This window comes from Zophobas morio, unplaced genomic scaffold (assembly GCF_036711695.1).
Source record: "Zophobas morio isolate AGI-343-1 ecotype UQ-CSIRO unplaced genomic scaffold, CSIRO_AGI_Zmor_V1 ptg000017l, whole genome shotgun sequence".
Classification (NCBI taxonomy): domain Eukaryota; kingdom Metazoa; phylum Arthropoda; class Insecta; order Coleoptera; family Tenebrionidae; genus Zophobas; species Zophobas morio.
This window is the reverse complement of record NW_026972122.1, coordinates 8,993,514-9,054,461: the sequence shown is the minus strand read 5'-3', so window position 1 is coordinate 9,054,461 and position 60,948 is coordinate 8,993,514. Positions and strand designations below refer to the sequence as shown.

The following is a 60,948-nucleotide window of genomic DNA, read 5'->3' as shown; positions in this document are numbered from 1 at the left end:
TAGAACACCCTTTATTTTATGATTGCATGTTATGATACTCTTTGTTCTCTTTCTTCTTTGTTAACTATTTTCTACATTTAAAGTTGATAGTTACTGCGATTTTTTACTTTTTTAAGACACATATGTACATATTAGAAGAATCAGAGCAAAAAATGGCGTAAGATACAATAATAAAGTATGGGATGTTCTATTTGAAAAAAATTGAAATATCTATATTTAAAAACTAAAATTTTAGATTTTTTTGAAAAACACTGTATATTAAAATTTGATTTAATTGATACCACAACAAAGCGCGTACTTTTATTTATTGTTTCACAAAAGATTGTAACACAGATTTTAAAAACAACCCTATTGAATCCTTCCACTATCAAAAAATTTCAAGAAAATTTAAATAACCTGGCAACATCACATCGGAATTTCAAAAATAAACTGTGGTTGTAAAATGTGAGAGAAGAGGTTAATCAAAATATTGAAACATATTATGCTTCATTTAAAAAACTAGGTTGTGTGCTGTACCTTAAAAACAGAACACTCTGTATAGTTAAAAATAATTTGAGAGTCCTTAAAGAACCGTGCAACATTCGTCTTAGACTTTTTTTCTATCTCTAATAAGATAGCGAGGAGCGCACGGTTAGTGACACCCTGTAAAATACTAACCGAAATTTGTTCAATCATCCACACCAAGAAATTGATGCCGTTCCCTCAAAATTTTGTGTAGTAGATTTTATTTAAATTCCATATTTTAAATCTGTGGTTTATACATCCGGCTGTATTTTTTACCCTAAACATGCATTTTTTTTTATTTCGTACAGTACAATTATGAATACAATATTTAACCCAAATGCTGGTCCTACACATCTTCCTGCTTTCAGCTTGTATCACTTTTTCTGATGTATGTATTTTGGCTTTTTTCCTAGAATAATAGTAATTTCCACCATAATATACATGGGGTATTTAAATTCTAAGTATACAAGGTGAGTCACCATGTTCGCCGATATGCCTTTAATTATGAAAAGAAGAAAGAAGTCAGAAACCAAAGTTGTATGGTTTTTTAAGTAGCAGACGTTAAAATAATTTTTAACAACATGTGTATATTGTGTTCTGGTTTTGAGACATAACACACTTCTTAACTTTTTTTTAAGAATACGTAGGTACATATCTATTTTGACATAGTCTGAATGATTTCTTCATAGACTTTGAAACCATAGTTTACTTTTCAAATTTCGAGGTGACGCTACATTACCATTCCAATTTTCTAATTTTTTTTGCAATGCAAGGGTGATTCACTAAAATTACAATAGGATTAATTTTAAAATTTGTGGTACATTTGCCGAAGTGTTCATTAAAAAATTGAAAATATTACAATTTTTAAATATCTCCTTGTAAAATTATTTTTGAAATTTTAATAGAAGAGACTGCGTGTCTTCCCTGTTTTTTATTCTTTTTCTTTTTGTTACAACTTAGTTTTTTCAAATGGAAAACCCTATATATTTTTATATATTCTGATTCTGATTCTTATGCTTTATAACCATTGTTTATTTTCGAAATTTCGATGCGACGTTGTCAAGTTGTGCCAATTTTCTTAAAATCTTTTAGTAATGGAACAGTTCAGAAAAAAATTTCAATATGGTTATTTTTAAAATATGGGTTACAATATATAAATAAAAATACGCGGTTTATAAATAAATTTGGATTTTAATCTACAATGTTTTTTTTTATTTAAAATACAAAGTGTTATTGAAAGGTATGTACAAAAAAATTGACAGTTATTCGCGAAGTCTAAGAAGTCTGAAAAACTTATTTTGTGTTATCAAAATTATAAGGGGAAAATGAACCCTTATCTAACCTTTTTAGACGCTACTGAAGGATAAATAGGTAAAATTAATTTATTTTAGTAAATCCTAGCAACTGTAACAATAAAACTTTTGTCAAGACTAAATGTTGCTATAGAAACGAAAGATGATCTTTTTATCAGAGGCGTACAACGAATTTGGACATAAATTTTAATAATTTTTATCTCTAAAAGGAGAACACTTTTACCTGAACTTTTTTCTACTTTTAGCACTCATACTTCGAGACCAATTGCCGATTTTATCTTGTACGTATCTTTTAATAACCACGCTGTATAACAATTTTCAAATATTGATATTTCAGTTTTTTCAAATAGAACAACCTGCATTTTATTACTGCATCTTATGATATTGTTGGTTTTCTCTATTTTTTGTTAAGATTTGCTATATCTAAAGTTGATAATTTTTGAGATTTTTTACTTTTTTAAAGGACATGCCAATATATTGAAATCCTATTTGACAAAACTAAAAATATTTGAAAATTTTAAAGTTCATTTTTTTAATAGATTGTATATTAAAATTTTATATAATTGATACGCGTAACAAAATATTGCAACACAGATCTTAAAAATAACTTTATTGTGATTTTTTGCGAACCCTTGCATTGCACAAAAAATTAAAAAGTGTTAAAATAACGTGGCAATGTTGTATTGGAATTTCAAAAATAAACTAAGGTTATGAAGCCTGTGAAGAAGTGCTAATAAGGATATGTAAAAATATATAGGGACTTCTATTGAAAACAATATATATATAATAAACTAAATTGTGTGCTATACGTCGAAAACAAACCATTCTGTATAGTTCAAAATAACTTTAATGCATGCTATTGAAAGAGTCTAATATTTAATATTGACACTGACATAATAATAATAATAATAATAATAATTTAATGAGATATAGAGAACCGCGTTCTCAGTGACTCACTCTGTATATTCGGGTCCTGTTTGAAAAAATAAAATATCAATATTTGAAAATTGTAATGTTTGAATTTTTTACAATGAAATTTTAATTTTAATACATAATAATAAGAGCATCGCATTGTTTTTTGAAGAAGTCAAACCAGTATAAGCAATAGTAGAAACTGCTCGTAAAACTACAGAGACTTAAACAAAATTTTTGAGATGACGTCACCACTTTTGAAGAGGATGAGAAGATAAATTTTAACAAGTGTTTTACGAACTTCAGATTAGTATCACGGCATTTGAAATTTGCAGACAATTTTTTCTGTAACATAAAAATGTAAATTAAAAAAAAAATTGGTTTAAAATAATTTAGGCAAAACTTACTTCGTCCCTGAAGCATGGTCAAATTAATTCAGTTTGTTAGACAAATTATAAAATTTGATTGCGTCAATTTTACTTTTTTTGTGTTAACTCCAACAAATAAAAATAAAAATTGCTTGATGGACAAAATCCAAAATCTATAACGGAAAAAATTAGTGTGTAACATTATTAATATTAGCACTATTCTCAGAACTTGAGAAAAATGAAATAAAGCGTTTTTGCAGTAAAATAAAATGTTTCGTTTTTTGAGAATTTCGGTTTAGGCAATCTATGATATAATAAACCAAACTGATTGCATTAATAAGCCACAAGTGTCGATATACAGCGTGTTATTGAAAGGTACGTACAAAATAAAATCGACAATTGGTCTCGAAGCGTGGGTACTAAAAGTAAAAAAAGTTCAGGTAAAAGTGTTCTCCTTTTAGAGATAAAAATTGTTAAAATTTTTGTCCAAATTCGTTGTACGCCTCTAATAAAAGGTCATCTTTCGTTTCTACAGCAACATTAGTCTCTTATTTTTTTATGATTGTTACAGTTGCCAGGATTTACAAAAATAAATTAATTTTACCTATTTATCCTTCAGTAGCGTCTAAAAAGGTTGGACCAGGGTTAATTTTCCGCTCATAATTTTGATAACACAAAATAAGTTTTTCAGACTTCTTAGACTTTACGAAGAACTGTCAGTTTTTTTGTACGTACAATAACACCCTGTATAATATTTTCTAGATACATTTTGCTTAGGACTTAGTTAGCAACATTTTGAGATGATGTCATCAATATTTTGGAGGGTGTAAATAGTAAAATTTTTACAAGTAATTTACCAAAGCAGTTGGTAATGACTAATGACTAATGAGTTAAAATTGTATAATATTGTTGTATAATTTTGATTTTTTTTTTCAAAAATACAAATGTCAAACGTAAAAAATTAATAAATCACAAATATAGAAGGATATTATTTTATAAAATTTATGTAAAATTCACGTACTCAAATTTTTAGATTTCGTTATCAAACTGTTGCTGCGGTTGGTCAGACAAATTGTGCGTAACTTTTTACCTTCTGTACAATATTGCTAAAATACATAAATATTTTACAAGACTCAGTCCAGTAGTTTCAGAGATTGTCTGCATAAGAAAGTTGTCAAGAGAAGCCAAAAAGACGGAAAAGGAAATCTACTTTTTCATACTCTAAAAGCTATGAAACTCCGAGAAAATATGAAAATAGCCATCTATTCAACGGATCCTTACGCTCAGGAAGTTTTAGTTTAATTAAATTGATTAAATTTCTTTTAGTGCTAAACATCCTGTTTGTGAACTGTATATTTTTACTCAAGCTAAAACGCACAGAAAAATGTTGAAGAAAGCTAACCAGACAGTATAAGAATCACCTTTTTTCGTCAAAAAATATTTAAATTAGTTGCATTATTTTTTTTTTATTAAATAAACTAAATGGAAACTCTTGAGCAATGTTTAATTTTCATGGCATCCATCATAACTCATACAATACGAAAATGCATGTTTTCCATGTATTAGTCCTCTATTAGACCATGAAATTTATTTTTAAAATAATGATGTTGGCAACACCAATGTGTTCCTTGTTTAGTTTGACAGTTGCGGTCAAATGACTGTCAAATAGCTGCAATGGCGACATCATTATTTTAAAAATAAATTTCATACTCCACTAGAGGATTTGTTTCGATCATATGATAAAAAGTTTTGACAAAAAAAATTGAAAACATAAAGTGACAATTTAAATTGTAACATTTTTCCTTCAACTGTAAGAAAAAAAAAATACATTTTAATGTGTTCCAAAATTATTTGAAATATATACATGAATATAATATGTTACCTCTCTTTTCAAGCAGTTATCTTCACATATACCTCAATATGTCTCAATTAAAAGTAAAGCATAAAATATTCTAAAAAATATATTTTTTTAATTAGAGATTGTTTCACTGTTTCACGTTTTACATGTTTGTATTGTAATGTATTATGTATATTAAATCTACTGTGACGTGTACTGGTTGTGCTTAAGAGGCAAGATAACTTCGGTGTTAATAAACTGATAATCTTAATAAGATGCCGTTTCAATAATGAGAAAACAGAAAAAAACATGAATAATCCACAAGATCACAAGTCGCTACACTGTTGCTGGCTGTCGTTCCCATTTGTTCATGTTAATTTTGATCTAGATATATCTGTTTAGATGTCTACTTAATAAAATGTATCTTTTCTGGTTGTAAATTCGGTTGCCAATACAATTTACAAGTTTCCACTATCTCAATACAAAATCAGCTAGTACTTACCTTTTACGTACTGCTTCCCTGCGCAGTTCCGTTTTCGTCCTACACATCTCAAGAATTCGGTTCTTATTATTTAGTGCCGACCACCATCGAACACAATGATTGTAATGTGCTTAAATCAAAGACTTTGACATCCCAAGTTAAAATTCCATTGTCTTCCTATTAAAAAAGCGAGCGCTTTACAGTTAATTAATTGAAACAAAACCGTTTCCCATCTGCCCATTCAAGTATGAAACTTGATGCCGTGCCGGTTACTTCTTTAATAAATCTGAATTTATGATAAGTCGTTCCTTTGAGTAAGATCAGGTCGCACGCCGCTGCTATTCAAATGCACTCGCTTTGTAAGTGGAACGCGACACACTTACCACACGAGGGGGCACCGGAGGGGCACCAACTATGCGGACATGCTTCCTACATTGACGGACGTGGTGCGCAAACGAGGACAACATCCTAGAAGACTCTTCTCAGCATAAAAAAATTGCCACGATATCCCCACCACATCGACACACATCCCCACAATCAGGTAAACAAAAACGCCGGAGGATTTTTAAAAGGTTTTCATATTAAAAATAATGGTGTTCATAATACAACATGCTTTTAAACATAACAACAACAATATATAACAATATTTAATTTAAATGTCTACATGGGCTACTTAAAATTATTTGTTTACTGCACTTATTCCTAAATACATACAAAATTTATTTGTCGTCAAGCGATTGCTAAGTGTTATTTATAAATTACAATATTTATACTTCTGATTATTATCACATAATCAAACTATTTTTTTAACTTTCAACTTCCAGAACTACGTCCGGGTTGCAGTGACCAGACATAGTGACAACATCGCTGGGGTGGGGGAAGCCTAATGGCCGATCTAGGGGAGGTTGCGTAGTATATTCGCGAAACCTTAGCGTGCATAAAAGTCGTTCTGCCAACAATTAACCACGTTTACGTGGTTGAGGGTTGGCCTTTGGAGTTTTATGGTGGCTTAAGCTTCCGTGGATGTACTACTACGACTGATGCGACTTTTCAAACTTGAAATCACAATTGCTAGGTGCAAAGCAACTTTTCGTGTTAGAATACTGAGATCTATAATAACGTTGGTCAGGAAAGGATTTTTTCTTTGTATAAAGAAGGCAGAAGCAACGAGCAATAATATACAAGACAAGAGGTTCTATATAATTACAAAATTTACAATAGGATTCGTTGTAGGGGATGTCTGCCTTACAAAATAGTTTCCTAGGTACAATCAATAAAAGATTTACACGATACAATTAAATATTTTGTAAAAATACAAATACTTAATTTCTTACTTAAATATTAAGTATTTTATTTTTGTATCACAAGAAGTGTATTAAAGGAGAAACCTGAGAATTCTTAAATAATTTTTCACATCAACCAACCATGCGAATATATAAACGGAACGAGAAAATAACAAATAAAACTAACGTAAATAAATAGAGTGTGAAAAAAGACAAGGGGGGTTACACAGGAAAAGGTAGACATTATAATACGAGTTTTAATAAATAAAAAACATATACCACAAACAATCCGCAATAAATAAATAATAAAAATAGGACAAAAGGAAGCCACCAAAAAGTAAACTGTGATATTCCTATAAATCGAGTTTCGTCTACATTATGATACTACTATAATGTGGAGGAAGAATAGATTTAGGTTCGTTGTTGTTTGCACCGACTCACTAGATGAAATTGCACGTTGTCCATTTAATAGGAATATACATTTTTTAAAATATGAGGTACCTTTTTTATAGCACGTTTGGAATTAACGGCCAATCAGCAAAAATATTTGATTCTCCATGAACACAAAGTACTTAAAATTAACCGAATACCTACAAATTTCTACAAAAAAAAATCAAGTGTCCCCTCTTGTTAGCGAGGTCACCCTTTGTTACCTTATTAATATCCCTCTCGCTTGCAAGAGACACCACCTTCGATCATACGTTCCTAAATTTAGAACCGCATTTCTTAAAAAATCACGCAAAAAATAAACCAAATCAAAAACCGTGTTTGTGAACTCGAAGCTTTAGCATAGTAGCACACCTTAAGGTTAAATCGTGTACCGGCAGAGGGCATGGTAAAGTGGAACGGTGTCACGTCGTATTGTTTTTACGTCAAAACCACTCAAGTTGTGAAGCAACTCAAATCTGAAGAAATGGCAAGAACTGAAAAACCAGAGTGGTTTACTATTTTTGCTCATTGGCCCGACATATGTTCGCGAAGCCGGAGAAGTGTTGTTTTTCTTGTTCCTGAATTGCGGAGGCTCAACAAACAATCGGATGACATCAGCGTAATCGCCCCCGAAGGGTTTACGTGATGTCATGCGAGAAGGAAAAACAATACTTCTTACCTTCGCAAGCTCGAACAACACATCGCCATTTGAAAGACAAGACTCAATCGCGTCCGATCCTCTTATGTATTTGTTGATGTTTTAGTAGGTGTGCTTTCTGCCTAAAGGCCTTTGCGCAAGTGTCGCATCTAAAAGGTTTCTCCCCCGTGTGAGTCCGCAAATGCACCTTAATGTTAGATTTATTGAGGAATCCCCGATTACAGATACTACATCTATGAACCGGCTTCTCTTTACCCAGCAAACCCAGGTTTTGCTCGTTCTGAAACACCGTCGAGCTAGCCTGCTGCTGCTGCTTCTTCTGCGCCCGACTCCGCGACTTCTTAGGGGCGTTGGGGGTGTTGGTCGTGGTGGTATGCGGGTAGTTCTGGCCGAGCAAATCCGGACTCCGGATCCGGTGGTCCTGGTCTATCCCGTGGACCCCGTACGGGGGCATGAAACGACCATTCACCGTCAGTAACAAGTTGTCGGTGGTGGACACCACGTTGGCGGGCGGGCTGGAGGTGGTAATCAGGTCGCTACCGAAGTTCGTCGAACTAGGAGCCTCCTGCTTGATGGGCGGCCCGTTCTGGAGGCGGTTCTGCAGCAGCGGCATGTAACCGTGCGTAAGAAGCGTCTGCAGCGTGGACCCTCCCTGCTGGGGCTGCATCTGCTGGGGCTTGGTATACTCTGCGCTCGTCGACGGTATTACGAACTCCGATAAGCCGTCCTGCGTGATGATGAGGTTCTTCTGCTCGCTGCAGGTCTCCCCGATGAAGGCGTCGATGTCCATCCAACTGTCCCTCGACCCCGTCGGGTCTTCCCCTTCTTGGTTCGTGCTCGGTACGGTGGTGTCGGCCATCGCCGAGCCAATAATATTCGCGAAGTCTATCGAGATGTCGTACTCGGCGATCTCCGTCTTGATGTGCGTCACCGAGTCAGCGTTCGGGTGGCTGCAGTCCTCGTACATTTTTGCACTAGACACTGAGTCCGGGTTTGCACAGTCCGTGTAACTCAATTTGACCACATCGTCCACTGAATACATTGTCTTAGCACAGTCACCCGCCGAGTCCGCACTCACGTTACATGTCGAACTCGACACAATGTTCTGTTCGTTGTAACTACTATAACTATTGTTGTTCTCCTCAGGGATCCGCTGGGATATCGTGTGGTAATGGTGACCCTGGATCCCATTGATGCTAAGATTGGCGGTGTAATTCGTGAACGGGGGCAGAGGTTTCAACTCGGCTAAACTAGAGTTCGTGGGCTGGGAACTTAAGAATAGTTTGTCTAAAGCGTCGGTCTCTATTTCGTTCTCATCTTGACTAATGGGCGAATCTAGAAGGAGTTTGTCGGCCCCCAAGTTGCTCATTGAGCTGTCGAGAGTCAAGGAATGGGTGTCTATAAAATCATTTTGGAGGTTCATGTTGGAGTTCTGCCAACATGAGGAACTGAACAAAGAGTCAACTTCGTCAACGTGTGAGCCATTGCCGCTGACTGCCATATTGGGTCCACCAGATACGTTTGGATATTTCATTGTTGCCATTTGACGACGATGGCCGCGGGATGGTTGGACCTGGGTGGTCTAGTGGACGCGGCAAGGAAATTGGGGCGACCGCATGGTCCAGCTCGGATCTAGAACAAAAACAACAACACTCAGTTTACTCGTGCAAATATTCTATTCTTAAAGAAATATTTAAAAATTACAATGTCGCGTGTTTGGAAAATCTTAGTAATAAGTATTACCGCACCAGAGCAGAATTTTCACAAAATGCTGAAATCCATTTATGTTAACTTTGCAAGAGCATCATTAGTCTGTTAAGATAACAGAATCACATGTACGTAGAAGTCTATTTGCAAAAGTAGGACTCTGATTTGAGACTATTACTTTATTTGTAATTAATATTTAAATTTAATTCGATGTAACAATAATTCAAAACGATACATTCAAAATTTACAACTAATAAGTTCATGCGATAGTAAACGTTTTTCACGAACAGTGAAATGTTGATACCGTTTTTCATTTATTTATCAACAAGACAACAGTTAAAAGATAAACAAAACGAACAAACATGAACAAATGTCTTAAAATAAAGTCCAGAGTTCTGCAAACAATAAAACAATTTTCTGTTAATAACTACTTTAAACTGAGCCACTAAACTTTGCATACTTTTGTAATATTAATGTCGTGGTAGTGGCGACTACGATATTGATGATAATCATAATAATAAATACCGACTGTCAGAATTTTGGACCCTCTGGTGCCTGCTTGAAGAAGATCAATCTTGGGGTTCTTTGTGTTTTGTTTTTGACACAATTTGAAAAGATCCTGAAGTTTTTGAAAGAGTTTGAAACTATATTATGGAGTCCTAGTGTGTTTTTTTAAGAATGTGAAAGAATTTGAAGAGAGAAAATGTTTTCTTTAATCTGGTTTGATATTTTAAACCTAATTACGAAAAGTCTGAAATGATTTCAATGCTCAAGATAATCTGCCACAACATGATGTAAGCCTAAAATAATTTATAGGTATCCATGTAGCATAAAAATATGTAAAACATAGCGGTACATTACATATAGATTACATATTGCAAATAACATCTTATGCGGTGGTTATGTAACTATTGTGTGTAAATCAGTCCCAGTCAATGGCCCAAAAGAAGCTTAACAAAACTCTAGAAACATCATACATTGAAAAAGGCAAAGTATTAAATTTTATACAGATATTGTATGCAAAATCATTCAATTGGAATTTAATTACACGATCAGATGAGCCTTATTCGTGTTTGACATATCATTACAAAGAGTCAGCAACCAACAATGGTTCAATGTGGGAGTACCATCAGTAATATTTTCGAATATAACCGACTTCAGCATTTATGGAACATGCATTTTCGTTCGTTTAAACTTATTTCAGAGGACCTGTCGCCTCTAAAGTATAGGTAATCAATGCCGTATTAGCAGTACTCCAGAGGAAACAAGAAATTTCAGGCCCCTATAATCGGAAACACCTACAAACCTACATTTTTGTATTCTACGACTTGTGAAGTAGTAAAATGCAACTTTAACGAATAGTAATTTGATACAGTAAAATATCTGAGTCAAAATCAATATTTTTATTCAATAATTTTATTCGATGCTACAAGCTTAAGGCGCAAAATGTGTCAGCTCTAGGTACCAAACGCTATCGCAAATCGTCCTCAGTTCGCGGTACCACCATATTTTCCCTTGTCGGAACAGCTTTAATCTTTTAAAAACAAAGCTTGTGAAGTGGGGCACGGAATCAGTCCAGCAAACTTCACTTTCAATTCAATTAACGGTTTGTCCGCAACAGCAGCAGCAGTCGGTATTCGCTCAATCCAAAACATGACGCACTCTTGTACCGCTATAGCAGGCCGCAAAAGAGAACTATATGAGTACCGCGAGCCGCGATACCACCTGGTACTGCTCCGCTGGTGGGAGGTAGGTCCGTCTGTGCGTCTGACGGAAAGTGTGTTACCAGTACTTCTCCCACCAGCAATCAAAACAAACGACTAACGGGTAACGGTACTATTTCACTTCCACTGCTCTTGTGATGATCGCGCACGTTGTTGATGACAATCAGCGGCGGACCAGCAGGAATTTCTGTTTATTGCTGTCCACAAAAATCGTTTACTAGGAGTAATTGGGGATTTTATGGGGGCCAAACGAGGATGGTCGTCGGAGGTGTGCTTTGAACAGGACCGGAGACGGCGTTTTATGGCTTTACAAGGAGTTGTTATTATGTTGTTATTTGAGAAGGGAAAGGTCATTGGAGGCCGCAGACGAAGAGTGCGATTTTTTGAGACGGAAATGCCGAACGTTGTTCTTTTCAATAACGTGCGATGAATAGGATAGTGTAAACGATCTGCACACTTTTTCGCAACTGAATGTTTGTTTTGCTTTGGGCATCTCATTGTTTGGTAACGGTAACAAATTGAAATAAATTTTCTACTTAACTAATACTTTGTAGTTTGTTTAATGTGTTTGAGGAAAAAGACATCGTATATCAAGCAGTTGACAAGTTCTACCTTAATGAAGATTAAAAGCCTGTAGATCCACTAGAAACCGATAATTTAGTCTATTAAAACGGTGATGTTCCAGATGGTACTGGTATCCCATCGGTCGTCAGCTATTAAAAGTATGATAACATCAATATTTTTGTAAGTATGTTTATCTCCGAAATCTAGGAAGTGTGTTACGACGATTTATACAACTCACTTATCAAATTTAAGGACCCATTAAACAAGTATTGTTTTCCTTCAACAATTTAGGTAATTTCGTCACTCTACTACATACTTGGATAATATTGCAAGTACAACGCTTTATAAGTACAAAGGGACCTAGCAGCCATTTTGTGCCACACCAAGGTCAAATCAAGATTTCTGCAAACTTTATATCGATCGACACAAAAAAAATCTTATTCTGAATCAAATGTGGATCATCAGGATAAATAATAACGTGATATTTCTGAAGATAATCACAAGAAGAAAAACACTGACTATGTTTTATCAAATATTCATTATTACGAAGTAATTTCTGCAGAACAAAGAAATAATTAAACTTGCGGAAATATTGTTTGTACAGAGAACAACCTACAAATAGAGGAAAGAAACAAGCATCTGTCTTTCGCGCAAAAAGCAATGTGTGCTAGATTCACAGAAAGAATTATTGGTATTAAAAGAAATAGGTATATAATTCTGAACATCATTTGCTGTGCTGTTGAAACAAGTTTCGTAAGAAGAAGAAATGTGACATTGTTAGGAAATAAAATGGAATAAAACTTATAAAATAAAAAAAAACAGTAAAAACGAGATAAATATTCCATTAATGTACTATACTCCTGATATTTAAAGCACTCTAATGAATTTTAAACTTATTCAAGCTACAATCTAAATTTTCCCACGTAATCCAACATGTTCTGTTTAAAGGTTAGACACCTAACAAAGACACATTTTGTTAAATTGGACACCCTATATATTTCTACAGGTTTAAGTTCTTCGTGGCCTAAAGATATTTAGACAGATCTTCGCTCACAATAAATATACAATTTCAATGTCTCGTACGCCAGATATCGATTACGTGAAACAAGCTGCAAATATGGCAACCAGATGTCATAAAAATCAAGACGGATTCGTGAACCACAAGTACAGCAGATGATTAGACAAATTTTTGCTAGCGTTTTACCATCTACACGATATTCCTAATATTATAGTTAAAAGTTGATAACAATTGGTCCGGTAGTTTAGGAAATTAACCTATTGCAAACTTCCTTAGCTTACGCTTGAGAAGTAGAAAGAACAAAAATTTTTCCAAAAACAGTGAGTATGGGATCGAACTTGTCTATAAAATTATTGAAACACGTTATTTTCTGGGTGTAGGATTGTAGCACAGATCGGAGATAATATTACTGAAAAATTGGAAAATGTCTTATGGTCCTCTAAGAATGAAAATACACATTTGTTTTTAATTGTTGATTATGAACAAAAGTGGTGTATAGTGGAAATGGCGAAATAGTGTTTCCAAAAGTACTTATGGAAAGCCTCCAAACCAGGTTAGCTTCTTTTATGCAAACATACGGAAGGGAGGTCGGGGTGTAAATTATTTTAATCGTAAGCAGTTTACGGGTGACTTCCAATAAAACAGAAAGTCAGAGTTCCTAATTGACTATTTCGACTATAACATGCATATTATTTAAATTAGTTAGTAGTTTAAAAAAGGTTACCTGTACAATTGTAGAGTCGACTGCCACTTTTGCTTGCCGCGAGATTAACTACCTACATACCTCACCCAACTCTTTACAAATGAAGGAATGGGGTGGGTTAATGTCATCGCAGGTATAAAAGATAAGCTCTAACTTACTAAGTATAATTATGTAATTAACTTTTTCCACCCCTCAAAGCCACCCGCTCTTTCAAACCTGTCTACCTCCTGTCGACTTTCTAAATCTAATTTACTATTAAATCCTACTGTCCATTTGACATACACCTTGAATGACTTAAGCGGCTTAAGCCAAAGCACCCTTATAAGTCAAACTGACTATTATATGACTTAACTCATTTCACATATATAGTCGCTCACCACTTTAAGAAACTTTGACTAAAATTATAAATCATCAACAAAACATTTTTTGTTTTTATTAAACCTGATGTTTAATAAAATTCCGAATTAATGAAAAGGGCTTTGAAAATTTGAAAAAAAAAGTAAGGTAATACTTATGAATCACTTTGCGTTCGATATTCTAGTTTGTTATTACTCTTGACTATTACGAATCAGATAACATCACCAGAGTACTAAGACAAAAATGTTATGAAATAAAATAAAAACATCGAAATTATACACACATCAATTCGGTTAACAAACTGCAAAAAATTTATTCAACAAGCGAAACGAGTACTTAGTCTGAATAGTAATGTTTTTCAGAAAAATTTTTAATATTTATTTTGGTAGACATTTGTCAAAGAGGAATCAAAATTGGTTTTGTCTTAATTTGTTTAAGAATATTTTCACTTACTATCGTATCTATATTATATTTCAACGGTATTTTACTTGATATTAATATAATACATAATAATAATATAGTAATTTCGTCAATTAGTTAAATTTTCGTGAAATCGAAAGAATAGTTGAAATAAAAAATTGAAAAAATGTGCAGAAAGGTAAAAAAATGAATTTTAGTTGAAATTCTGTAATCTCTAGATTAGTGTCATTTAGTGTATTTTCCGAGATCAATGGTCAAATTTAACGACCCAAACTAATTTTTTTATCACATGGGTTATTTGGTCTGGTGGACAAGAGAATGACATTGTTAGTTGTTTCAATTACAATAACCATAATAATGCAGTTCTTTTGTCCACCAGAGCCAATAAACCACGTGATAGCAAATAATCATTAGAAGCTATAAGAGTATTTTTTAAGAGTAAAATTTAAAGTACGTTAAGTAGGTATTTTACGATCTGTGAAGCCAAAAAATTCTTTCTTTAGGTATGGCAATTAACGGTAAATTTGCATCAAATATAAAAATTTTATGTTTTTCACAATATTATTCTTTTGAACTCAGCGATAATTAATAATTAAATAGTGAGATAAATTTAGTATTTAAATTAGTTTAAATACTATGGTTAAAAATGGTGAACTCAAAATACACATATGAAACTGTCATTTTAATCAAATTAAACAATAATTTTAGTAACCATGCACTTTTTCAATAAATTGGTTCTAAATTTTCAACTACCTACATATGGAATAAATTATATCTGAAATAATGTATCTTCGATTGAAAAGGTTATAAAATGTGGTTTTCTCTTCCTAAAGGTACTAAAATTGCACAGTATTACACTGACATTCCAAGACGAGGGCTTCAGGCAAGACTGGGAAAAAGAAGTTAGGAATGTTCATATCAAATCCATTTCTATTGTATTACACGCAATTCCATCAAAATGAATCTAAAGTAGATACTGTGATGCAAATAGATATTAGTGTTGAGACGGAAATGAATTTATAGTTAAATATGCATTTTATTGGAGGACAGTTCGATGTAAAATTCTCCTTCATTTTTAGGTACTCAAAAATATTCCTGACATTTTTCCTCTTTATCATAAAAATTAGTAACTAACATAAACTTAAACTTCTTAAACAGAAATTCAGTATGCAAGTCAACGACTCACAACTTCTCACGTTAGAACACATAACAAACACGTGAAAGACTGAGAAGACGACAGCGTAGCTGCTGAAGCACGTAATAAGCTTATCTTAAATTGTCGACTTTACAAATAATAACAAACTTGTGCTATTACATGAAATTTGTGACTTATATTTTCGTTAAGTTTTTATGAAGATGCTTTGTTGTTCAATCAACCCCACAAGTTGACTTGGTGAAATACGAAATTAATGTGTTTTTGTACATTTCAAATTTCTTATTGTATAGTGTATTAATAAACAAATTCTTTTAAACGATTACTTAAAGAAATAAAAATTAATTTTTCTTGTACAGGGGTCAAACTACTTCAAAAACCAAACACAAGGAGTCTCCAAAATTCATTCAAATTTCTTCAAAAACCATTCACAAGTTGTCCCTGAGATTCTTTCAAACTACTTCAAAAACCAGACACAAAGAGTCTCCTAAATTGATTCAAACAACTACAAAAACCAGACACAAGGTGTCCCTGAGATTCTTCAAACTACTTCAAAAACCAAACAAAAGGGTTTCCCGAGATTCTTTCAAACTACTTCAAAAACCAGTCACAAGATGTCTGTGAGATTCTTTCAAACTACTTCAAAAACCGAACACAAGGGGTCCCGGAGATTCATTTAAACTTCCTCAAAAACCGGAGAAAAGGGGTACCCAAGATTTTTCAATTGCTTTAAAAGCCAAACACAAAGGGTCCCCCAGATTCTTTCAAACTACTTCAAAAACCAAACGAAAGGGGTCCCTGAAATTCTTTGAAACTACTTCCAAACCAGATAAAGTAGATCCCGAGATTCTTTCAAACTTCTTCAAAAATAAGCCACAAGGTGTCCCCGAGATTCCTTCAAACTACTTCAAAAACCAAACACAAAGGGTCTCCGAAATTCATTCAAACAACTGCAAAAACCAGACACGAGGTGTCCCCGATATTCTTTCAAACTACTTCAAAAACCAGTCACAAGGTGTCTCTGAGATTGTTTCAAACTACTTCAAAAACCAAACACAAGGGGTCCCCGAGCTTCATTCAAACTTCCTCAAAAACCGGACAAAAGGGGTACCCAAGATTCTTTCAATTACTTCAAAAGCCAAACACAAAGGGTCCCCGAGATTCTTTCAAACTACTTCAAAAACCAAACAAAAGGGGTCCTCGAGATTCTTTCAAACTATTTCAAAAACCAGTCACAAGATGTCTGTGATTCTTTCAAACTACTTCAACAACCAAACACAAAGGGTCCCCGAGATTCTTTCAAACTACTTCAAAAAAAAAAACGGAAGGGGTCCCTGAGATTCTTTCAAATTTCTTCAAAAATCAGTAATAAGGTGTCCCCGATAATCGTTCAAACTACTTCAAAAACAAAATACCAGAGGCCCCTGAGTGTCTTTCAAAAACCAGACAAAAGGGACACCGAGATTCTTTTAAACTACTTCAAAAACCAGTCAACGTCAAGTTTTTATAGGTCAAATTTAATTAAATAATAATCTCAAATATAAAATCGAAAAAATTAAAACAGATATTTTCAAAACTTGACAAAATTGGCATTAAAAGGACATGTTCAATTGATAACATGTATAAATTTTGTCCTAAACAGGCGCTCAAACAGAAATTCAAATAGGCCCCATTTTATTAATTTAATTGCGGTCTTTAAATATTAGTTAAAAATGAAGAAATGGAAATAGAGAACTGAAATAAATAAATAAATAAATAAATAAATAGGTACCAGCAAAATAAAACCATTTGCACAGATTTTTAGCGACCAATTCCATTTTGAGTATGTTTCAATTTAACATATATTTTTCTGTGTGCGCAAAGTGAGTTTTCTTCTTTGAATAATTTACCGTGGTTCTGCCTTTAAATTAAAGAAATTCTACTATAAAACACATAACCAACGAGAGAGAATATATTGTTATCAGTACATACCTAACATCAATTTTTTATGTTTTTACACTGAAAAAATGCAACTATTAAGTTCGTACTAAGTTGTCTTCTCAAAACAGACGAGATAACAAAATTTCATTTTAATATTATTATTTTGGGTAAGTAGCTGTTTTTATAATTCTGTTGTTATTAATAGTAGGCGGGCGCAACATTACTATATTCTCAAATTTTCGGAAAAATAAAGTGCAAAATATAGACAATCCCAGTCACAGTGTAAAAAGAAACATTCAATGAGATTTGAACCCACGTCGACAGAGTATACAAAACTCACTTGACGTACACCTTGTAAAACTTTTATGACTTAAGCGGCTTAAGCCAAACCACCCATAAGTCAAACTGGCTATTGCAAGCCTTATGGACCCGAACCGCAAGGATTATTATGTCCATTGTTGCCATAATGGAGCTGTAAAGTTTTACTAGGTATATGTGAACTGAGTTAAGTTTGACTTATATGGGTGCTTTGGCTGAAGCCGCTTAAGTCATAAAAGTTTTACAAAGTGTATGTTAAGTCGCCTAAACCACGAGGTATTTGTCCCATAAGCGAGATATTGGCCACATGCAACACGTAGAAAATATTCCATAACAAGAGCATTCCTATGCAAAATGAGGAGGGATCGTTATAAAATGTTAGACAAATTTTGGTTGGCGTTTTACCATCTACACGATATCTAAGCGGGAAATCTATTTTTTCCTGCTTTAGGGGTCATGGAACGACGAGAAAGCATAAAAGTAGCCAGTCGCCCCATGGGCCCCTTTTCCAATACTTCCTTAACTTACGCTCGTGACTTACAAAATAAAAAATTGTCTTTAGCTATTTAGACGGAACCTTCCTCAGTCCTGATTGGTTCTGCAATTTTTTTAATTATGATGTCTCTATACTAATTTATAAAAAAAAATATTTTTTTTCGCAATTTTAGATAAATCAGACAAGCCATTTATTATTAATAAATATATTAATTAAATTAATTAAAATTTCAAAAACTTTCTTTTCGGTTACCCACACTAGGATAATTTATTGTAAAGTTTGCTTTGACAAATTTTAATTTTATATACGATAACGGTAATATCAACAGAAGCACTGTTTTAAACCAGAACTAAAAGTGCATAACATACGATAAATTTCAACCAAAATTTGATAAACAAACTTTCGAGATGACGTCATCAAGATTTCAGGTGAAATAAACGGGTGAATTCTGGTAGACAATTTACGTAGTCCTGGATAATCTAAAAGCGTATGCAACATTGTTTTAACTTTTTTTAAGTTAAGCTGGAAAATGTTGTTATATATATTTTTAACACCAATCGATGGATTATTAACAGTACGCGGGAATTTGTTTTAACCGCTGCAATCCCCCAGTTGAAGTAAGGTGTATTTTACGGCGAGTAGCGGGGACGCCTTGATCTGGTCCACAAGGTCCTAGCCAGTGCCTCGCTAGGTGTGTTTACAACTAGTAAAAAAACTACTTCTATATTACTATATTACGTCAAATAATAATACTTGATGCCCTTTTTAATTTTTCAACCACAGGACCATAGATTTGTGATCTTGAAATGTTATATTATGTTGAAATAGTCCAAAAGAAAAATATATTTGTAATCAAACTATCGCCGCGACAGCACTGGTTCTAGCGTATGAGATACAATTCCGCCCGTTGATTATTAAACCACAGGTTTCGAAGCATTTTATTTAGTACATTTTGAATAGAATTTACTTACTTAGGAATAGTTCTAAAATAACGTTATTAGACTTCTGGTGGAGAAAGAGTGGCTCGTCCTCTATGGTAAATTATTTCTAAAATACGAATCAATTGTGTAGAGTAGGTAGAACATCAAACAGAAATTACATATTCAAGAGAAAACGACAAGATTTAAAGTGGCTGTGAATTAATGAATGAACGAATTTATCCAATTTGGGCTTCCCAGACAGATCCCATTTATACGGTGCTCAGATTCAGAAAGTGTTAATGGCATTTAAAATTTTATTTGGAATAAAATAATTAATTTACCTTCTGTAAACGGTCTCTAATTTTTTTTAAGCAGGATGATTATGTAAGACGATATGTGATTTGAATCTAACATAATCTAGATAATCAAATGGTCTATCGCAAAAAAATAGCATTTGTATCACATTTGTAAAGTAAATTTTAGTGCACCCACACCCATAACCCAAAACTAATAAACAATCATTGTGCCTAGACCAGCGTAACAAATTTTGAAAACAACGTCACTGAAATAATTTCGTAATGATAGCGTCCAAGATTTACATAAGCGGCTTATATCCGTGAATTCGTCACCGAATACGATCCACAGAACGCCAAAATTTCCACCTTGTGTCAACCCAAATCGAAGAAGTAAGCAACCGGTAAAATTCGGTAGTGTTTATGTAACGGCACATTCCGTGTGGCTCACATTTACGGTATTTAAAAATAGATTTTTAATGCATCATACTATATAGGTAACGCATTGTTAACCTAAAAAATTACTGTATTGTAACAATAAATAATAAATGCGGGCACCCAATACCGTAAAGTACCTGAATAAAACATACTCCTTCATTGAAAATAACGCAAATAACGCAAAAATCCCACCCTTATGCTCGTTAAAATCCGATTAGATAACCCGCTTGTAAAAAGCACACCTCGACTAACGGAACCAGCGATTAAAATATTCGGCCAGATATTGTACAGAACATGTTCATAAATACTGTCCTAATAATGGTTTTTGTGGCATTGTTTGTAAATGAGTTCGTATCGATTGTGTGCTATCTTGCTGATCTTAATGTTGACGGTAACTGTTTTATTCATTTGCTCGGATTGGATCGGACAGAAACGAATTGCATGTACAATTTTACTCTAATGAGAATTCAATGGTCATACTGTTGGGGTTTCTTATCGGTGCACCATCGGCACCTCGAGGAACACCGCATAATCAGTTCTCGTTAGCCTTTTGACAGACAAGCAATATTTAAGCGGCAATCATAAAGGAATTAAGCGGCATTACAAAAATTTTTACGCCAACAAGTCGCCAATTGATGCGAGATTTTCTTGGAAAATTGTTTCAAAGAGGGCATGAATTATATTTTTTATACCTGACAAATTTGACAAGAGTCTGTTAGTTTATATAGCTCCAGTTCTGAAATAGTGAACTTCAACAATTGACATATAAATCATTTTGAGGATTATAGTAGGTAATGGACACTGAACGAAACTCATTTTCATTAGGAGCGACTTCAATAGTATGAGTACCAAAACCCTATAGGGTTAATAATGGTTTCTGAATTACACACCAAACGTCATTTAAATCATAACCGGAAGTATGCACCAGTTAATGAAGCTTTAACTTACTCCGCATTTATAATTTTATACGATTTTAGGCAGTATTGTTTAAACAATTTGAAGATAAAATTGAAGGTAGAAAACCGAAACTGGCTTCTAATTATTTATGTTGTAAATATTTAAATTCACATTAAATAAATCATTATAAGGATACATTTTTTCTGTATTAAATTAAATTAGTCCAAAATAATATCGCGAACATAATTAATTACAAACAACTCAACGTGTGTCATAATTAATTTTCTGTATAAATATATAGCTTATAAATAAACGAATTCATTAGTTGCTTTTCACCAAGAGGTATACGTTGATTTTTGATTTAATTTTTCTCTTGAACTTGTATTTAATATTTATTTATTTCTTCTTGAGTTTTTGCCGATTGAAAACGCTTCGACTCTGTTCTTTTGAATGCCTTGGGTGATTCTTGAAATGAAGAAATGAATACGATAATTACTGGCTAAGAAGAAAGCAAATATAATTTTACGTGAAACAATATAAAAATTTTGTCACGCTCTAGTAACAGCAAGGAATAAGTCTTTTAAAGCTTTCTGTGATCAGTTTTTATGTCACATCAGCCAAGTGTGTGGTCAGTGAGTAGGTTTTTACAGTTAATGAACTGCTACACTACTTGTAAGATCTGTAAACATACATGTTACAAATAATATACACACTTACACTGGTGATAGTTGATAGTGCACTGTCATTCGAATCTTATTAGAAACATCTAAAAAAGTCATCGTCTGAAGTAGGTTGCTTTGAAATGAGATTGATGCGCAAAATTAAATAAAATATTCTCAGCGCATTTTCGTCTGGTATGAAATTTTTAGAATGTTTTTGTGAAAAGGCTTTGAAACAAAGGTCTTGCACATTATATTATTACCAATACGGATTATGCGCAATGGCTTTGTCGGAGAATGGTGGCCTGCGGTCGTGGGTTCGATGCCGAAATTGGCCTTTTCAAATCAAAATAATGTCTACGTGACATTCTTTCGATGTATATGTATAAATAAACACTTGAGCTTCAGATTGCTCTTACCTAGTGCTGAAGGACTTTTTATTCCGTTAGTTATGTGCTTTAAACATATTTTTGACATTGTTCATACGGTGTGGGGGCTACGAAGGTATTATTTATGTCACTGGATTTTACTTTACAGAGGTTATCACAAAACGAAAATCGTAAAATCAAATTTTATAATTTTTTTAAAGAGCTGAATTTGACGGATTATACTTATAGCCATCGATTAAATTAAGAATCTGATCAATCAGATCAAACAAAATTCTGTGTGACATTCTTTCGATGTATAAACATAAACAACTGAAGTTAAGCATATACACTGATAATAATACTTTTTTTTCGTTGTTTATTTGATTTGAATATATTTCATACTGTCCGTATGTCGGCGGACGGCACCCCCTTGGAATTTACACCCCCTGCGCCCCGAGGGTCATTTACAGCACTGGTTTTTACTATATGCAGGTTACCAGAAAACAAATATTTTTTATAATTTTTCAAAGAAGCGGGATTTATTGGACTGTACTTCAAGGGTAAGGGAAGTTCCGTCGAAGTAACCTTGGAGCATTTCTGTCCTGTTATGAATAGGAATTGGTTATAAAATTTAATTTACATATTGACAATATGGTAACGTTTTGTATGTAGAAAAAAAAAACAAGAAAGTAGAAGACTGAGGTAAAAAAAAACCTGTGATTTTTCGAGATTCATGTTTATCTTGAAACTTAAGTTTTCTTCCTCGGAGATTTTTGAAATACTGAACGAACAAAAAAGCTAAATAAGAAAAACAATACTGAAAACAAAATATAGCCGTCAGCCGGTGGATGGCTGGTTGCAAGTCATAAATTACTGGAACGACCTGAAGTAGCCAATTTTGCATATTACACAATCTCGAGATCATGTGTCAACAAACGCTCACGCGAAGAGGAACTTGTATTTTTGTAACAACCAAATTAAATAGAAATAAATTATATTTTTTTTACATTTAGGCCAGAAGGGGCCCCTTAACTTTGGTGCCCTGATACTCCAGCATCACAAGCATCCCTATAAATCCGCCTCTGACCGGAAGCCGCACAAGTACGGACAATGTAAAATAAAGTAGCCCAAGAGCTATAAGGATATATGACCATCATAAAAGTAGTTGACCGCAAATAAATACCCTCTTTGTGTGGTTCGCACCTTAGCTTACCGGTTGGCAAGAAATCGTCTTCTAAACATTTCTTGCTTAGATTTAGATATTTAGTGAAAGCCGCCCCTGAACGAAACAACAACAGTCTGTCGAAATTCAGTGGACACGTTATTTACGACCCTAAAACCTTTTCTACTGTAAACAACTTAACTTCGACACAATGGGATAATTTTAAGATGGCCATATAACCTTATAGCTTTTGGTTTACTATATATTCACAGCAGAGAAACAACGGGGAAAATGGTCTCTCAGCAATATGCGTACTGCTTGAAGTGTTTATTATTTGAATGAGATTATCGCTTAAAAACAGAGGAGTAAAATTAAGACCCACCACTGACCCGGCAATGACCGGCATTCATGCAAGACTTCTATCATTACGGGTACTAAGACCAAGTAATGATATGCATTGATTAGCTTAATTAATTATTTATTATTATAATCCTCATTTTATTATTATAAAACATGCGCATTCTCACATTTTCAAGAAACATTATAACAACTTCTGAAAGTCGAAAAGCGGGTGAAAAATAATCGAAAATTTTGTCAGGAGAAACTTTTGAAAAATTGAGCTTTCGGAAAAATTACCTCAAAGTCTGCAAGAAATTCTGGAATGTATATTTCGTTGTTCTTTTTCGAAAAATATATTGTGTTTATTGGGTCGGAGTAAGATTTTCGAAATGCTTTGAAATTCAAAATTTTTTTAAATATTTCTACATTTCCACATTTCGTGTTGACAATTCTGGAAAAATGGAAGAGATTTTCTGAGAAACGAAGCCTAAAATAATTTCTGAAAGTCTAAACCAACAAGAAAATCTATAGCGAAGCATGAAAAATGGTCGAAAATTTTATAAGGGGAGAGTATTGAAAAATGGAGCTTATGGGAAAAAATTGTTTAAAAATCTGAAAAAAATTCTGGAATTTTTTTGTATCTCGACCTGCTGGTTCGAAAAATGCAGCTGGTTTTTGGTCGCGGAGAAAGATTTTCGAAATATTCAGTTTGAAAGCCAAAATGTTTAAAAATCTTCAAAATTTCCATATTTGATCAGTAAAAAGTGAAAGAGTGATTAATTTTATTAAATTTATTTTATCTATTGAAAAAAAAGTATGCCGCCAGCAAGTTTCATTCCGTCGACCATGGGTCTATGAAGCAGATATTTTACTCCTGAACTACACCAGTTGTAACAACGTTACGTATTATGTTGGTAAAGAAAATGGTGGGTTAACCAATACACAAAAATAGCAATAATACTTAAAATCAAGATAAGATTCATAATTGGTAATATTAATTATGCAATTTTAAGTGCGGACGTCATCAAATTGTTAGTGGGGGTGATTAATCAAATTTTGGTTACAGTTTTACCATCTACATGATATTCCTAATAGACATACAAAAGTTGACAACATCCGGTCCAGTAGTTTTGAACATTTTCTGTTTAATATAAATCCGGAAATACTGTATGTTCAGTCGACATGTACCTAGTTAATCTTATAAATCAAACTGAATACCGAAAAAACCCAAATAGATGTTCAGATGTCCTTAGAATTTCGACAAAGGGAAAACATAAATAAACTATTGCTTCCTAATAAACGATTTACGGCGACCTGTGTAAGTGCTGACTGTAGACCAACTTCGGATTTTACGAGTATTTTAAGAGGAGGTAGTTACCTACGACTTTTTTTCGACGGATAAAGAAAAAATACACACATATGTATTGGACCGTCAAAATATACATAATATGGAATAATTAATCTGAGTGTTTACCAGTTGTTTTTCAAGCCGCATTATACTGCAATAACCCTTATACACTTTCTAGCCAGTATTTGTAATAAATACGAAGTGTTTCAAGCCGCCGGCGACATCTAGTACTAAAAGGTAAACCTTCTGAGATAAACGCTGACGCCACAGCTCTTAAGATATTTTAATAAAAACGCACCCAGACTGTCAAACAGGAAATATCCTTTCCTTCCGTCTGTTATTTAAAGCCTGAATTTCATGAACATGACATATATGTGACGTGTGGTCATTGATGATACTGGTTTTAGAAATAACATAGTTAAGAACTACGTCTACGTGCCACACACAAAAGACTGCGATTATTGCTTTCCATCCTTTAACATCTTAGTAGACTTCAACCTTTAATTAGTTGCACCACATCACCTGTTATAAATCTGTATCAAATAAAAAATATGATTTGAATGTAAAGAAAGCTGTATCATAATTGTAACAGTAATAGTAACAGGAAGATCATACCAGTACTTTCTATCTCTGTTTCTTTGATGTACCTAATAAAAAATAAAGCAAACTAATAAGTTTTTACTTTTACTTTGGGTAGATTTGAAATACTAAAGTTAGATATTTCAGAATCACTAAAATGTTCATGTCAAAAAAAGTGAGGTTATAACGACGTGACGTGCTAAGTTTCAAAATGCAAGAAAATTTGCTACAACAAAAAATATAAAAAATCTCTTGTGTTGTAGCTAAATTACTCATCTACTATACGAATAAAGCATTCTTTGAAACACGTTGTTCGTCAAATAACTAGGTCTTTCACAGCAATTATAACGTAATAATACGGCCTGATTAATAATAAGCACTTATTCTTCTCAGGAAGTTGTAAAGGATACTCAAGCTGCAAGTAGTCTGTCGAACAGAGTGTCTCTATTTCCATATGAAAAGCTTGTTATTAAGACATAACGGTTTAACGAAGATAAAATTTTGAAACATGAGCGTCATTATTTATAAAAATTAACAGAAACACAACGGTAATCGGTACGCAATAATTCATCTGAAAAATTTAATCAGAAGATCAGCTATTTGAAACCATATACACAGCCACCAGATTCTTTCCCGTTTAAATTGAAACGTTTTTCGACGAGTTTTTCTACGCTAGTACAATATACAAATGATTTGAAATTTTTTATCACGCTAAGGAAGAAAGAAGTTATTTACATTCTCGAGATTACAATAAAATATATTTATCCGAAACTGCACTGGTTGCCGTTATGTGTAATCATGTATCAAGTCTGACCTACAAATAACAGTTAGTGGGATATTTTGAAGATACCCGCATCAGTAAGGTACTCGGATCAGATCCAAGAAAAACAAAATGTGTTATAACCGTCATACATCTTCTACCCATAATTACTGACATTGCAATAACTTTCTTCCTATTGTTATTCGACAAAAATCCTAATTGTGTTTATTTTAATCATTATTATTATTAATGATATTTCGCTTGCCAAGTGTTATTCAGAGTGAATTTCCTAATGGACACCATTGAAGCGAACATAAGTTGGAGAAAGTGGTCAGGAGTTTTCGAGAACTTATTAATCACCGAGCCATTGACTTCTTAACGTTCGAAGAAATCGACAAATTGGTCCAACAGGAACCATCTTCACGACTCGGATTTTCCACATATGTGTCAAAGAGTTTGCGTGTCAGAAGGAATAATCGAGAAGACGTTAAGTTACATCACCGTATCCGGTTCTTTTATTTCAAAATTAGGTAGAGTGCTGTAAATACTGTTTTTATAGTGTTTTTATTAAATGGGTGTGTTTTAGACAAATATTGGAATTTGTTCTTCCAGATTAGTACCTGCTAGACACGAGGTTCCTTTATGTAGGTAAGCATCGATTTGCATCTTCAAACCAAAAATAGATATGACCAGCAATTACGAAAATGTCGTACTAATTCTCCTTTGATCGAGATTTATTATTATTACACAGGTACCACGTTTTATTTTTGTAATTTGAATTCAAATGTGTTTACGGTACTAATTTACCATAGTTGCATTCGGAAAATTTCCAGTGAATTTAGTGACTTATCTGTAAGGAATCTGTTACAACTCGAATTTTCACTTTTTAATAGAACTTTTGCGTAATCCGATGTTTCTTGTTTAAATTTACCTCAGAAACGAGTCAATTTAAATATACGCTGCTAATCGTAAACACGAGTTTGGTGTTAACTCCTACGGATTTAAAGAGTTTGTTTTTACAAGTTTATTTTCTTTCCATTATCCTTTCTCCGTTTGATTGTAAATAGTATTGCAAATAGATAAATCTTGGACGGCGTCCTGAAAATTAATTCTGAAAGCACGTAGTAAGAACCGTAATCGCGGTTTTGTAGTACTGAGTTATCTCAGTTGTCACTAGAAAAATGTAGAACAGTAAGGTACTCGCTGAAATGTCTTACAACTTTTTTTTAGGATAAGCCATAGGGTTAAAATCTACAAAAATGTTTTAGTGGTGAAATTATTAAAAAAAAATTAATTTGGGGACACAAAAATATGATATCGAATTTTTTGTCAAGGTTGATTTGGGCCAAATAATTTTCATTTAAAGTGCTTTCGACACTTCATTCACACATAAAGCAGATGAATGGCCCGACTCGTTTCATTATTTTAACAATGATATACAGAAATACCTGTCTGGGAATTTTCGTGGAACATAAACTTTTACCCAGTTTTTTCTGGTGGCTGTTTTGTGGGAAAATATTGAAAATTAATAAATTTAGACTTTTCCTACAAAACATTTACGATTATTGAGTTTTGCAAGGATGGATTTTGGGAAAAATACTTACACAAGATTTTTCCACTCCTGAACTAATAATGAACTCAAAGTATAAACTGTCCTTTAAATGAGGTTTAAAATGGTTTTAACATTGGCCAACTCTGTACACTTTGGTTTTTTACGCTCATTAAAAATTAATTTCACAAACACTCTTAACTTGTTTATTAATAAGCCTGCAGGTAATTCTACAAATTGTTTCATCTTGAAATAAGGGACTCGATTTTTTCGAAATAATGTGGTGGAAATCTTTTCCTGTATATAATGAAACGAAATTGGTTTCACAACCATGTTGTTGCGTAAGTTGAGTTTGTTTGCATTAATACCATTATGAAAACAAAAAACCTAGTTAAAGTTGTGGTAAATTCTCATTTATAATGCAAAAGTTAAGAATTTTAATCTGTGAATCAAATCTTACAAAATTTGTCATAAATTTCTAAAATGGAACTATACAACTTTCAAAAAATATACTATATTTCTTATTTGTATTTTATTTGTTTTGGCTTATCCAGGTATCCACTATAAATTGTTGAAAGATTTTAAAATGTTCGTATTATATTAACCTGGAATAACTTCAGAAACTGTAACAAAATTGTAGATACGTGCGCTTATAACGCTTGGGAGCCTCTGTTTTTAACAAAAGAAACTTTTTACATACCATTTCTAATAAAGTTGGTTACGGCGACAGTTTCTAAAGAAAAAAAAACAACTCTATAACATTGAGTTCATGTTTGAGGTTTGTACATATTTACAAGTAAATTTTATTTTACGAGCAATAAATTTGCCTGATTTTAATACATTTATCAACATATAAAACTTTCAAAAAGATTTCATTCAAGTCAAATGAGCACTCAAAGAAATTGCGACATTCACTTTCGGCTCATTCCCCAAACTATCACACTATACTGATCAACCTTGCCATTTATCTTCAAATATGAGTTATTATTTTTAGTTTTGAACCAATGATAATTTAGAAATTGAATAAACGGAAATTTGTAAAGATCACCAATAACATTCACTAAAAACTTACTTTGACTTTTGGACTACAATCTATAGAACTAGTCGTAGTGAGTTATACGAATTATTTTTTATTTCTGAAAGGAAACCACTTCCTCATTATGGTAAATTTAATAATGTGGAAATCGTTAGTAGCAATATAATTGAGTTTTATTAATTAGACTTGGAAAATTTAGTGTGTTAGAACAACTACATGCATATCATTATCAGGTCTTATTTATAAAATCAGGACGCCATGATCATGTGCGTGTGTGGATTTGACGACCCTATGACACATTTTGAAATCTGTTAAATTTGACGCAAAAAACATTAGCACATAATCTTTTGACAAAATAACCAAAATCCTATGAAATAACAAAAATTAAGTTACTAACCGTCTTAAGAAAAATAATAATCTGTTAAATCAAAATATATATAGTTTGACTTTGGTTATAAAATTTTCATAAAATTCAATAAACAAAGGCAATGCCAGGTTACACAGATACGTAATAACTTAAGGTAAGTTAAAAGCCCTATTGAAACTTTTATTTGTGATCTTTACAATAGAAGGTTTTGGCCAGGCAAGCGGATTACCACGCCCTTTGTGACAAACCTCAATATATCTTTGGCTGAACTATATTGTTAAATCCATTTATGCACTGGCCCTAAATGTTTCGAAAAGGGAATCTTCAAAATTAAAACATTTGTTATGCTGTTAGTTGCTGGCAAATTTTGAAAAATAAGGTTCCTTGACATTAAAATACACAAGAACAAAAATTTAAAAATTTACAGTCCTACATTTGTTCTTAAAAATATTTGTAATTTAATATACAAAAAAATGTTTTTAAAAATTCCGCTGACTTTGTTAAGGCGACTAAATATTTCTCATATTGTCTACCTTTAATATGCTTTAATTTTACGAAGTAAAAATAGATTTAAACAACCAAATTTTCTATTTGAAGCAGCATTTTAGGTACCTTTTTCGTTCCCATGTTATGAATAACAAAGAATGAGAAAAATAACTTACTCGTCGAACGCCAACTTGAGGACGTTTTTTCTTGATACTGCGTTCTTATTTACTAATACAAAACCATTATTGTGATAAACAGAGATTTAGTAACCTCAACTTACCCAAAATAAAATAAAAAAAACTAGTCCAAAGTTATTTACAAACAACTTCCTTCATCTCTGAAGTATAGTCAGTTAGAATAAATATGTCTAGTTTTTTCATAAAGTATAAAATTTGATTTTATGTGACGATATCTCCCATTAAGTTAAATTTTCGAAAGTTATTTCGATAGGACTTCCCTCGCCCCTGAAGTTCAAGAAATCAAGTTTTTTGAAAAAAAAAAAAATGATTTTGACAACTTTTATTTGTGATAACTTCTATTCATTAGAACAAATCTATAACAATGTGAAAAGCTAAATGACATTCTATAAATGTATTTTGACACCCTATATTTGATTTAATTCATTAATGTATTATACTTTAGTCACTCATACTCTGCCACTGTCTATGATTCGAAGACATTATATTACGAAAACTCACTCCGTTAGCTTGTTTATACTTGGTCTGGAGTGCATTTTTTCTCTGCCCAAAAACATAAATATATGGATAAAGGGTAAAGCTATGCCTGTATTTCTAGTGAGTTTTCCCATTTGAGAATGTGCCGTTCAACATTATTTCAGCAAAAACACGTACGTTAATTTCGATAATAATAAAACATTGGGGTGTACCCTTCTTAAAATATGTTTACTAAAAAATATAGAAAATAATATAAGAAACAAAAAACTCATGTCACATTTGAACATGCGCAGTCTTAGAGCTACAAGTCCGTAGTAGAACATTTTATGTTAGTTACTAGACTCCAAATAATTTGAGAATACGATGTCGTCATCGGCAACATCACCTGCGCAGAAGAGAAAACCACAACCAGTCGAGTCCACTTTCAAATTGTAGGTGGAGTGGCTGTGCCGGCGATGTTTGCATTATTATTAGTGTATTTTTGCGTTACTATTAAAATATTATTTGAAAACTTGCCGAATACTGATTCAAATAACCCCGTCCCAAATGTAAAACGCCGACGCCACTGACGATCAAAGTCCCCGCAGCCAGTGATGACTCACCTATGCTATTCTCAAATTATTTGGATTCTATTAAGGGTTGCTGTACAATTTCGATTTTTTGCAAAATTTTGGATGCCTCGGGAAAAGTTTCAAGGCGGATTCATAAACAAAAAGTACAGGAGTATGTTATTTTATCAAATTTAAATCTCAGTTACTATGAAAAATTTTGAGAGATTGTCATCACATTGTTGGTGGGGATGATTAGGCAAATTTTGGTTAGCACTTTATCATTAGCATGATGTTCCTAACTTACATATAAAATTTGACAATAATCGGGTCTACAGTTTCGGAGAATATTTGTCCAATAAAAATATGGAAAGACGAAGAAAGGGCCTATTATTTTGTATTCTAGAAGTCATGAAACGTCGAGAAAATCTGAAAGTAGCCAGTCGCCCCTTGCACTCAATTACAACAACACTTCTTTATAAAATGTAATAAAAAATAAAATTTAAGGAAAATATCGTAAACCGTTTTTGATTTAATCAATATGATATATGATTTTAGTTTACATCTCAAAAATCGTGTAAAAAAGGCTATTAATTTTTAGATATTATTTTAAGTTGTTAAACTATGTATAAACATGCTCGTGTGAAAAATATAAGAAACTCTGTTGTACAGGTCAAAGAATGAATTTCCTACTGTACGATAAATAAAAAAAATCTTTCGTAAAAATATTTAAGATTTATAAACTTATAATTTATAATGTTGCAAGACAGTATTGACACTTTGACGTTTTATTTTAACACTTGACCTTAAGATGGCGCTGTGTATAGCATGTTTGATTTTTCACTTTAAAATGTTATTACTAAAATACAATTTGAGAAATTTTATTTGTTTAATTTCTTAGCAATGAATTAGTATAATTAATTCTAATCAATTAATTACTTACAATTATAAATAAATATCTGCATTATCTCCGTCGTGGAATTTTCTGTCACAAATAAAGGTTAGCGGAACTGCGATTTTATAAACTTGACATAATGGAACTAAAACAACTAAGAGTGAGAACGTTAAATAAATATTTGATATTGATACCTAATTAGTAATTCTACGTTGGAAACTCACAAGTACCTGAAGAATACTATGAAGTATCTAAACATTTTTATTTTTCTAATTGTTTTAGTATCCGCTCAAGAAATCAACATGACGTTATCATTCCAAATTCTAAAGGTCACTAATAAGGGAATAACGTGGAGAAAGCACAATTATGAAGACCATTGTACGTGATTGAATTAGTGAAGATTTTCCATAGTGGTTTCAACACAATGTACAGGGTATTTCATCTAAATTAATGATCAAATTATTTCAAAATTACTATCTCCAGAAATGGAAATTAAGTAAAAGAAATAAAATAAAGTTTTAAAGCCATTTCAGCCAGCATTCAGTTGAGTTGAAACATTACAACTTAACTGTAAAAAATAAACAATTAAAACGAATTCAAAGTCCATATTTATCACTCAGATTAAATTACACAACAAATTCTGTCAAAATACAACATAATGTAATAACTACTCATCCTACGTATTTCAGTTTCAAGTTATTTTGAAAAAATTTTGAATACGTAACTGTACTCAAATATTACGTAGTATATTTTTATTGCTCAGTATACTTTTAGCTGGTTACACTGAATAACACTAATCATAAAATAAGTAGGTGGAGTCAAATTTTAACACTGCCGCCATAATTTAGCTTCAACTTGTGTTTAAAGGCTTAAGTTCCGTTACTACATATACATAAATAGATGTTTTCACGTTACATACTAAATTCTTGTATAAAAAATAAAACTAGAATCAAATACTTATGATGTTAAAAATGAAATTAGTATCACTGTATAAGTGCAAATCATTTTTGATTTGGTCATTAACGCCACTTTTAAGAGCTTTGATGAACTATAAATTTTAAGAGTCATCCTCAAATACGCCTCCCTCCCAGTGAGAGTATTTTCCACCAGTAAATAAGCAATTATCTTGGAAAAAAAAGCTACAACGCGAAACAGTCTGTGGTATTCCATCGCTGGAAGCTATATTCTTGGGCCGGTCTTTGTTGGCGTGTTAACCGGAAGAGTCGGTCTGTGTGGGTCCGGGGATTCCGGGGCGGCGGGGGACACCCGGAGTCACTGATGTGATGTAGATAGATGTTGGTGGGGGCGCGAGAGGGGCCGGTAAGTAGTCCAATGACCTACTTTGGCAACGACGCATACTTTACTTGAATACTTGACTTGTATCTTGTCTTTGTACAAAGAAGAGATTCCTCGGCCTCGATTCGTATCTTATTCACGACACAAATTAATCTCCCAAGAGGATTGAAGAGCTCATCTACTCTGGTTTCAAAAATGCGAAGAATAAAGGATCAGCACTGATGCATTTGTGCAATTTTGTTCACTGAGTGATTAAAACCGTCGATTTACACTAATCAAAAAGGTATTTTTCAACACGTCGCCACCTCGTCAAGAATTGCCCCCAGGGCTCGAATTCTCAACCGGAACCGATAATTGACGGATTTTTCTTATGGAAACTTTTACTTCTGCACCGTCTTGACACTGTGTAATTATTCACTGGAAATTCTCATTTCCGATAGAAAACAAACGGCAAGGCAACAGTGCGTTATTCCATTCATAACCTAGAGTAACTTTTACATGAATATTACATAAATTTATGTCAATGTACTCGCTTTGAACAGAAATTAATTCTGATTCCGTATTACACTTTTTCTGGCTGGTTTTAGAGTTAACACTTTGTTTACCTTAAGAAGTTGTGTATGAATATTTATGGTCCTTCAACCTGTGTTTTCGGTGTTTGAATTGAGGGTCTTTAAAATGCAAATTTCCGTAATGGGAGGAGAAATAGCTTTTGTCTGGACTTCGAAGAATTTTTTTATTGTGCATTTTAATTAGATTATGAGATATGGATGTCTTGGAACTTTGATGTTTTGGTCAACAAGCTACAAGTGGAATAAACATCTGCACAATTTGCAACTTACTACGAATTTTTGGTCATTAATAGAAATATCATATATAGAATAAAATCAACTTTAATAGGACGTTATAGTACCCGATTTGTTATTAAATTTGGCTTTTACCGCTACTAATAATGAAGCTACATACTGTTAAACAAAATCTAGGTCACTCGATATATCTGGGAAACATTTTGTATGCCATTTTATTATATCACGAAACCACATGAATTCAATATAATCAGAGTCTAGTCATTCTGGTACAAAATACAATACAACAATGCTAGAGTGGATATACGATGAGAAGAACATGTAGTCATCACAATTTGTCACGGAGGCTTTGCCCATTTTCGGACGCTTTTACTTCTACCGAGTCGTTTTTTATATGCTTATCAAAGTATTTTCACTCTACGTTTTTAATGACAACACTAACATCAACCCAAGTACAACTTAACAATATTATCATTCACGCTGCTCGTTATTGTCAATAAGATGTCAAGTTTTATTGAAAAATATAATGCAATTCAGGTACTGGAGGACGTTTAAACTATTAAGTACATCTTGGCTGAAAAATTATAACTGTTATTAAACATAATGTCTTAATTTATAGTAAATAAATATTTTTATACTAAGTTGGTGCTATTTGTTACCACATGTCCCTAAGCATGGTATTACCCTATATTGAAATGTAAAAAATGAACTTAGTAGTTCTGCTTCATAAATGTATATAATCACGGTACAACCTAACCTCACTTTTTGGATAACAAAATTAACACTTTTCAACAACTCAATCAACTGTCAATTAAACCCAACAGTAGGTCTGGATTTAAAAAAAAACACATGCATTTTTCGTGACGTTTTCTTATATCAAAAAATTTTTTTTTTTTCAAAAAATTATAAAATTTGATTTTGCAAAATTTTATTTATTAACGAAATCAGCCATTTAACCACCTGGACCAAGTACTTGATGCAGAACCGAGAAAAATTTTGTAAAGTAATTGTGACAAAAATCATGGAGGATTCATAAACCACGAATACAAGAGTATATTTTTTCAACAACTTTATATAACTTTAACTGCGCAATATAGTGAGCACGTATAAAATTTGGCGACAGTAGTTCAATTACCCGATGGGATTTTTATGTATGTACCTACAAAAAAATTTCTTCAAAGACCATCTTCTGTCAAGTACGTGACGCTGTACAAGTATAATTTGATCACTATCTAAGTAATGATCTGAATGTTTAAGACTTTAATAAAATGTGTGCAAACTTTTACTTCCATGTAAATAAGTACTTTAACTTTTACTTTACATCGATGTTTAATGTACAGTTTGCTACAGCTCATTTACTTTGGTAAGTTGACGTATAAAATTAGCATTACGTTTAATCACGTTTAAGACATACATATATGTATTATTCCCTCTTAAATCGTAGATTAAACTGACAAATAAAAGTATTGTAGAATTGGTGCGAATTACTTATTTACAAGGTGTCACATCACGGGAATAAACGAAGTATAATCAAAGATGACAGGTGAAGGTTTATAATTTTAAAACGTTTATAGTCTAAAAGCAAATACAAAAACTTTTAAGTGATATAATTTGTGCTCACTTCAGTATATCTTCTTAACACAATATGTAATATTTGATAATATGTATTTTAATACCGGATGATTATTAATAATTGATCAAATTTTGTGCTGGCACTTCGACCAGAACACGCCACTAAAATGCATAAACATAGCCAACTACAAGTTAGTATTCGTATTTTTTTTTGTTTTATTTTTGGGTGGACAGTATTTAATGTAATAAATAACAGCATAGTCTTATAGAAAAAAAAAAAAATTGAATAAAGTTGTTTTGAAAAAAAAATCAGTTTGTTCAAATTATATACAGATGAAGCGCGTTTTATTAAATGAAACATCCTATATACTTTTACATATATTATTTATAATTTTCTCAAGCTTTGCAACTAGTTTGTTTTTAAAATACCAATACCGATGCGACGTTGCCACGTTGTTCTAATTTTCTTGAAAGTGTTTAGTAATGGAAGGGTTCAAAATAAAAATCGCTGTAGGATTATTCTTAGTATCTGTGTTACAATATTTTCTGTAAAAATAAATAACGAAACGCGTTTTGCTGTGGTATAATTGAATTGAAGTTTTCATATACAGGACGTTTATAATTTTTTTTTCATTTTTACAGTTTTTAAATATCGATATTTGTGGGATTTCAAATAGAACACCCTATATTTTATATACAGCAGCTTCTACTATTTTTTGTTCGCTTTGTTTTTGTGATGTATTTTCTATATTTAAAGTGATTTTTTACTTTGTAAGAGACACATCGACATATTAAAAGAATGAGAACAAAAAATAGAGTAAGATATAGTAATAAAATACAGGGTGTTCTATTTGAAAACTGTATCGTTTTAGAATTGTTTTATAAACACCCTATATATTATGACCCTATTGCAATTTTTTTTCTGAACCCTTCCATTGCCACAAAAATTCAAGTAAATTGGAAAAACGTGACAACGTCGCATGGGAATTCAAAAATAAGCTGCAGCTGTAAAGCCTAGGAAGAGCCCAATGAAAATGTATAAAAATATGTGTTTTATTAAAAAAGCTATAAACAAAACATGTGTAGACATTATTTAAGATAATAAAACCGCGAAGTCTTATAGAAAAAAAAACAAAATTTTTGGATACACAAGCTTGATTAAAATTATATATCGGGTTTCCAAAAATGACGCAAACGCTCGATGATGCGTTGTTAAGAAGGCCCTGAAGAACTCGAAAAAAAGTTAAAAAAAATCCCTGCGTCAAACTTTTAAAAATATTAAACTACAAAGTTGAAAAATTAACTGCGTAGCTCTGATTTATTTAATGAATTACATCTCTAATAGACCGTTAAATACTTATTTATAAATGATTTAATAATAATTCGCTAGAATACGATCCATAACGTCATTTTTTACTGTCGACAGATTTCGTTTTTGACAATTTTTACAATTAAATTGACACTGAGCTTTGACGTCGTTTTTGGAACACCTGTATGACTAAAATATCTGATCTGTGAATGCGTTTGTTACATTTACATAAACTGCTTCAGTTAATTTAACTTCTAAACTTTGACAGCATTCTATCTTTTGAGTATTTTATTTTCACACTTCCTGGTTAACAATTTTAACAATTTTTTATATACGACATTTTGCGCCTTCACCATGTTTAATTCACTCGACAGTATAAATATGTAGCAAAGCTTATGAAAGCTCGTAAAAAGGAAAATGTTCCCTGATATCAAACTACGGGTAATTTAATATCCAACAGTAGCTTTAAAAATGCAGAAATTGCAAAAAAATGCTTATGTATTTTTTCCATTTTAACTTAACGGGGAAAAAAGAAAAATAATAACAAATTACAATTAATACCTGAAAAGAATAGTAATCGCAGAAACAGTACCAGTATTTTTACTGTAATAATAAAATTGGCTCTAACAATATCCGAGCTTATTTTAGGACTTAGAGTATAAGTATTATGAGAAGAACACGTTAAATTATTGCAATCTGTTCTAGACACTTTTCGTTCTGAAATAAGAGTCTTCAAAAAAATATATTTTGATATTAGGTATATTATTTCCGACTAGATATAAACAGATAAACGAAACATTGTTAGGTAAAACATGAAAAAATCACAAAACAACGACATGTTTTCATTCTACCAAAACAATGTATTCTAAGTATTTGTACATTTTCTCGTTTATCATCTTGAAATGTCCGCAAAACAAGGCTATTTGAAGTACTAGTAAGTAAACATTAAAGAAGAGAAATTTATTAATACGTATGTTTACTTCATGCCGCTATTCACCATCTGTCTAGAAAAGCTAATCAACTGGACTAAACACTGAGATGCGATATTGGAAACTTCTGTCTTAACAAACTTCGCAATATTATCTATTCTAATTTTTTAAATAATTGTGTACCATCTAGTCGAAACAAAGGTTACTACAGAGTGCTAACAAATCCAACATCGTCCACTAGAACGGATCTATTTTTTTAACAGTAACGCACCGACAAAACTAACACTCGAGCGGATCTTCAGTTTTAACAAACGCACATATAACTGTTTCTATAAGTTAACTGTGTTTTCTCAAAACACCCAATCGCATAAACCAACAATAAAAACTGTTTTAAACTCGAATTAAAATATATAATAAGTCTAAAAATAATAAATTGAGGATACAGGTATTTGACCTTAGCACCTTGTAAACCAGTGCTAGGTCGGATACAACTGATTTAAATTTATGTTCTCATTATTGTTATTTAGTAAAACGATATGGCCTATATGCATTTCGACATGGCGATGAATGCAATAAATCTGAGAACGAGATTCCTTGCGACGTACTTTACATTGACGAAGTACCGGAATCTGCGAAACTTTTATATTGCCTAAATATTTCACTCGAGCCGTGTTTTTGTTCTAACGTTTTGTACCAACACGCGAAATTTCAAACATTTTCCTGAAAAAACACTTTCACTGTTCATGGACTAAATACGGTAACACTTTTCCTTTTACAAATCTTTTACCTTTTTTCAATAAACGAGATAATTGAGAATTGTGCCTTATACAATCTGCGTCACGTGACGGCGCGCCGTTAATCAAAGCATCAAAGTGTGCTTGGAATTACTTTTGACATTTGACACTATTGTAGCGAAATGTCGAATTAAGCGCCAACATGACTTGACAGACACGAGACGTTTGAAATGGGCCTCATGTTGCTAAGTCTTCTAAACGTGTAATTACAGGGATTAGGATTTCTGCGAATCACTGAGCTTTAACTTCCTGCCCTTTACGGCGAGAATTAATGGGTTGGAAAGTTGGTACTGAACGAGTACTTCTAGGAAAAGACTGGTAGATTCGACAAACACGTGACGTGTTGTGGTAAATAGCACAACGCAAATTTGACTAATCAACCTACAACTTGAACTGAAATTACCTCAAATGAGTCCCACATTATGCTATTATAGCCAATTTTACCATTAATTACAAGCGACGGTACGGTAAATAAATTCGACAATTTGGTCAGGTATACAGTTAGAGTTTCTCCGAATTTGTGAAAACTGACGCACAATGTACTCGTAATGTTAAAAACAACGTGCTGACGAATCTGAAAATCTCGTTTTATCTTGTCATGTACCAGTTTCTTAAAATCGATAAATTCCATGCAAATAACCAACATTAACATCGCATGAATAATAGGTACACCGTAAATAACACGGGTCGAAGCTATTGTTACGCTTTGTACCTCAAGAACAATAAACCCTTTTCCATCTGTTTAAAATTTTTGGCGCGAGTATCTTTAAAGGTCAATTTCGCGTGCGCAAGGGGTGGCTCATTATCATCTTATCCGCTAATCGGGTCAATCACCGCCGATGGCGCTGTCATCAAATCAAACAGTCGCGCCGCGTTCATGGCCAAGGTTGATAACAGTCGAAAAAATGAGCGCAAAAAAAAAGATTGATAGTACTTACCAAAACAAGTAAATTCCAATATTAGTAAAACAAAAATAGGTCACTGATGTATATCCGCAACAAGTGAGAACACACTATGCACATCCGTTTGTAGTCTATTGTTTTTGCGTCCGAACAAGTGTCACTCAATTTAGGTTAGTTGTATGTTGTGAATAGAAAATAATCCTGTTATCACCGTTTCGGCTTGTGCAGGATCCTCGTTTTCTTCCGAAAATACATCCCAACGATTTTTGACCACTCGATACGTTTTTGTTTTGTAACACAAATAATTATTTATAAGTGTGTTATGGTGTCATTGGTTTAAGTCCTCGAGCAGTTCTTCTGGTGCTCGCTCTGGGTCAACCCATCAACGCACTGTTTTCCGGTACATCGAACACTGATTTTTTCGAAAAGCGAATCCCAAAAATTCGAAGGCACTCTTAACTACGAAGACGTCGCGGTAGTCGGGGCGGCACTGCTTTGGGGGGTTGTCACGTAGTATCGGCAGGCACTCGGGGCTGGAGAGGGGTTGGTCTTCTTCTCTTCGTTTATGTAAATTTTTGGGTCGCCGAAATTTGCCGAATTTTCGGTAAACACGGACGTGCTCTTTACCGCAGAGGACGCACTACTGGACAGTGGAAGCCCTACTCGATACCACTGGCCCCTAGAAGTCCCCTCTACAAGAATATAACTGTACCTGTTGTAGATCCATACTGAGTACACTGAGGTAACCTACTTTGTTCTGGTGGGGAGGCTCTGTCTAGATGATGACTACAGATTTTCAACGTCTTGGGAGCGAGTTCACCGGCTCTTGGCCAATGGGACGATAGGGGTTGGCAGGGTTGGGCCACCCCCACGCACCCACCCTCTGCAAGTGCAAAAATGCAACAAAAATAACTCTTTTTAATATTAGGTATTTTTTAGATTTTTTTTTATAAATAAACAAAAAGAAGTTGAGTACCATTTAATCAGTACAGCTTCATAGAAAATTTCAGAGACATCTAAATATGTTATTAGCCAGTTTGTCAAAAAATTTTCATAATAAATAGTTACAATAATATTACATTTAAACACTACTTTGATTCTGAGCTTCAGCAAAAAATGTTTTACTTTACAGATAGTCATGGCGTCATGAAACAAATAATTAAAATCAAATTAACGCTGATTAATTATAAAGTAAAAATGTTGGAAATGCAACGATTAATTACGTATTTAATAGCTAGTTCTCTGTTTATGTAAATCATTTGAACTCAAGATTTGATAAAAAAAGATCAAAACTAGAAAGACCCTGGTGACCATTTCTAGTTCGTTGGGTGCTGAGAAAGTACCTATGGTTTATAATGACGTTTAATTTAAAAGTATTGTAATTGTTTTTACAATTGATAGTATTTTCATCATTAACCTATATATAATAAAATAAAACAAATCCAACTTTTTCGAAAAATTATAAAATTTTGATTATGCGAATTTAATTTTTTTTAAAAGAAGCCTTATAATTTTAAATAAAGACATGTATGTTACGTTAAAGTAAATGTGAATAACAATTTGGATAGGTGAAGTGTAATACTAATGATAACAGTATTATATTTCAAATTTTCGAAAAACTGAGTGAGCCGTTCCCGATTTAATCAATAAAATAAATTTACTCTTCCATTAATTTTTATAAATCACCTCATCAACTTTGGGGAAGATAAACAGATATATTTTGATAAATTTACCGTGCTTACGATAACTTTAAAACGTCTGCAAAATTTCGGAACATTCGGTTTTGCAGTTCCGGATTTAATCAATAAAATGAATCGATTCATCCTGTATATATTTTAAATTGAATACAATTTTTATTCTTGTAAGGTATGTCCGAAAAGCACTCATTAACGATTAAAAGACGCAATTAAACACTGAATCACAAAACGGAATGACGAACCTCGTTTAAGGTATATGCGGTATACAGGTGTCCCAGATAAAACTAATATCTTCAGAAGGGATAGTGATATTGAAATTTTGTAAACGCCATTGTTTTTAGCTTGAAGGGGGGAGATTGATTTTGTGCATTTAGTACATTGCAAATATGACACATATATGTAATTATGACGTCGGCGTTCAGAATATTCCCAATCTGGTTATTTTAATCTTCCAAATGAGGTAAGTTCAACAAGTCTTTTACGTATCGTCACAATAATAAACGATGGACCTCAACCCTGGACTGCAACTTGCCTATTGAGTAGGGATTCTACTAGGTGATTTTTAATTGTCTACACAGGTAAGATCATAAAAATTAGCAGGAAAGACGACCCTAATGCGGATTATAACGTACCGAAGTTTATGACACTACCTCCTTTAGCCTGTCGCCTGCTGATTTATTTAGAAAATCCTAGAAATGGTACTTAGGATAGGACTTTATTCTATTTGTTCCACTGTCTTTGTAACTACCGCCTTTCTTAACATCTAATTGACGTTTTTATTGTTGCTTATTTGTTATGCTCTTCCCTATCCAGTGCTAATTTACATCTGCAGTCCACTGCTGATATACGATCCGAATTTTCATAATAAGTTTCTTTTAGAAATAAAAAATTGGTCTAAAGAGTTTAGACAGTACTTCCCTGAGTCACCCGATATATGCAAATTCAAATAATATGAATGGAATGATAAATTACAAGTACAGACTCATCATATTTTGTACATTCTAGATAGGATTTATTCGGCAAACTTTTGAGCTGACGTCATCAAGTTTTTGGAGGGGATAATCAAATATATTTTGACTAAAGATTTATGATGCTCTTTATAACCTCAAAACATCTGTAACATTTCAAAGCATTCGGGTTAGCAGATTCAAAATTAAATTGCAAAATGTTGTTTTATAATTTTGATTTTTTTTTCAAAAATCTGGACTTTTTGGGTAAAAATTCAATTCGGAGTCGTAAACTACATGTGTAGGACTATGTAATTTTATACAATTTAAAACCCATTTACTATGTACAATTTTGAAATGACGTCATCGCATTTGTGGTGGGGATGATTAGACAAATTTTGGTTAGCGTTTTACCATCTACATGATATTCCTAATATAAGTACAAAATTTCACAACAATCGGTCCAGCACTTTCGGAGATTATCTGTCTAATAAAAATCCGGGACGGCAGACAAACGGACAGACGGACAGACGGACAGACGGACAGACAGACGGAAATGGGAGACTTATTTCTTCGTCTTCTAGGGGTCATGAAAGATCGAGAAAACGTAAAAGTAGAGAGTCGACCGACGGACTCGATTACAATACATCCTTTGCCTACGCTCGGGAAGTAAAAATTGACTTATTTTCAACAAATAAATAAATATTGCAGTAATTGAAGTTTTCTGGCGTTAAAAATTAACATTTCTACTGTAATTGTTTGTACATTTGTTTCCAAGGCAATTTGATATTTGTCCTTGGAAAATTTATATTTTTACTTCCTGAGCCTAAGCAAAGAAAGTATTGTAATCAAATTAGTCACAATATATTTGCTTATCCCCTTCAAAAAACTGATGACGTCAGCTCAAAAGTTTGCCGAATAAATCCTATCTAACATGTACAAAAATATGATGAGTCTGTACTTGTAATTTATTGTTCCATTCATTTTGGATTTGTATATACAGGGTGACCCAAAAATTTAATGAACGCGTAAATTTATTTTATTGATTTACTCAGGAACTACAAAACCGAATGCTTTGAAATCTACTGCGAAAAAAACATAATAGGCATGCAGTCGTCACGTTTCCGACAGAGAGGGAAGTACTTTCTAAACTCCTTAGAGCAATTTTTTACAGTTAAAAATTAATACCAAATATGTACATGTTTTAAATCATTGTAATTGTAATTTAATAATCTATCAAAATCCGTTGAAAAATACAGTATTTACATTGGAATTTAAAAAAACAAATGTTTGCGTCGTGTCGCCAACGCCATATAGGCTTCATATTTGCTAAATTAAACTTTCCCTCTCAAACTAAAAATAATGGCGTTTACAGAATTTTAATATCTAAAAATTCATGTAAACTCCAGCTTATTGATTTGAAATTCCTTGCATTAGAAATTTATTTATGTTCCCCTAGTGGGATCTCGTAAAACAGAAGAGAAATAAAGGATTAAATTAGAAAAAAGTTGCGGTATTTGTAGTAGCTTCAAAATTAGTATGAGGAGAAAACCGAAGTTAGATTTTTCGAAAATTCTGTAAGTCAATAAAGAATTTGTTGTTATATCAACGCCATATTGCATTTTGTGTTTTGTAAATGTAAATTGTTTTTTAATGAAAAATTAACTTAAAAATTAGGTCTACTGTTTCCGCTTATCTGTCGTCTGTATCGATTTTTATTAGCCAGATAATCTTCAAAACTACCAAACTGATTGTTGACAAATTGTGTGGAACTTTTCCCCACCCAATTTAATGACAACACTTTAAAATTTGCGTGGTAAATGCTATTTAAATTTTATAATACAACATACTCCTGTACTTGCGGCTAATGAATCCACTTTGAGTTTTTAAATTAAGGCTCTTCCACGCAGTTATTAAAAGATGCCAAAATAAGGCAAAACGCCAACCCATTTTGCGCCTTCATTCCAACAGTTGAAGAGTAGGGCGATACATGTGCGTGCTCATGACATAAAAATCTTTAAGGAAGAGTTTTGTATTTTTTAAAAAACGTAGCAGTTTTTAAAATAAAAAATAAAGTGCGTAGAACCCGAGCGGATTTTTAGCGAAAACTGTAACTCGGTGTACTTTTAAAAAATATCGAGGTGATAGGGAATTTGTTTCTACTTTAGGCGCCATTTTTCGTTTCCTGTTAAAATTTTACTTCTTTACTTTATTGTAAAAAAACTGCAAAGCATTTTGGGAAAATTTTGGTAAGTTAGGCAACCTAAAATATTAACTGAGGCGGTAAGCTGTAATTTATGGCCCACACAATAGAGCACCTTTTAAGTACCTAAAGCTTATTTGAACACCCTTTGCAGTATCTGGCAATAGCATTAAGAAGGATAAAGGCAGGTAAAATTTTTACATGACATTTCTACGTTGTTATTTTTATCTGCTTTCGTTGTTTTAACTATTTCTCTAATTTTGGAACAATAATTACGAAGTACGTGATTTCTACATTCAATTTTTTCTATAAAATAAAATGCAATATTTGGTTTTGCAGCCCGAACTTTTTTTAATAAGCTACTATCCTCGTCGCTTATAATTTTCCTATAAAGTATCTAAAGTAAATCGCTCTAAAGGTATAGTGCTCCAACTGCTGGTTCGTTTTTATGACTGCATCCTATTGCGAAGGAGTGGAGTGTTCCAGAATAGGCCTCTGCAGCAAGTAATCCAGCGGTCATAAACCATCAAGGGACCAACTGTCTACACTACACAGGGCTGTATACGCCCGTAAATCTTTAAGATGATTTATGGTACGGCTAATTACATTTCCAATAGAGTTCCTGATACTTGCGGGAATTGAGATTGCAGTGCCATAAAAACGAAGTCAGAGTTGGACCACTGGGGAGTAACTTGGCGAGAATTCGCGAGAGTTACTTTCAATGGCTTGTCGATTTGAGAGCATATTTTGGCAAATTTTGCTCGCCGATAGATGTTAAATGTCTGTAGATCAGACAAAGCTCTCAAAACCCTGTCCACTACACATTTGCACTTCCGAGGAAAATGGACCCTCTTTAATTGAACCGACAAAGAATTTATGATTTTACGAGACTTTTGTTAATTTATTTTTCAAGAAATGCGGTAAAATATTACAGCTATGAAAACAGGTAGTAAGAGGACATAAATTATTATGTGGACCTAAAATTGTGCTAAGAAATACGCAAATGGTAACATTACGATTTTTTTGTATCAGGTACATATGTAAAAGTATTATGTAAATTATTGAACAAAATAAAGTGTTCTGCATAAGTTATGTCACGCAAATTTTGTGGTTTTTGGACCCTTCTTTTCTGTGTCACAAGTTGTCACATTCATGTGATCCCACCCTCTATTATAATGTCATATAATTTTAATGTAGAGTTGATTATGATTAAATCAACATTGCCATTATTACTCTTATTTAATATTATGTAAAATTTTCTTTCCACATATCTCTTAAAAATGCAAAAAATTGGTTGAAAGTTGTTTCGACAGAACTTCCCTCGCACCGAAAGAACAATGAAACATATCTAATGTTTTCGAGTTGAGTTTTTTCTTTACACAATTTTGTGATGACGTCATCAACATTTTTGCAAGGACACGTATATCAACTTGGATTGGTGCAATATAATACTAAAAATAACAGTAGATGAATATGAATATGAATGCAGTGGTAAATCACAGTTAAAAACTCAACATATTTTGCACATGTTGGATAGAATTTATTCTGAAAAATTTTGAGATGACGTCATCAAGTTTTTATTGGAAATAAACAGATATATTTTGATTAACAATTTACCACGCTTACAACAACCTTAAAACGTCTGGAAGATTTCAAAGGATTCAGTTTTGCAATTCTTGGTTTATTCAGTAAAATAAATTCACGCATTCATTTTTTTTTGAGACACCCTGTATAACCAAATCTAAAAAATATGAATTCAATAATAAATTATAATTATTAAACCGATCATATGTAGTTTGCACATTTCGGGTGGAATTTATTAGACAAAATTTTGAACTGACGTTATCAATTTTTTGGAGGGGATAAGCAAATATATTTTGATTAAAAATTTATTATGCTTATCATAACTTTAAAACATCTGTAAGAATCAAAATTAAATTGTAAAATGTTGTTTTATGTTTTTGTTTTTGTGATTATCTGTTTAATAAAAATCGGGACCGCAGACAGACGGACAGACAGACAGACGGAAACAGGAGACATTTCTTTGTACTCTTGGGGTCATGAAAGGTCGAGAAAACGTAAAAGTAGAGAATCGGCTGATGGAAATAACGATGTTTGAAAATTGTAATATTTTAGTTTTTTTTTTTATAAACACTCGGCATATTAGAATTTAATTTAATTGATACCACAGCAAAGCACGTATTTTTGTTTACCTCCCCATAAAATAAATACGATTGCGATTTTTTTTGTGAAGCTCTTGCTTACAAAAATTTTTTAGAAAATTGGAATTAGGCATTCTATTTAAAAAAGTACGTTGCATATTACGCCTCACAAACACTCTGTACAGTTGAAAATAATTTTAGTGTAGTGCAGTTTGTCTTTTGACCATCCAAATTTGGTCATAGCAAAGCTCACCACTCGCGGACAGCACTGTAGGAATTCAAAACGTGTTCGTATTGTGAAGGTCTCTACAGAGAGGCACAGCTTTGGCTTTCAACTAGAGCTAGTTCTAGCAAATTTGCTGCCCTGTCCACTGCTCGGCTATACAGGGAAACAAACAAGCGACTGTACTCGACCGACAAATAATTTATGATTTTATGAGCCTTTTGCTAATCCTCTTTCAAGAAATTCAACTGAAATGTGAATGCTGGGAAAACAGGTAGCAAAAAGGGTATAGGTAAATTGTTTCCCGGAATAGGTTGGTAAGAGCGCTTATGTACAACCCGCAACTGAAGTTATCATCCCGGCAGGTTATGATTCATCAAAGGACAATTACATGCAATGTTGTAGTGTGTAAAAACATCTATAAAATTATTGTCCCTAATAATTATACTTTTAGTTGAGGCAGGTATCAATTTATATATAAAGCACTTGTGGATAAACACTGAAAATGAATATAAATATTAATTTTTGAATACGCATGCTAACAATACATTTGTAGTACCTAATATGTAATTTATGATTAAATCATTTAAAACCGTTATTAAAATAATAAAAAATGAATTTACTTCGTTGTGTATAGTTTAATCTCGTACTACAACAAAAAAAAATAATAATGAAGTATAATCAGCATCACTTATACAAACTATGGTGTTTAATTATAAATTAAAAAAGTTAATCTAGTCTACTTTTCACATTACTTGCTTCAGATTTACGATAAATGAACATAATTTGGTCATTTATTTTCGTTTTACATTTTTTTTAGTATTTAACAATTTCATAAAAATATGTTACCTATCTCAAAACGTTGTATAAATGTTGAAGTCAGGTAAACGAGCAGAATTGACCGAATTGTGTAGTCCTTTTGACGACTATTTGCATAGAATCATAAACGTATAAAATAAGTCGGCTTTACTCAAGAAATACCTAATTTATGACGAACTGCTTACTCTCAGGGAATACTTCCCCAATTCGAAACTTCTTCGCACTGAGAGTATCTCTCGCAAGTAAACGCAGTTTGGTTTATGCACTGGAGAGAATGTCCCTCGCGGCGAGATCAGCCGATCAGTGTTTCGTCTTTACTCGATTCGACTCGGAACTCTCCAGGGTTGATTTTGAGGCGATTTCTCGCAAGTGGACACGTACCTTAAAGGTACGTGTCCACTGGAGAGCAACTCTCACGAGAATTCTGATTTTAATTTTATACCATCCTTAATCTTAAGTTGTCATTTCAAATTTCAGATGCCTATTATTGCAATGAATTCAGTTATTACGAAAAAAATACACGTAAAACAGACTTATGGGAGATCACTCTCGCACTTCGAAATGCGTTCGTATTGTGGGAGTCGCTCAGAAAGTTGAAGAAAAAACTATACGCTTACCCAGTTGAGGGCGGGCCCGACCATAGCTTTACGGGCTGATTTTGCAATTATTTCTCGCAAGCGCCTCTCAAGTGGACACGTACCTTTAGAAATAAGTGGCAGCTGTCATAACGAGGTAGCATGGCCTAGCAGACAGACAGACAGACAGACAGACGGAAACGGGGGACCTATCTTTTTGTAGTCCAGGGGTCATACACCCGGGAAGTAAAAATCAACAGCCTGTATAACCTGTAGGGTAAGAGTGATAAGGTCTCTAGCACAATTTCAAAAACTAAGCTATCAGTCTGTAGTAAAACCAATTTTCCATAGCGTTATTTCTAACTTTAGATTTCGTTACTCTGTGAAAAAATTCGTTACTTGAATATTCTAAATCAATTGGAAAGGAATAAATGCTAACGTCCCACACTTTTTCTAAATTGTCGATTCCAACAATCGCGATGACAAGTTTCGGTCACACATTTGACATCTTCAAGTATTCTACCAGAGATGTAGAACAGTTATCGGACAGCCTACTTTTTAAGTGCCACTCTCAGATTTTTGTGCTTTTATAAATTCTTATCTGAGGTTTAATATCGTGCTCTAAAGTATTTCCGGTGGCTGCTGGCTGCATTCGTGTTGGAACTTGCTAATTCTGACTTCGAAATGAATATAAATTTGGATAATAAAAAAAGTAGATCAGCAGTAATCTTATTACTTTTCCTGCAACTGCTATAATGATTGTATATTGGCTGATATTACACAGTAAGTATACACCAAAATGAAATTGGTAAATTCCACTGTGAACTTGTTTATCTTTTTTTTTTTTACTCATTCAATAATGAACCAATGTTCTCTTTAATTTCGTATACCTAAAACTATGTATTATTTATACTATAATTAACACTTATTATTTTATTATGTGTATATTATAAAATTCATACGTATTTTTGCTGTTTTCACGCCCGAGAGACTCCCAGCTATTTCGGCAAAATCAGACCAACGGCTTCGTTATTCTAATGGAAGTGCATAATTGCCCCCTTTATGTCAAGTCATAATTATTTATTTTTTTTAAATCATACGCGGAGTGTGTCAGTGCTTTAATTCGAAGACCGGCACATGGTCGAATTTTTAACGAGAGTACCCTGCATTCCGAGAAATTAATCAATTCGAGATCCATGACGTCACTTCATTAAAATATGTTACACATTTCGTTTAATTGACCGTATTAATTTAATTATCCGTATCTGTTTTTATCTTTATGAAACTATGTTACTCATGCGCAGACATACGATGATGGATGATGGGTTCGTTTTCTGCTCGAGCATTGAAATCTCCGCGATTTCAGCATTTTCCGGTTGCGAATAGCGCGCTCGGGACGGCGTGGAAAATTGTGAAATTTTATTTGGGTGCAGATACACTCTGAAAATGCCGTATTATCACATAGGTACTAACGCCTGAGCTAGCCAATTAATTTAGCGCAAAATTATGTTCAGTTTAATAGAATACCTAAGCTTAATTACGATCAATTCCAATGGATACATTATAATCCCAGCTGCATACAAATTAATTTCTCTGCTTCGTGCTCTCATCGTCTGTTCCAGTCCAGTTTAATGACTCCTTCCAGTAATATGCACAATTATGTTTTGACATTTCCTTCGCAGCGAACGTTATAATTAACATCCTTTAAAGCAATAATTACTTCGCCCGCAACTCAATATTACACAGTCCATCTAGCAAATGATCATTAAGCAAAACAATTCTTAAGTGTCACATTCTTCCGGCGTCATAAAATATTCATTACCAGTAAACCGCAGAAAACCCAAGATTTATTTTTATCGTAGTGAAATAGCCACGAATTTTTCTCCTTCACTTTCATTGTCTTTTAGTGCGGACTCGTATTCAGTAGTAGCGGTTTTTATGTTAAAAATTAGAGCACGACACATCGAGTGTGGTAGTCGTACCACTCTGTGACACGTCATGGTGTCTTGTTATGACAAGCGATTTCATATACGACGTACTGTAGTGCTGGACACTGGTTTTTGGTGGACAGTAGGAAGAAGCCCGAGAATTTTGTGTTAGGACACGCTGGTACTGAATTTTAATTAAATATTTTATGGCGACTGCAGCGAAACTATTAAATTAACCATACTTAAATATGGGTTAACGAGATCGTAAATGGTCGTTTACTGATATCCTGCTGCATTGGTAAATGGTACCTACTTCCTGCTAATAATAAAGTGTTCTACGGTGTTGTCAAATTGTTATCTAAGGTGTATTAGATATAATGCTTTTGGGATGATAGTCGTCAGAAATTATACCAAAAAGTTTAAACTAAAATAAGTTTAACACTATAAAGCATTAAATATTAAAAATATAGTTTGTCGAACTAGACAAACTGTACAGTTATTATTAAAATGCTCCTGCTTTCAACACAGAACTTCTTGGACTCCGGCGAACTATCGTTTTCAGCTGCTTTACGTAGCTACCATTAAAATTATTAGTGATGAAATAACATACACTGAGCAGCTGCATCTTGTTCTAAAATGTTTTGACAAGTGAAAAAGTTAGACATATCGTTTGATTAATTTTATACGGCCACTAGTCGCTTATTTTATATTTAATTGATGAGACTTCACGTGACTACGCAATTACTATTTCCGTACAATTTTGGGTAAACCACGGGCAAAATACATATATATCAGGTCATTAGATTCACATTTCAAGAGAAGTTTAGGTAGAACAATAAATAAATTAAGTAATAAATAAACACACTTAAAACTACAAGTAACTAATCCTGTAAATGCAGAAAGTTGCATTTTCGTATTCTACGATTTCGATTCCTTCCTGGGACACTTTTTTTGTCACCCTGTGACTGCTGCTATCTACAATTTTCGAAGGTGGATTTGTACATAAATAAATAAATCTGTCTTAGACCCTTTTTTTCGAAAATTCCTAAAAAAATGCACATAGTAATTTTTTCACTTATAGAGCCAACTAGAAAATTAGTTTTAAAAATGTAATCAAATTTATCACATTGTTGCGTACCTACCAAATGTCGTGAATTTATTGTGTTTCATACCTTTGATCAAATATTTTTAGCTCATTTCAGTAAATACAAAATTTAATACGAACATCAATTTTAAGAATTCGCACCGTATTTTCCCATGCACATCAGGTTTTGTTGTCATATGGCTTCATTTCATGAATATTTTCCTTTAAATTACTGTGTGCCTAGAACTGAAATTGGTACCTAACTGATTCATTCTACATACAAAGAATTACAAAAAATTGGTGGAAGGTTATTTCGACAAAACTTCCCTCTCCCATGAGCTACAGCTCAACAAACCCCTTGTTGAAAAATTATAAAAAAAATTAACACTCTCTTATTTTTTGAGCATGAATTTTTCATTCTTCAATTATTCTTTTTTTTTTTGTTCAATTTATCGATTTACAATTTTTCATTTTTTCATTGTTCCAACTTTTGAAATTTTCAATTTTTCAATTTAACAAATTTTTGGATTTGTGTTTCTTGAGTTTTAAATTTTTAATTTTTCAGTTTTTCGATTTGCAAATTTTTTGTTTCGGTTTTTATTTCTTTCATTTAAATTTTTCGTTTTGAAATTTTTCAATTTTTTGTTTCTTTAATTTTTAGACTGCAATTTTTCGATTTACAATTTCTCGGGTTTTCAAATTTTATGTATTGTTTTAATTTGTTACTTTGACATGTTCAAAAAACAATAGTGTTACGTGGTAATTAAGGCACTAATAAATATTATCATTATCATCATTATTATTACAATAAATTTTTCAGATTTTCAATTTTTCAATTTTTTAAACTGCTAATTTCCATTTTTGTCTCTTTAATTTTACGATATGCAACTCTTGGAGTTTTCATTTTAAATTTTTCAGTTTTTTGATTTTCCAAATTTTGATTGTTTCAACTTTTCGATTTGCAGTTTCACAAGTTTTTTATTTCACTAGTTTTCAATTTTTAATTTTACAATTTTTCAATTTTTCATGTCTTAAAGTTTTTATTTTGCAATTTTTTGTTTCGGTATTTTATTTATTTTATTTTTCAATTTTTAAGTTTCTGGATTTTCAGTTTTTCAGTGCATCAATTTTTCGTTTCTTTAGTTTTTCGTTTCTTCAGTTTTTCGAGTTTCCAATTTTTGGTTTTTGCAGTTTTTTGATTTTTAAACATTTTCGATCTGTCAACTTTTCGAATAAAAACAATGGAAAAATTGCAAAATTGTAACATCGAAAAAAAATGAAAAACTAAAAAGCATAAATTGAAGAGGTTCCGATCAACATTACTCAGCAAGGACACGCAGATCAATTCCGACACGTGCAATTTAATATTAATAATACTACACGTCTCTGAGATTTTATCTATAAAAAATAGGGTGGACCATTCTTGATTCAACTAATAAAAAATTGGTCTAAAGAGTTTAGACAGTACTTCCCTCGCTGTCGGAAACTTGACGACTGCATGCCTATTGTGTTTTTTTTCTCATTACATTTTTTTAGTGGGAATTTAAAAAAAAATTGCGATGACGTCATCAACATTTTTGCAAGGACACGTATATCAGTTGGAATAGATGTAGTGTAATACTAAGAATAAAATTATTATATTCTCAAATTTTCGGGAAAATGAATTGGGTCGTTTTGAATATTGATTTGTAATAATCAATAAAATAACGAAACAATTTACTCACGTATACGTATCAGAGGCAACTGAAAATCGTGTATGTATAAACATTCTTAATTTAAGATGACAGGCGTAACAGCATACGTGAGAGTCAAACAGAGAAACTGTAAACAAAACGACCATCGGTTTTATTGCTTCGACTTCCGCTTATTATATAAAACATTGGGTTTTATTTTAATTCTTGACGGTGAAATTCACAATTGGTTGATTATAAACATGTCTATTTCGCATTCGCGGAACCAAGTGAGCGCATAAAACAAATGCAGGTCTGTAATGTTAAAGTCGATGTAAATAAGCGTGCTACCCTTATGTTTCAACCGAGTTTTTCCTTTAACAAATTTTGTGTCTACCAAATTGGGTTGGTTGGGGTGTAATACTAATAATAAGTGTTGCCTTTAATTTAATCAATAAAATAAATTGACTTCATTAATTTTTTTGAACCACCTCTTAAGAAAATCTAAAAAATATGAATGGAATGATAAATCACAAGTACAAACTCATCATATTTTTTGCATTTTAGATAGGATTTATTCAGCAAAATTTAAGGGTGACGTCATCAATTTTTTTAGGAGGGATGAACAAATACATTTTGAACAAAAGTTTACCATGCTTATAATAACTTTAAAATATTCCCAAGATTTCAAAGCATTCGGTTTTGTAATTCCTGATTAAATCGATAAAATAAATTCACGCCTTCATTAATTTTTTTGAGTCACCCTGCATATGCAAATCCAAAAATATGAATGGAATGATAAATCACAAGTACAGACTGATCATATTTTGTACATTTTAGATACGATTTATTCGGCAAACTTTTGAGCTGACGTCATCAGTTTTTTGTAGAAGATAACCAAATATATTTTGACTAAAAATTTATTATGCTCTTTATAACCTTAAAACATCTGCAAGATTTCAAAGCATTCGGTTTTGTAGTTCCTGATTAAATCAATAAAATAAATTTACGCATTCATTAATTTTTTTGAGTCACCCTGTATATGCAAATCGAAAAAATTTGAATGGAATGATAAATCACAAGAAGAGACTCACCATATTTTGTACATTTTAGATAGGATTTATTCAGCAAAATTTTGTGGTGACGTCATAAATTTTTTAGGGGGGACGACCAAATACGTTTTGATCAAAAATTTACCATGCTTATGATAATTTTAAAATATCTTCAAGATTTCGAAGCATTCGGTTTTGTAGTTCCTGAGTAAATCAGTAAAATAAATTTACGCTTTCATTTATTTTCTTGAATCACCCTGTATATGCAAATCCAAAAAATATGAGTGGAGTGATAGATCACAAGTACAGACGGATCATATTTTGTACATTTTAGATATGATTTATTCGGCAAATTTTCGAGCTGACGTCATCAAGTTTTTGGAGGGGATAAGCAAATATATTTTGACTAAACATTTATTATGCTCTTTATAACCTTAAAACATCTGCAAGATGTCAGAGCATTCGGTTTTGTAGTTCCTGATTAAATCAATAAAATATATTTACGCATTCATTAATTTTTTTGAGTCACCCTGTATATGCAAATCCAAAAAATATTAATGGAGTGATAGATCACAAGTACAGACTCATCATATTTTGTACATTTTAGATATGATTTATTCCACAAACTTTTGAGCTGACGTCATCAAGTTTTTGGAGGGGATAAGCAAATATTTTTTGACTAAAGATTTATGATGCTCTTTATAGCCTTAAAACATCTGCAACATTTCAAAGCATTCTGGTTAGCAGATTAAAAATTAAATTTCAAAATGTTGTTTTATAATTTTGATTTTTTTTCCAAAAATCTGGACGTTTCGGGTGAAAAGTCGATACAGAGTTGTCAACTACATGTGTAGGACTATGTTATTTTATACAATTGAAAACCCATTTACTATGTACAATTTTGAAGTGACGTCATCGCATTAGTGGTGGGGATGATTAGACAAATTTTGGTTAGCGTTTTACCATCTATATGATATTCTTAATATAAGTACAAAATTTCACAACAATCGGTCCAGTACTTTCGGAGATTATCTGTCTAATAAAAATCCGGGACGGCAGCAGACGGACAGACGGACAGACGGACGGACAGACGGACGGACAGACGGACGGACAGACGGACGGACAGACGGACGGACAGACGGACAGACGGACAGACGGACAGACAGACGGAAATGGGAGACCTATTTCTTCGTCTACTAGGGGTCATGAAAGATCGAGAAAACGTAAAAGTAGAGAGTCGGCCGACGGACTCGATTACAATACTTCCTTTGCTTACGCTCGGGAAGTAAAAATCTAAAACCTGGAAACCAAGAACTTGAAAAAATGAAGAAATTACAAATTTAAAAATCGAAAAATTTAAAATGGGAAACCAAAAAACAAAAAAAAATATTGTCAAATGGAAATTTTGAAAATCAAAGATATCGGAAAATCGAACAATTGAACATTCAAAAATTTCAAAATTTAAAATTTTAAAATATTGAAAATGGAGGAATTGAAAAATCAATTTTGAAAGTTTGAGAAATTAAATGGACGAACAGTTATAAATAGAAAAAAATTGGTCTAAAGAGTTTAGACAGTACTTCCCTCGCTGTCGGAAACTTGACGACTGCATGCCTATTGTGTTTTTTTTTCTCATTACATTTTTGTAGTGGGAATTTAAAAAAAAATTGTGATGACGTCATCAACATTTTTGCAAGGACACGTATATCAGTTGGGATAGATGTAGTGTAATACTAAGAATAAAATTATTGTGTTCCCAAATTTTCGGGAAAATGAATTGGGTCGTTTTGAATATTGACTTCTTATAATCAATAAAATAACGAAACAATTTACTCAGGTATACGGCGCCGGTGTGTAATATCTAAAGAGCGGATTTCTGTCGGGCTAGGCAAGGCCAAACTCGGTACGGCTCGTACGGGATGCGAATTCATTGCGATTGCGGACTGCACTTCGTTTATTTGAGATTAGAATAAAGCTGTTTCGTTGCACTCTGCTGCTAATTCCCGTTCTCATTTACTTAGCCGTTTGATTAATAAATCGTTAATTATATTTATGGAATTAGTACCGATTAAACGTGACGTAGCCCGACAAAAATCCGCTGTCTGGTAATATGAAAGGCAACTGAAAATCGTTTATGTATAAACATTCTTAATTTAAGATGACAAGCGTAACAGCATACGTGAGAGTCAAACAGAGAAATTGTAAACAAAACGACCATCGGTTTTATTGCTTCGACTTCCGCTTATTATATAAAACATTGGGTTTTATTTCAATTCTTGACGGTGAAATTCACAATTGGTTGATTATAAACATGTCTATTTCACATTCGCGGAACCAAGTGAGCGCATAAAACAAATGCAGGTCTGTAATGTTAAAGTCGATGTAAATTAGCATGCTACCCTTATGTTTCAACCGAGTTTTTCCTTTAACAAATTTTGTGTCTACCAAATTGGGTTGGTTGGGGTGTAATACTAATAATAAGTGTTGCCTTTAATTTAATCAATAAAATAAATTGACTTCATTAATTTTTTTGAACCACCTCTTAAGAAAATCTAAAAAATATGAATGGAATGATAAATCACAAGTACAAACTCATCATATTTTTTGCATTTTAGATAGGATTTATTCAGCAAAATTTAAGGGTGACGTCATCAATTTTTTTAGGAGGGATGAACAAATACATTTTGAACAAAAGTTTACCATGCTTATAATAACTTTAAAATATTCCCAAGATTTCAAAGCATTCGGTTTTGTAATTCCTGATTAAATCGATAAAATAAATTCACGCCTTCATTAATTTTTTTGAGTCACCCTGCATATGCAAATCCAAAAATATGAATGGAATGATAAATCACAAGTACAGACTCATCATATTTTGTACATTTTAGATACGATTTATTCGGCAAACTTTTGAGCTGACGTCATCAGTTTTTTGTAGAAGATAACCAAATATATTTTGACTAAAAATTTATTATGCTCTTTATAACCTTAAGACATCTGCAAGATTTCAAAGCATTCGGTTTTGTAGTTCCTGATTAAATCAATAAAATAAATTTACGCATTCATTAATTTTTTTGAGTCACCCTGTATATGCAAATCGAAAAAATTTGAATGGAATGATAAATCACAAGAAGAGACTCACCATATTTTGTACATTTTAGATAGGATTTATTCAGCAAAATTTTGTGGTGACGTCATAAATTTTTTAGGGGGGACGACCAAATACGTTTTGATCAAAAATTTACCATGCTTATGATAATTTTAAAATATCTTCAAGATTTCGAAGCATTCGGTTTTGTAGTTCCTGAGTAAATCAGTAAAATAAATTTACGCTTTCATTTATTTTCTTGAATCACCCTGTATATGCAAATCCAAAAAATATGAGTGGAGTGATAGATCACAAGTACAGACGGATCATATTTTGTACATTTTAGATATGATTTATTCGGCAAATTTTCGAGCTGACGTCATCAAGTTTTTGGAGGGGATAAGCAAATATATTTTGACTAAACATTTATTATGCTCTTTATAACCTTAAAACATCTGCAAGATGTCAGAGCATTCCGTTTTATAGTTCCTGATTAAATCAATAAAATATATTTACGCATTCATTAATTTTTTTGAGTCACTCTGTATATGCAAATCCAAAAAATATGAATGGAGTGATAAATGACAAGTACAGGCTCATCATATTTTGTACATTTTAGATATGATTTATTCGGCAAACTTTCGAGCTGACGTCATCAAGGTTTTGGAGGGGATAAGCAAAAATATTTTGACTAAACATTTATTATGCTCTTTCTGACCTTAAAACATCTGCAAGATTTCAGAGCATTCGGTTTTGTAGTTCCTGATTAAATCAATAAAATATATTTACGCATTCATTAATTTTTTTGAGTCACCCTGTATATGCAAATCCAAAAAATATGAATGGAGTGATAAATCACAAGTACAGACTCATCATATTTTGTACATTTTAGATATGATTTATTCCACAAACTTTTGAGCTGACGTCATCAAGTTTTTGGAGGGGATAAGCAAATATTTTTTGACTAAAGATTTATGATGCTCTTTATAGCCTTAAAACATCTGCAACATTTCAAAGCATTCTGGTTAGCAGATTAAAAATTAAATTTCAAAATGTTGTTTTATAATTTTGATTTTTTTTCCAAAAATCTGGACGTTTCGGGTGAAAAGTCGATTCAGAGTTGTAAACTACATGTGTAGGACTATGTTATTTTATACAATTGAAAACCCATTTACTATGTACAATTTTGAAGTGACGTCATCGCATTAGTGGTGGGGATGATTAGACAAATTTTGGTTAGCGTTTTACCATCTACATGATATTCTTAATATAAGTACAAAATTTCACAACAATCGGTTGAGTACTTTCGGAGATTATCTGTCTAATAAAAATCCGGGGGCAGACGGACAGACGGACAGACGGACGGACACACGGACGGACTGACAGACGGACGGACAGACGGACAGACAGACGGAAATGGGAGACCTATTTCTTCGTCTTCTAGGGGTCATGAAAGATCGAGAAAACGTAAAAGTAGAGAGTCGGCCGACGGACTCGATTACAATACTTCCTTTGCTTACGCTCGGGAAGTAAAAATATTGAAAAAATAACGAAAATGAAAAAACAAAAAATGGTAATCAAGGGCTTGAAAAAGAGAAAAAATGAAAATTGTAATATCAAATAATTACAAAATTGAAAAATTGCAAATCGAAAAGTTGAAGAACCCAAAAATTGAAAAATTCAGAATTCGAGAAACTGAAAATTTGAAAAATTAATGTTGAAAAATGGAAAATTATAAAACTGAAATATTAAAAATCTAGAAATTGAATAAATAAAGAAAATGAAAAAACGAAAAATAATTGTGATATCAAAAACTTGTAAAATCGAAAAGCTGAAAAAGTGAAACTCCAGAAAACGAAAAATTATAAATTAAAAACTTGAAAAATTGAAAAACTTAGAAGTCGAGAATTTGAAAAATTGAGAAAAGGAATGTTGAAAAAAGGAAAAATTACAAAACCAACACATTGAAAAACCGAAAAATTAAAAATTGAGAACCTTAAAAATCAAAAGAGAAAAAAATTTGAAAGTCGAGAAACTGAAAATTCGAAAAAAATAAAGATGAAAATACGAAAAAATTATGAAACGGAAACATTGAAAAATGGAATATAAGTTAAAAAAATTTATAGAGTGTAAGAATAAAACTGCATTAGGTTCGGACCCAAGACTTTTGTATTGCGAACGAGACACATAATTTGAATTTTTTTGCGAAAATCTGCATGCCTCAGGTTCATAAACCACAAATACGAAAGCATATTATTTTATAAAATTTAGGTAATATTATTTATTAGAATTTTGCCATCTTCACGATGTTTCATACATATAAAATTAGAGAACACATTGATGGACAGATAGGGGAGGGAGAACTATTTTCACTTCCCGAGCGTAACCAAAGGAAGGTTTGTAATCGAGTTCGTCGGTCGACTCTCTACTTTTGCATTTTCTCGACCTAGAAGACGAAGAAATAGGTCTCCCGTCTGTCTGTCCGTCTGTTCGCCTGTTCGTCTGTCTGTCCGTCCGTCTGCCGTCCCGGATTTTTATTAGACAAATAATCTCCGAAAGTACTGAACCGATTGTTGTCAAATTTTGTATTTATATTAGGTATATCGTGTAGATGGTAAAACGCTAACCAAAATTTGTCTAATCATCCCCACCACTAATGTGATGACTTCACCTCAAAATTGTTCATAGTAATTGGGTTTTACATCGTATCAAATAACATAGTCTTACACATGTAGTTTATGACTCCGAATTGAGATTTTACCCGAAACGTCCAGATTTTTGGAAAAAAAATCAAAAATATGAAACAACATTTTTACATTTAATTTGGAATCAGCAAGACCCAGTGCTTTGAAATCTTGCAGATGGTTTACAGTTATGATAAACATGATAAGTTTCTATTCAAAATATATTAACTTATCCCCTCCAAAAAATTAATGACGTCACACCAAAAGTTTGCCGAATAAATCCTATCTAAAATGTTGAAAATATGATGAGTCTGTACTTGTAATTTATCATTCCATTCATATTTTTTGGATTTGCATATACAGGGTGACTCAGGAACTTATAAAAGTATTATCGTTCATTTAAAAGTTTTTGTGCTAGTTATTAATTATGTCATTAACTTCTACAGGGCATCATTACATACATTTTCATTGTTACTCTGTAGTTATTAAATATTGAGAAAACTTAAAAAGAGTTTGTTTCATAGGTTCCAGGGATACCTAAAAAACGTGTCCATACAAATTTTATCCATTATTATTTGTATCTTTATTCTATTTTAGAACCATAGTCTTATTTATAAGCACCCAAATGCGGGCTTAAATTGGCCTTTTTAGCACAAATCTGTCAAAAATTGCTAAGCAACAATTGATTGTTCATTTACACTAATCAATTAATTATTCAAACACGCTTCGATATTCAACGTTTTTCTTAAGTTGGAAAAACAATATTTTATCAAATCATTACCTGACCGACTTAAAATTCTTCTAAACTTTCGTTTGAATAAACGTTTTCCGCTTCTTTAATTTACATTTTGAAAAACGAATTATCAAATAATCAACGTGGTATCCATAACAACATCAAAATAATAGCCAGCTATGTATTAAAATTCGCATTGGCACAATACTCAATATTTCGTTAAAAATAGTTTAGAAACTAAAATAGAATAAAACGTTGTATGTACCACGTGCATAATTGTCGATTGTGGCACTCGGGCACAATCTCCCTGATTATGCCCTTAATACATAAATAACTATTATACTCGTAAATGTTTTAAATCTCTAATGCAATTTATTGCAGTATCAAACTGCAATCAAGATTATATTGTTGACAATTACATCAAAGGTGATGCCCTATTTATTCCGAACATTTGGGCCTGCATTTCTGCAGATTGCTGCAGAAATTTCAGTTTATAGATGTTGTAATTGATTTTCAATCCAACACATACGTAAAAATTCGCACAGCAAACGACTTTATAAAGACAATCGAAAAAGATACCAACGAAAACAGATGTAAATTACAAAACAGTTGAATAACCTTTACTTATACGGAAATACTCATTAGCCATCTAGAATTTGTTAGAAGTGTATGTTATAGGACACTGACAAATAACAATGTTTAATAAAGCTAACTTGAATATTTTATTGTTTTTAGGTTCACTAAATAATTTTTGCCCCCCACCCCCCTGGGGTGTAAGCAGGAAAGCAGGTACCCTGATCGATTTCGCCCGCATACACCGCCCATGGTCAGGTTCTACTATGCGTTAATCCGTACCCTTCTCCACAAGGATTTATAGTACCCTTGTCGAGTTCCTCATAAAAATTAGTGAAATTCAATAGACCTCTCGCAGGGTCCGTACTAGAATTCTAGCAAAGACCACCTATTTGCTAACGACAACCGTTATAATCCCC

The 60,948-nt window shown here is 32.6% G+C and overlaps 1 protein-coding gene across 1 annotated transcript; it reads right to left on the bottom strand.

Annotated features, from left to right (window-relative positions):
- Nucleotides 1-6,016: 6,016 nt before the first annotated feature.
- Nucleotides 6,017-39,762, bottom strand: Ich (ichor). The gene is made up of 2 exons (XM_064057946.1): nt 39,128-39,762; nt 6,017-9,417 (listed from the first exon to the last, which is right to left on the bottom strand). The coding sequence occupies exon 2, from the start codon at nt 9,326-9,328 to the stop codon at nt 7,850-7,852; it is 1,479 nt and encodes a 492-aa protein (XP_063914016.1). The 5' UTR covers nt 9,329-9,417; nt 39,128-39,762; the 3' UTR covers nt 6,017-7,849.
- Nucleotides 39,763-60,948: the final 21,186 nt, after the last annotated feature.

Coding starts and splice junctions, on each gene's coding strand:
- Ich (XM_064057946.1), bottom strand. CDS start 9,328: ATGGCAACAATGAAATATCCAAACGTATCTGGTGGACCCAATATGGCA.